The following is a 72,089-nucleotide window of genomic DNA, read 5'->3' as shown; positions in this document are numbered from 1 at the left end:
GTACTTTCTGTATATATTTGTACGTGCGTATGAGGTTGTATGCATATATGTTGATATACTTTTATGTATACGTGTGTATTTGTGTGTATATATATATGTATGTGTATATATATGCATGTACGTGTTTATATGAGTATGTATTTGTGCGTATGTGCGCGTGTATTGGCATGTGTATTCACTCTTAAATGCCTAAAACATTTAATTGTCGGATATACGTCTGGACTTGCCGTGGCCACTGCGAGCTTTCTAAAAGGAAACCCCTGCATAACGCATATGACACGTTCACTAAACCTTTCTTTCTTCCTCTCCCCCTCCCATCAATTCATATACTCCAGTGTATAGCTAAACAATTTTACTAAATACAGCCAAATCTTAAAACCCAAAATTGAAAGTCCTCCCCCTTCCTCCCCCTATCCCTTCCTTTTATCTCCCCCTCTCCCCTCCCTATATCACTACGCCTTCACCCAGGTCTAGCTGAATTTACTAACCCCCAAACACACTACAATCTAATGTACTTTTAACTTCAAAACTTAATTATTGTTGATCTCTGCCTCCCTTATTTTCTCTTCCCCTCTTTCTTTTTTTCTCTTTTTTTCTCTCGTATTTTTCTCTCTCTTATTTCTTTTAAAATTGTTCTTCCAAATAATAATAGCCATTTCTGTAAGGTCTGACGAGGCTGCTGGATCGTAAATATGGTTCGGCAACCAAAACATATGTAAATGAACAGATAAAATGGTAATAAAAAATAAAACGTATATATATATATATATATATATATATATATATATATATATATATATATATATATAACTACTTCATTTACTCAGATAAAATTAATATACGAAAGTATAGATTTATGCGTGAACTTTAAGTATTTACTTCAAATGTGCTCAATACGTAGGTAGAACTAGTTAGTAATTTATAAAATATATATGGCGATTAAGCTACACAGTGTAGCTTAATCGCCATATATATTTTATATATATATATATATATATATATATATATATATATATATATATATATATATATATATATATATATACCAGCGATGGTTGACGTTATGTTGTTTTGAAAAAAGAAAAACCGAATGAATTTATGAAATGATCAACGTTTCGCCCCTATTAGGACCTCTATCCAGTCATGGCTGACGGAATGAGAGCATGCTACCAGCGTAAAATAAATAAAAGATTCCATTACAAATTCCGTCCAGATTTCCGAGTTAAACAGAAACCTTACCGACTGAAACAAGATAAACCTGATTAATGTTATATTGTAACACTATTGTTTGCTGGTGAGAGTTACTTGGTTTGTCATGTAGACGTATCTTGAACCTTTACCTTCTGAAAACGGCAATCAGCTACCCGGATGTTAGACACATGATATAGCCAAATGGACAATAGAAATAGCAATTATGAACCACTTGGTTGATTAAGTTGATTTGTCGTCGGCTACATTTGCTGGTCGATCTTTTCTTGGCGTCATTACGGGCAGTATTCTATCGTTGTTGATTACAGAGACCGCTTGCTGAAAAAGCATTTTAAATTCGGTGATTGTAGACCCACGTCCGTTGCGGACGGCGCAAACTGCTATAAGCGTCGCTGGCATGCGACCGTCTTGTTCGTTGTCCCCGTTTTCAACGGTTTTTCAATACAATTTAATTTTCCATTTCTTCATTGCAAGAGAGCTAAAAGGAAGAGAAAAAGAGAGGGAGGGGAGAAAAATATACGTTTTCATGCACGTGTTGTTTTTTTACCTTCAGATGTCAACATGCAAGGCTGACCTTTTGCGCACCTAGGGTCTCGGATGATTTTAACTAAACCGAGCTCCGTAAACAACTCAGTCAAACCTGGTTGATATACTACGATATTTTAAAATTCACATAGCCACTGCATGATACGTGCGTGCTTCTCCACGAGAGCAGTACACATCCGGCAAAAGGAACCTGAATGTAAGGAGCCTATTATGCAACACATAGACCGAAACGTTTTAAAAATGACACTCAAGGTGAGAACAATAGTCCGAGGAATCTAAATAATTCGAATCATACAACTCAATCGGGATGGCGCGATTGCCAGAAATCCGGTTAGAATAAACCAGAGTTTGAGTTACATTCATGATAGTGGACAATTTTTGTAACTTTGAGTGATTAAGATGGGAAAACATTTTTTCTAATTTTAATTAATTTGCTATTATTGATATTAGGTGAGTGAAGAGGCGTAGGCTTCGAAAGGAAAAAAATGTCCTCGAAAGTTCAGAGTGCTTTGCTTCCATCCATTGTTTTACCTGGTGATTAGTCGATAGATGGAGCGTGAAACAGACATATAGAAATGTTTATATTAAATCATATCAACATTTTTATGTAGCTTACTTGCCATGAATATTTTTTTTTACATGGTAGTTACCACTTATCAAGGCCCGAAAGCCACTCGGGGATAAGGGTTATTGCGTGTACAGTAATCAATGGGACAATATCGTAGTAATCGTTAGTAATGGCGATTTGATAAAGTGTCTTACTTAAGGGGGCGGTTTATCAGGAATTTGTTTATGTTGGACTTAAAGACATCCAAGTTGTAGTCAGGTGGAAAACAGGCAAATGGAAGAGAGTTCCACAGGTGTGCACTTCTAAGAAATAAGCTTTGATTTAAGCACAGATAAAGAGTGGGGAAAATTATTGACAGTGGTTTCAGTTAGACGGGTGTTTTTCGTGAAAGATTGGCTAGGCGGGGCAGAGATTGGAGCTCAGACGAGCATTTTCCATGGAAATAACAATAAAACAAACACAGGTGTCCACCTCGAAGAAAGAAGCTTTGTTCATGAAATATTTTGATTTAGGCACAGGTAAAGAATGGGGAAAATTGTTGACAATGGTTTCAGCTAGACGGATGAATATATTTTCATACTATTAATTAATATATTTAACAAATTTTTCTGTCCTAATACGAGAAGCCACTGACTCCTATTTAACGTAAATACATAACTCTTCGTAAAACATGGAGCAACATCGGTAGCCGATAATGCGAACATATTTTTACTTAATTTATAAAATTAAGATGCATTGACTATTGACAAAACAGCTTATTTCTGAATCTTAGATTCGTTCTATCTGCACTAAAAGCTGTGATGAAGTTAAATAATTTGTTCTTTGTTCACACACACACACACACACACACACACACATATATATATATATATACATAAAATGATGAAGATTAAATAAAAATAATATTTTTTTACAAGATACGGAAATCTCTACATTGTTCAAAGTTTAAAAAAAAGGATCATAAAATCAATAAGGAAAACATGTAGATATAAAGAACTCTTTACACCATGGTATTCTGAAACGTAATGCTTCTCATCAGAAGAGAAGTGAAGAGCAAGGTTATATATAAAATTATTATGCACACACACACGCACACATAGATAGTAAGTTATAAAAATAGAGATAGCAATCAAGCTACACAGCCAGAATTTTCTGAGTTTCATTCCTGTAATGACCCTTGTAGCTAAAATAACCAACTACCTAATTCTATTCTGTTGAAGTAAATACTGAAATTTGATAGGTAAAGTATTATACCTCCTCCTAATTTCTTTTTGATGTGGATACATGAAATAATAATAATAATAATAATAATAATAATAATAATAATAATATATCTTCTTCTTCTTCTTCTTCTTCTTCTTCTTATTATTATTATTATTATTATTATTATTATTATTATTATTTTCATTGAAACAGCGAAACCGTACTGTATGTGGATGACTATAATGCTCCTTAGCCTGAGTTGAGCATATTGGGTAGTGATATACAAATTACCATTAGCATATTAAGCGATGCCCTTTGTGTAAACAAATTGAGCTTAGGTATTTGGACAATGTCAAAACAGTGTTAATACACTGCCCGCATAGCAGCAGATAATTTAGGTATTTACATTTTATGATATGAAAAGTTTTTTTTCAAATATAAAATTTTTATTGTTTGCAAACAAAGAATACAATTTCATAAATATATTTCCTTAACCCATGAGTTTTCGATGTTTATTCATCTCCTCAGAGGAAAAATATTAGCAAATATTATTATTGGTTTGCACCTTATTTGCTAAAGGCAATCAACATAGAAAATATATATTGTGTATGTGTGTGTGTGTGTGTGTTGTGTCTGGTTGTCTGTGTGTGAATCATCCACGTATAGCAGTTTCATCGCGTACGACTAATCCGTGTAGCTAGACGCAACAGAGATTCTCACGCCGAGATTGGAAACCCGCGGGGAGCATCAGATAGAAATGCAATCAGCTTAGAATTAACTTCATGTCTTGACATTAAAATTGTTTAGATATTAATTCGTATGAGTTTCGCCGAAAATGATTTCCTAAATGTATATTTAACCCATAAATACGTCTTTCTAGTTGACGTATTCATTTAATTTCTCATTTTCTCCTCTCGTAACTCTATTCCGTTGTAAGCTGTACTTAAAAAGAATCTATTTGATATGATTAATTTTACGGTCTGCTAAATTAAAATGCGCTGCCACGGCTGAAAAATTACAGCCGTCTCCTATCGATTTTTCCTTTAATAATTATTGAAACAGAGACGCAATTCAGACAGACTTTCTCCTATTTAATTACTTTTTTTCCATCAGAAAACCAATAAAAAAGTTATACGCAATCTATTTGGCTTTTTAAATTTTATTTGTGTTTTGCTATGAATATATAAAGTAATGACTATATTTTTAAAAGTAAGTCCTGTTCCCTGCCGAATATTATCTGTCTTCACCGAGTGGATTTTATAAACCTAAATCACACAGGATTGATATATTAACGGGAAAAGGAGAAACCATCATCTTCACCCAGGATGACACCGTTCAGTAGGCGAGTCTCCCTTTTCCTATGAACAGAGTTATAGGTCACGTGACGACGAAGCGATCTCTCATTGGTTAATCTAGCCACATGATCACTATTTTCTTGAATTGTCTTGCTTTACGTGTTGTATTAGGACCAAATTAACGCATGTTGTGTTGTTATCATTACATCGTATAATATATATTTTTAATAATGGGTCATATATATGTATCTATGTACATTGTTCTTATATATAACGGACTGTTGTCCTCACTAAATGTCTATCTTAACGGCCCGTGACTCACTTAGTTTTTGTGTGTGCGTGCCAGAACATATAATACACAAAACGAAGACGACATACCTGTCCGCTGTTGGCCACCTCTCTCTTTTGACCGTTGCCTGGGGAATTCGTAAACCATCTTAGGTGGAGCCGGACCTGTTTTAAGGACACGCTTCAAGACAGGAACTCAAGACGAATAAGTGCTTTTAATATATATTTTATTCACTCCTTAGGCAGCTCGTCACAGCAGAACTGGAGTGGGTTCTCTATTTGAGACCGTCACATCTCTTATGGCAAACAATCTTCCTTCCACTCTGCTTGTTTAGCGTCCTGGCTCCAACTCACATAACTTAGCTTACTCAAACCGGAGCACCTGACACATCACACCCGGTCCCCGTTGGGGTACTTCCGGTGCAAATGATCGGTCACATAGTTTGATATCTGTCAAAACATGCCACGATTTAAATTCTGTTGTCCATTCCTCATTAGATAGATAGATAGATAGATAGATAGATAATTATATAGCCAGCTAGATGGATAGATAACAGACAATTAAATTATTCTACCTGGCTATTATCTAACATACTGTCGCCGTAAAAATATCGCTCCTTCGTCCATATAAATTCCCGTGAACGTGAATTTTAGATAAGGTATCTGCAATATAGTCCCCTAGTAAAACTAATACGTAAATGGTCTGTCAAGCGTAGGTTACATTCCCTAGCATTTATCTCCCTTGTTTCTTTTATTAGTACCGATTTTCACCCCCAAACAAAGCATATTACCACTTGGGTGTAAAGAGCTACTATTTGTTATCGTGTCAAGCAAGAGACGGAAAGGAGTTAGGCAGATAGACGTTTGTTCATATTAAATTTAAAATGTTGCATTATAGTGCAAGTAGGGAAGAAAGAAACAGGGATGGAATTCCAAATTCCAGCATTACAAAGGAAGGGGCTATTATAGTAGAAGGCTTTCTAGGAGTCTCAAAAATATAGAGGTGGTATTTTGCAGCTTGTTAATTAATTCGTGAGTATATACGAGGTGTCATCAATAAGTTTCCAGACTTTTTCATATGAACACTTTTATTGTTAGTACACACATGAAACTCTAGACCCTTTGAAGTAAGAGTGGAATGCACTTGTTGTACTGTTCCAACAACATCTGGAAAGTTCAATAGAATCCTCTTGAGTGAGCGTGCCAATGACCATCGTAACAGTCTCTTTCATCTCCTCAATTTTCTCATAATGCCATTTTTTACAGAGTATTCACCACTTATGAAGGCCCAGCGACCACTCGGGGATAAGGGTTATTGCGTGTACAGTAATCTATGAGTTAATATCGTAGTAATCGTAAGTAATCAAGATTTGGTAAAGTGTCTTACTTAAGGGAGCGGTTTATCAGGAATTTGTTTATGTTGGACTTGACGACATCCAAGTTGTAGTCAGGTGGGAAACAGGCAAACGGAAGAGAGTTCCACAGGTGTGCACTTCTAAGAAATAAGCTTTGATTTAAGCACAGATAAAGAGTGGGCAAAATTATTGACAGTGGTTTCAGTTAGACGGGTGTTTTTCGTGAAAGATTGGTGAGGCGGGGCAGAGATTGGAGCTCAGACGAGCATTTTCAATGGAAATAACAATAAAACAAAGACAGCCTCGTAACGTCTCTTCTGTGGGAAAGAGATGACAGGGAAAAGAAAAGGGCACCCCACTAAGCCACGAAGTCGATTTTGTACTCTGTCAAGGCAGGATAGGCTGTTTTAGGAGATCCTGCCCAGATGTGGCAACAGTAATTCATCCTTGGACGTACTTGGCTTTTATATAGATAAAGAATTGCATCAGCAGAGAGATATCTACTTGAGCGGTAGAAGGATCTCACCATTTTTTCAGCGACCCTGGCAACAGATTTGATGTACGTGTTCCATTTCAGATCAGGAGTAAAGATCAATCCCAGAAGCTTGTCAAAACATGGAGCCTCCCCAACACGAGTACCATCTATTTACATTGATGCCTCTAAGGTGTTTGTGCAGTTTAAGGAAAAACTAAAAGTCACAGGAGCAAGGTTTGGACTATAGGGAGGGTGAGGGACTGTCTTCATGTACATCTTAGTCAAAGAGTCAGTTACAAGGATGGTGCTGTGGACTCGTGCATTCGCATTAATCTTCCGCATCTTCAGTTCCTCGCGAATAATTGTGTGTACAGTTCCCACACTGTCATTAAACTGTACACTTATTGTCTCTATAGACATACGAAAGTCCTTATCGGTTAAATTCTTTCTTTGGCCAATCAACTCTGGTGTTCTGACTTCCTTACTCCTCCCATGCCTCTCATGATCCCTCACAGCTCGCTTTCTTTCTTGAATTTTTCATGCCACTCAAAAACTAATGCTCGATTCACGCAAGATGGTTTAAAAGCAGTCTGAAGCATTTTCATACATTTCCATGACATTTTTTTATAATTTTAGCAGAATTTTATTGCATATAATTCTTCTAAACTGTCCTCACATCCAGATTGCACTTTTAAATTCAACAGCTGTGACAATCATGCTTTAGTATGGTATATTCCCATTACTGCTATAGTTGTTTATTTGAGCCTGACATCATAATATTTAGTCAGATATCTCATAAGATGTATAGCAATAATATACTGAATTTTCAAAAGTCTACGACAATTCTAAATGCCTGGACCAAAAACGTCTGGAACTTATTGAAGGTACTTCCTACGTAAAGAGGGGCACAAGTAGTGTGAGTTCATCAGAACACATACTACTTAAGTACTTGTAAACAGGAACAGGGATTGTGGCGATTGGATAGCTTCTAGAGCTTGGACGATATTGCGTAACCTATTAGATTTGAGACTATTTTTGGACACTGAGTGAAAGGTTAGTGGCAAATGATTCAGTCCATATGTAGAAAGAATACTCTATGCATGAGCGAATTGTCACTTTGTAAACATATCGGATATTTTTCTGGTGTGAGCAATTTTCTGGCGCGGTAGAGGAAACACATTTTTGCAGCAACCTTGGAAACGTCCTCAATGTATTTGTTCCGATTCATATTTCTTGTGAATATTAGGCAGATAAGTTTGAAAAAGCTCTCAAGTAGAGTGTTATTTGCCATGGCAATCGGTGGCGACGAACTTTTTTGTGGTTGCCAAAGTAAGAAATTTAGTCCTTATAGAAGTAAACGTTGCAATTCACGTACGCCTCCATTCAACTACCAACTGAATATCATTTTTTAGGGTTTCTGCCATTGCCTTAGGTATGTGTACATTCATTTTCCCTCTTGTCTATTATAAAGCGTAGCGTCAGTAGAAAATATACCCACCTAAGACCCAATTTTATCAGGGAGGCTATTTATTAATATCAAGACTAATAAAGGTCCAAGGATCAATCCCTGTTGCACATCTGCATTAATATCATGACGACTATCGATGGCAACTTGGATTATTTTTGTCTAATAAGAATCTGATTTTTTAGGCTATTCGTCCAGAAATACCATAGGATTTCATTTTTGTGAGAAGCCCTTCATGCCAGATCTTGTCAAAGGTTTTGGATACATTAAGTGCTATAGCTCTAGCTTTCTCCTCTTATCCGATGCATGACATATTCGTTCAAGAGATTATGGTTAAAATATCTGCAGTAGAACGGGCTTACCTAATTCCATATTGTTGGCCAGAAAGAAAAGTTGAATTTATCGGATGCCGAACTAGTGCTTGATTGAGTAAAGACTCAAATATTTAAACGAAAACAGAAAATAGAAAGATCAAACGATAATTAATCGGGTCAGCTTTTAGCCAGAATTTCTGAACATAAAGGCAACTTTCCAGCTATCAAGGAAGGAAGACTCGGCTAGATATTTGTTGAAGAGTTTGGAACAGACAAGAGCTAGATAAGCGAATCATTTCTTAATTAGCATGGCAAAGATAAGGATCAAACTTATACGCCTTGCTGCCCCTTTCTTCTTCCATTTTCGGCTGAGGCTTCCGATATCCGTTTGCTATGTCTTTTAGCCATCTTTTTAATCTGTTTACTTATCTAGACAAATTTGCTCCTTTCTGGTCGAATTATTGTCTTTCCTAGAATTGTAATAATGATATTATTGCTGTTAGTATTGCTTTAAAGATTGTATTAGTAATGCTTTTAGTATTGTTTTAAAGATTGTTTTAGTATCCTTTTTAGTATAGTTTTAGGTGTGTTTTTTAGTATTGTTTTTAGCATTGTTTTAAAGATTGTTTTAATATTGTTTTAGTATTGCTTTTAAGATTGTTCTCGTATTGTTTTTAGTATTGTGTTTAGAATTGTTTTAGTATTGTTTTTAATATTGTTTGTAATATTGTTTTTAGAAGTGTGATTAAGATTGTTTTAGTATTGGTTTTAGTATGGTTTTAAAATTGTTTTTAGATTGTTTTTAAGATTGTTTTCAGGATTGTTTTGATTATTGTTTTTGATATTGGTTTAGTATTGTTTTTAAGATTGTTTTAGTACTGTTTTTAAGATTGTTTTAGTAGTGTTTTAAGACAATTTTTAAATTTTTTGTATTGTTTTTATGTTTGCTTTTAGCACTGTTTTTGTATTGTTTTTAATATTAATTTTAGTATTATGTTAATGATTGTTTTCAGTATTGTTTTCAGCATTGTTTTAAGATTGTTTTTAGTATTGTTTTTAGTATTGTTTTTAGTATCATTTTGTTCTTTTAGGATTGATTGTAGTACTGTTTTATTATTTTAAGCTCGTTTTACTATTGCTTTTAGTATAATTAAAAAAATATTACTTTTAGTATTGTTTTACCGATTGTTTTTAGTATTGGTTTAAAGATTGTTTTAGTATATTTTTATAGATTGTTTTAGTATTGTTCTGAGGATTGTTTTTAGAATTGTGTTTAGTATAGTTTTAAAGATTGTTTTAGTATTGTTTTGAAGATTGTTTTTAGTGTTATTTTTATTATAATTTTAAAGATTGTTTATAGTAAAGTTGAAAGATATTTTAGTATTGTTTTAAACATTGTTTTTAGTATTGGTTTTAGTATAGTTTTAAAGATTGTTTTAGTATTGTTTTAAGATAGATTTTAGCATTGTTTTAAGTATTTTTTAGTTTTGTTTAAATTTCTGTTTTCAGTATGTTTTTAAAAGATAGTTTTTAGTATGTTTTTAGTATTGTTTTTCGTATTGTTTTTAGTATTGGTTTTAGTATTGTTTTTAGCATTGTTTTCCTTTTAACCACGTGTTATACATTATTATTACTCTCCTATCACCTCGCTATTACATGATATAGTTTGTATTATTTCTTTTCTATCAGTAAATGTTATTCTCAATAGGATCTCTATTCTGTCAGTTTTTTAAGCCTGCGATTCTAAGGTTTTTATAGTAAACTCTTCGTATCTGTTTTGTGTTAATTTTGTATTTACATGCGTCCACAACAATATTCGTGTTCTTTTTAGTGTTACATTTGATGATGATAAATAAACTTGTCCGAAAATATACTATGCCTCAGGGTCTTGATTGTCGATAAGAGTTTATGCTAACTGTTGAGTAATTGGGTATATTTCCACGAAATACAGGCATTCCGGAAACAGTACACACACACACACACACACACACACACACACACACACATATATATATATATATATATATATATATATATATATCAATGATTTAAAACATTATTACAATAATCTAAATATGGTGCTTTTTTAACTGAAAAATCAAAACACGGAATAATAAAATAATGTTAAAAAATTCATACCAATTGTTTGTGACCTTTCTCATTTAAATATATATACTAGCAGCGGTACGCGGCGTTGCCTGTGTTGACATGAAGTTCCGTTTAGAACACACCTACTATACTAATCATTTTCATCATGGGAAACGTGGATACTCCCACAACAATTCCAAAAATAAAAGAACGGATAAAAACATGTAATTGCCCCCAAAAAGAAGTATGTGATACCCTCTCCACCAGATATTTCGGCAGAAGAGATACAGAGAGAAGAAACTATTCTCCGGATATTGAGCACTGGAAAGACTCCCCCCTCAAATAAATAATTAGAAATAAATTATTATAACTTTTGTTTCAATAAAAATAGCAGCGAATGCCCGTGCGACCGCAAAAAAGAACAAAAAAAAATTAGCCAAGTTAACAGAACCCCTAAAAAAATCTACCATAAATTAATTCAAAAAATAATAAAATGAAATTTTTCGTCATTGTAATGCCCCCTTATGTAATTTGTCATATTTTGCGTTTCGTTTTGTTTATGAAATTGTTAGGTGAAAGTACACAGTGGTCTCATAAAAATTAATTAAATTTATCATTTTATGCTTTAAATGTAATTCCCGACACCCAAAAAACAAAAAAAAAACGAACTGTATTTATCATGTTTTGTCCCCCCCCCCACCTCGATCACCAAACTTGAAAAAATGCTAGAGGTTACATGTCTCGTTGAACGCTTGGTGGCCAAAATGTGAGTGCTCATTTTACGTTAAATTAATATGGAAAAGTGATCCTACTCTAAAATGTTAATTTTCTTTCTGTTAATATCATTTATAATAGCTATTTAAAGTATTAGGCCAAAAAACGTAGATCTTTATTTTTTTTAAGTGGGTCACATCGTAGAAAATTTACCGATTTCTGTATAGCCGTTTATAGAATAATAAAATCAAAAACATGAAATCTTTTCTGCAGTTTTTCGTAAGTGTTTTATTTTAATATAAAAAAAATAATAAATAAATGCCAAACATTTTTCTATCTACTCGGAATTATTTTTTCAAGCTATCAAATTATTTTATTAGGTGATAGTTTTTATTTTTTGTTTATGTCTCGAAGGGACAAATAACTCTAAAACAAAGTTTTTTTTAAAAATTGATGATGGAATAATAATTACAAATAAATTTAATTAAATATGTTATGGTTTCAAATTTATCAAATAACGATTTTAGCTAGAGCACTCGCTAGAAAAATTAACTAAGATACCTCTATTTAATAAAATCGATTTTCCTAATGTAATATGCAAATGAGATGATCTCTTTATTGTATCTAGTTTGCAAGAATCATACTATATATAGAAAAAAATGAGAGAGTAAAGTAAGGAACGTTTTGTGTATATTAATCAAATTGTGAACAAACAAACAAACAGGAATACGAATTTATATATATATATATATATATATATATATATATATATGGATTTGATATTTTTATTCAGTTGTTCTGTTTAAATGTAAATAAATATTCTTATATTTTATCAGTTCTTTAATTTTATTTTTATTTTTATATTTATTTTTATTTTTATATTTATTTTTATTTTTATATCACAATTTATTAGAACGATACTATCTTTCGATACCTTTATCTATCTATCTATCTATCTATCTATCTATCTATCTATCTAAATAATAAAACTTCAGAAAATCATTTCCGAAAATCGAACACTTCCAATCTTAGAAATAGTCTCGCTCTCTTACAGATAAAAAAAGAAGATTTTTATAGGGGAATCTTTTACGTTACACTAGCCAAGACAATTTATTCTTAAAAGTTATAAACAGATGTATTGTCACTTTGAAATATAGCTAAGTGGTATACAGATCGAATGATCCCTTGTTCAAGCCCGGGTGTACCTCACCATTTTATTTTAATTTTTGTTATTAATGAGTTCAATATACGATTAAAGAAGAGGCACCATTTAAAATTGCTACAAATCGTTTCCTCTTTTGCAGATTTCAAGACAAAACATTAATCAGAAGTGACTTTTCCAGAGCATTCATCGTGAAGGCCAAATACTTGCTGACGTGATATTGTAAACAAACATAGACGGAATTTGATGAATGACATTATTATTATTCTTATTTTATTTTATTTATTTAATTATTATTTTTTTTTTTTTTGCAAGTTACCCCACTAGGGAAATCATTTCTCGTAATATATAATAATAAATTAAGCATTGACTCTATACTAATGCACACACAATCTGCATGAATTAAAATATCATGTTTAAGCGTATTGTACGACCGGACAGTGCCGGCTGTCTAGCTACTTTATCGAATTCCAAACGTCTGAAAAGTCTTGGCAGACGACCGTTTACGAGAGGAAACAGGCGTATGTCCAGAGTTGTAGTTTTTTTTTTAATTTTAGTAATTTGCGATGCGTAGATATCGACCCGTTTTAAAAGATGAGGCAATTGAGAATGTAATTTGTGCGCTTCTGTGTAGTTTCTTTAGTATTGTTCCGGTGTAGTTTGAACTTGAGTCTCTGCTAAATTAAAGACCGTCATTTAGACTTTATTGTGTCGCAAAGGATAATTCAAGTTACCGACAAAAAAAGAAACCATGATTCTCATAAGGTCATCCGCCGGCGACTTGCTACGTTTAACAAGCACATCGATTACTGACATTCTATAGCAGTGGTTCTTTACCTTTATGATAGATATCATTTATAGACAACTAATAATATGAATCCCTTTATCAAGTTATATATTTATTTACATATTTATTGCTATAATTATAATTTCGTGTATGTTTAGTTGTAATCAAAACCGGCTGGTAGCATCATCCATAACATTTTTATATCACATTTCTTGACACAGACAGTCTCTCAGATCGTCAGGACTAACAAGCCTCGCTTCTGGATCTATTTCTGCCAACAGTTTCCGAGGATTGTGCAACAAATGCCCATTGCCCACTCGGGGATGTTGATTATGCTGTGATAATGATAGACATCTCCCTAAACTCTCGACCCCAAGTTGAAGAGCCATTGCTCAAAACGACAAAGTACTACAATAAGATTGACCGGTATACTATTAGAGATCACATCAAAGATGCACCACGGGTAAATATCTTTTCTCTTCTTGTGGAAGTCGCCAAACTGATAGGTCCTGAACTGTCATCTAAACTTCAACCTCTGCCCCATCGACAAAATGTTGCATCCTTCTGCCTGTTTTACAAGTATTTTAAAACGAACTACAAGCCCTTGTACCTCCTCGATGTAAATACCCCCGACAAACCTGACAAGCAGCAAAATCCCACCCCTACACAGTAGAGATTCCTAGATGTAAGAAAACCTTCTACTCTAATAGTTTCTTTCCCAGAACTGCTAGACTTTGGAATTCTCTTCTGGGTTTCTTTTTCCCCAAATGTACTGACATGCAGAAGTTCAAGTGTAATGTGAATAGACATCTTGCTGCTCAACTCCCTTCATGATGTTACATGATAAGGGCTGTCCCCTTTTCATGTAAGTATAAAAATAGAGAGATTACTTAAAATGAAAATAAAATGAGAGAAAGCAGAAATCGAACCCTGGACATAAGTTTTAAAGAACAATAGGTTTAAATGGAATGTCCAGTAAATTGTTAATTCTGATGAAATAAATAATAAATAAACTATTCAATTGTTAAAAGAATGTGGATAATAAAATATGGGTTAAATAAATTAGATATGTAGGTTGAATTCCTTTGTGAAAATAAAGAAAAATAGGTTATTGAAAAATCAGAATTTTCGGGAAACGTGCGATTCGCGCATGTGATGGCACGTGAGTTTGATCACGTTGGCCGGACATGCATGGATTTCTCAATATAGGAAGTGAGAGTTAGTTAGTTGGAGACAGTCAGTGAGAAACCGAGACAGTGTCTGAGAATTCGAACGTCTAGGAAGCGAGACGATCACTTTGAAACTAAAATGTGAAGCTTTGAATTCTTGATGATGAAAACCATGGCCGGTCGTGAAGAAATAAACCCATCATGTGTTTTGATAAAATGTCGTCTTGTGTTTGTGATTCTTACAAAAAGGTAAAGTGAATTGTTATTATATGTCTGTGTTATAAAATGTCTTAACATACACATCTCATATCCACAATGTGAATCTACATCTCATATCAACACTAAGACTGTCTAGCAACACATCTATTAACCTAAGAATGAACATATTTTTAATATATATGAATCTCTCTACAACAATATCTCTCACAACATCAACGACAAACACTCTAGTAAGACTGTCTCTTCATCCCTCCTAAGACTCTTACACTTCTTAACATGTAAACAAAATAACATTTATCATCATAAGGATAATTAAAGACTCGTTAAAATATAACAATAATATCCCTGCAACTTATGTCCCTGATAGTAGCCCCGTACATAAAAGCGGATGGTGTCTTATTTAGGATAAAAATACCATTAAAAATCTTTGAATATTAATTAACTTGACATTATATAATACTAATAATAGCACGCGAACTCTTCATTAACATTCTTTTCATCAACTTTACATCAAAGCGAGGAAAAATACAAAATTCTGACGAAAGAGTATAACTCCGAAATATATTAATTTTAAGCAAGTTAATATTTGTTTTTTTTTCATAATATTGCGTTGTAATTCGGCTTTCAAACCTATTTAATACGTATTTCAATTTAAAATTCAAATTCAATCAACGGTTCTATCACAGAAAACACTACCATGAATTTCATATCGCGTTGCCAAACTTATTCTTCCGGCATTTCAAAAACAACACCGCAGATAACAGCACGCGGACGCTTTATTAGCGTTTTTTTCTAAAACTTCATTTCATAGCGAGGAAAAAAATTCTGACCAGGGAGTATGATTCCGAATCATATTAATTTTAAACAAGTAAATACTTGTTTATTTTCATAATATGACGTTGTAATTCGGCTTTCAAACCTATTTTATACGTATTTCAATTTAAAATTTAAATTCAATCAACGCTTCTAACACGGAAAATACTACACTGAATTTCAAATCACGTTGCTAAACGCATTCAAATGTATTTCAAAAATAACACAGCAGATAATAGCTCGTGGACTCCTCAATAACGTTTTTTTATCATCATAGCAATGAAAAAAGAAAAAATATATAAAATTCTGACGAAGAAGTACAACTCCGAAATATATCAATTAAAAAAAAAAATACTTGTTTGCTTTCATAATATTGCGTCGAAATTCGGCTTTCATGCGTATTTTTTACATAATAACTTGAATCACAGTTAAATGTAAAGAAGTCAAATATCATAGTTTCATTGTGCTATAAAAGGAAACATTCATTTCGAACGCGCCCCTATCGTATAAAAGAATCCACCGTTGATTTTATAGGGATATCCTTTCTGTTTTAGCGGTGATAAAACTTCCCAAATACATTTGTGATGTTAGGCTGTATAAAATATAACTTTGGTCAAAATCGGACTTTCTCGTTTGATTGGATTTTTTTCGATTATCGATTTTCGATACTTATTAGACGCATTCTGATATAAAAGTACATTCATGTGAAATTTGAAAACATAGGCCCAGCCGTTTTTGAGTTCATAGGGAACGAATTCACACACACACACACACACACACACACACATACACACACCCGTACAAAACCAAAGTTTTTTCGTTTAATATCAGGTGAACAAGAACGTTCACGTGGCTTTTAAGTTTTAAATTCAGATGAAAATATTTTGCCTCAAAGAAAAATTTATTGATCGAAACAAGGACATCAGAATCACTTTTGCCAACTAAAAAAAAAAGTGTATTTAGGCCAGCAACGTAAAAATCTTGCGTTCTGATGGCGATGAAAAGGCTGAAGGGTTTTTTCTAATATCTCTTAGGATTTTGAAGCATTTCTCACACAGAAACTTGTCCAGATGCTTGAAAAAGTGGTAGTCTGTAGGTGAGAGGTCTATAGAGTATGACGAATAAGGCAGAGTTTCGTAGCCCCATTCGTTCAACTTCTCCAGGGTCGATTTAGCAACGTGCGGTCGGGCATAGTAATGGAAATGAAGTGGGCCTTTCCTGTTGACTAATACTGGGTTTTGTTGAAGTTTCCCATGTATTTCATCCATTTGTTGACTCTTTTGTCGTAATAGTTTCGCCTGCATTAAAAAAAAACTCTAATGGATGAGATTAATAGGGTTTTGGAGCTTCGTCGGCGTCTAACCACTGAGCTGAGCGTCACCGATTGTCGAAAAGAACCTACTTTTCATCGCAAATCAAAACCCGGTCGGGAAACGGTCGTTTTTGTTGCGTAAAAGAAGGGAAGATGACACTTCATAACGACGTTTCTTTTGGTTGTCGTTCAATTCGGGAAGTACACATTTATCAAATTTTTTGTCTTTCCAATATCTCTCAAGTAGTTAGAAATCATCGTATACATCACGTCCAATTCAGAAACAAGTTCTCGAACAGTTGTGCGTGGATTATTTTCGACTAAGGCTCTTAATTGATCGTTCTTAACCTCCAATGACCGACCATTACGCTCATCTTCAAGACTCTCGTCGCCGCTAAATTTTCTTAAACCACAATTGTGCTGTGCGTTCCATAGTGGTTTCTGGGCCAAACGCTTTGTTGATATTGCGAGCTGTTTCAGCAGCTTTTAGGTCTAGCTTGAATTGAAATAAGAAAATTGTGCAAACTTGCTTTTTTTCAATCTTTTATGTAACGTTATGTAAAGAAGTCATAATTATTTTAAAATGATTGTAATTTAAACGATTAGATGGAGTGAAAAACGCTATTTAAAATGATATATAAAGTAAAGGTATTATAATGAAAACTTATTTGAAAATACGTCATTTAAAAAATCTGCAAGAATTTTCTTCTCAACTTAATAGAGATGTGTGTGTGTGTGTGTGTGTGTGTGTGTGTGTGTGTGTGTGAATGTAGTTAAATATAATGAGCGGTGTAATTTTAAAGATATTTTTTTAAATATTAATACGAGTTTTTGATTGTAAACATGGTAATATCAAATTTTAAGGACAGGCAGAATAAACAATTATCGATTTTTAATAATTACTGAAGCGCAGGCGAAATTCATTCCTCAATTCGTCCTATGTAATTACTTTTATGGCATCTATCAAACACACAGACACATGCGCATATATATATATATATATATATATATATATATATATATATATATATGTATGTGTGGAGGGGGGTGCGTGTGTGTGTGCGTGCGTGCATGAGTATCAATTTTCTAAAATAGTTTTCTTTGATTTTATAAGGGAAATAAAAGTCGCAAATTTGTTTGGATTTTTTAATCATGCACATATTTTTATATAGTTGAGGAACAGAAGAGAAATTAGCAGTTATCTATCTATCTATCGATCGATCTAGCAATCTATACATCTATCAATATATCAAATACATATATATCTATCTTTGTATCTGACGAAGTAAATAAGAGATAAAATTTGAAGTTATGTTTTGATAAAGTTGACAAATACATCAAACTCAGTGACGGATCAGGTTTGCACCGGAAGAGATCTGGACGGCTCATCGGAAGTACGTGTTTGTCTGCCACGTGTGTTCTTGTTAGTTGGGAAAATTGTTGAGTTGGATTGAGGACGTAAACAGAAGAACATGGTCTGAAAGGTGCTTCCTCCCGGGAGAGAGTGGAAGAGTCTCAGACTTGGGACGGGTAAAAACAAAGTACCCAAGCAAATATTTTCGATCACTCCTCTGATAATGTGGACTACCTGAGAGAAATAAAAGAATAATGATATATAAAAATACAGTCTCTCTTTTAAACGTCTATGTTTATACAGAACCCTTCTCCCAAGATTTGGCTGAAGAACTCTCAGATAAAAACAGCAGAAAAACAGGTACATCGTCAAATCTATGTTTATGTATTTCTGTTATCACATGCACACGCATCCACACCTAGAGGAAATTATCACGAACCATGTAATAGACAGTTATATATATATATATATATATATATATATATATATATATATATGTATATATATATATATATATATACATCTGGTTCAAAGAAGCTCTCTATAAACATTAGTAACACGTCACACCCAATCACACGACATTTATATGAACACCTCCGTAACATTGCATATGTTAATTTGCTACCCCATTATAATATAACATATGGCGGTTTGGTACTATAGTACATAGTCTTTTTCGTTCTCGTCATGAGAGCATCCCACAAGGATGCGTAAAAAAACAAAAAATCTTTAAGTTAGCACGAAAAAAATAAATTGGAGTAGACAAAGAAAAGTAGACGCAATTAAAAAAAAAACGGAACTATAACAAACAAAGAAAATATAGACAAGAAGACGTAAAGAGAAAAATTCTCAAACACAAAAGATAGTACACTTATACATGAAGATACATTTAAAAAAAATGTCTTTCACACATACGAAACCACGCCGTAGAAAACAAAGACAACTCCAAGAATAGGAAACTACCTACGAAGCCAATAAATGTTCTTCTTTTATTTCCAAGATGGCGGCCAACATTCCTGACGAAAGTCGAAGACTACATCGACTGAAATGTTGCACAAATAACGCTCAAGATGAGCACAATAGTGCGATTAAAACAAATAATACAAACAAGCCACCCTTATCTCCAAAATAAGGATTTGTATTTTTTTTTCTACTGCATCTCGAACCCGTGCGTTCACAAACGTATCAAACTATGCTGTTTTCGTTATATCAAATATAGAGACATGGTGATTTTCTTTAGAATTGCTATTATTTCATATCTTTTAAAAGACATTACGTAAGAATAATTACAAAATAAATGAAAAGTAATTATTAAAATGACGTCAAAAGACTCTGCTAAAAAGATGCTACAACTTCAACAAAAAAAAAAAACAAATTCCTTATGTTTACACAAGACAATCTAACGTTCATGGATTCCAATGGCTCTAAAACACACTGAAGTTATAAAATAATTGGTCAATCGTAAGATTTAAAAAATAATCTGTGAATATTAGGTGTTGTCTTATGAGTCCTTACATGTATAGGAGAAATATTGCTATTATTTGATTTTGAATATGGTAGATTAAGCTTGTTGTTTAATATGCTAGGTAAACGTGAAAATTTAATTAAGTCCGATTGTAATTTTCAAAAAACAATACGAAATAGCTTTAAAATTTTATATACAATATTATATTAAAATTAAAATCAATTTAGTATTACGTAATAATAAAAACACGTTTTACATTGTTTATCGGCTGGCGGCAGAATCGATACAAAAAGTGAACCAATGACGTAATAAAAATAAGTAAAGTGTTTTAATAATTATAAAAATAATAAATTATAAAATAATTATAAAAAAATAAATTATAAAATAATTATAAAAAATAAATTATAAAATAATTATAAAAAAATAAATTATAAAATAATTATAAAAAATAAATTATAAAATAATTATAAAAAAATAAATTATAAAATAATTATAAAAAATAAATTATAAAATAATTATAAAAAAATAAATTATAAAATAATTATAAAAATAATAAATTATAAAATAATTATAAAAAAATAGATTATAAAATAATTATAAAAAAATATATAAAAAGTTCTAGTACAGTATAACGCGGATATAAGAGATTTAATAGTAGTTCCACGCATCTCTCTTATATCCGGGTGACACTTACATCCAGGGTTCACAGGCCCTAATTTGGGACCAGAAAAAATTCTCTTATATAAGTTTTTCTTATATCCAGCGCTCTTATATCCGGGTTACACCGAATTTATAAAAAATATTTGCGACATAACATAATTTTTATAAATCAAATAAATAATTTAGACGAGCAAGAAGGCCTAGCGTTGCCAGGAATTCAATGAGGATCAATGAATATTCCACGTTTGTAATATTCCTTGTCGTCGAAATATTTCAAATTATACATTTTTAAAATCAAATCGATGCGTCCTTGTAGTGCCTTAGTCTACATAAAGTACAATTGCGTGGCATTTAAAAAAAAACGACCACGTCGTAAGTCTGTAAGAAAGGAACTCACACAAACAACGTGGCTTTTATATAAAGTAAATTATTTTTTATATAGATATTAAAACATTTTTTTTTTTATATAAAAGATTTTACTTGGTTTCATCGAGTATATTTCTGCTCTAGTTTTTTTTAACGAATAGCCTCGATCCAAAGTAAATATGTTCTCAACTAAGAAATAAGCCGATAATACTAACTTATTTATGCTTATAAAACATTCTATTGATTAAGTAGATGTTAAGCATGTCACAATCCTAAAAATATACCAATCTTATTAATTATGAAAAAAAAACAGATCGCCTTTTCGAAAAAAATTTTAATCCTCATCTAATATTTAAGTTTAGCATATGATAATATTCATCTAATTTAATACGTTACAATTTTCATAAGTATTTTAACACTTGCGTTTTTATTGTTTGAGGATGGTTTCAAAAGTAATGCCTCCTATTTTTTATTCTGTCCGAATGGATTAAAGGGGATTGCAAACTTCATTTTTCTGATACTTAAAAGTGTAAATTGATCAGCTAAAAGTTTTATCTTTCTGTTGCAGATACTGACAGCGAGAAACTCAAAGGAATCAACACCTGTTATGGACGCCCATCAGTAGCGTATATGTGTCATTAAATTCCTGGTAAAAGTACATTGAGAACGACGGTGACTATGTCGAAAAATAAATTCCAGAGTACAAATGCTCGCTCGTTTTAATGGCACCACTCCCGTTTTCGTAACTCTCCAACTTGTTGAGTCAAAAATTAGGAAACTTTACTTTTGAAACGACCCTTATATTATTACATAGCGGGAATGGGTATATGGAAAAAGAAGATGCTTCATACCTTTCTGGAGCACGTCTGCCACTTTGGTGACCCAAAACTAGACTCTAACTCTAAACTTTTTGACCTATCAGTTCCGTTACATCATCTTCGAAAGGACCCGTTTCATTCAGGAGTTCCGGTGACATATGTGATTCAACGACACGTCTCACTAACATGTGACCTCTTGGTCCGTACTCAACTGATCAAGGTCGATCAAGTTATATTTTGTTTATATGTTATTTAAGCTAATTTTTGTAAACATTTTAGTGACCAATTTATTTCTCTAAACAATATAAACTATTTTAGTAACATCACTGCTGTTGGTCACTTATCCCTAGATAGATAGATAGATAGATAGATAGATAGATAGATAGATAGATAGATAGAGATATAGAGAGATAGGGAGATAAATAAATAATAGCTAATTAACAATTTAACCCTGCTATTATCTAACAATATTTCATAGTGATCAAGCAAGTTGATTGCTCATCATCAATAAACATCGTCAGTTATTTCTTAAGAAAGCAATGAATTGTTTGGGAAATATACTAGAGCATGTAGAGAATATGGTGAGTGTAAAGTTTTAAAATGATATTCACGGATTTTGAATTGATACATTTCGTATTGTAGAACTCATGGTTTCATACAAGATGAAAAGCAAGCAAGTATTTAATAGTGTCGATCATTTATTGAATAAGGATCGTAATTACTAGTCGGTAAAAACTAAACAAATTTGACTTTTTTCATCAAAGAATGTCAGATGATGTCCAGCTAGAACTGAAACATGTCTGAATGTGTGTAAACAAAATAGTTTGTATAATTAGCATTTTTTACTAGGCGCCAGTTGTAGATTCTTATCCGTTAAAAAACAAATTTGAATGTATATATTATTTTTATTTTTTGGAATCCCTAGAGATAAGACTTTATAATTTGTGAATTGATTTTTTGTGGACTGTTATCCTCATTTTCATAGTTGAGTCTCTACGATTCCAGATGTGCATTGTCTGCCGATAGCGGTTTCAATCCTCTCCAAAAGCAAGTCAGAGAATTAGTTGGGCAAAACATAGTGAAACGACAGCAACTATGGCATACTCGGGAGACAGTTATAAGACTCAGCATTCCTATACCGTCACGATTAAACACCTAAAGAAGACCAGAGGAATAGTTGGCCGAAACGTGATGAAACAATGACAATGCTGAAGATGAGGATAACCGTCCGCAAAAAAAGAAATAAATACACACATTTGATTTTATTGAGAGAAAATATAGTCGAAATCACTGACCTTCTGTTATAATAGTAATGTATATAGTAATATATAAATAATATAATAGGTATATAAAATATATAATAATATAAGAGTAGTATAAGAAAATATAGTCAAAAACACTAACCTTCTCTTATAATATATATATAATAATACAATAGTAATACATACAGTATATATATAATATAAAATACATAATAATAAGAAAATATATTCAAAAACACTGGCTTCTGTTGTAATAAGATTCCTCATGTAGACATAATATTTTAGTTAATCAGAAATACAAAACTATCAGAGGGGAAGTATGTAAGTTTTCGCTGCTAAACGGCAACAGCAGTCGGAAAGACAGGCGCAAATAACTAGTATGAACTTATTCACACAAGAACACAAGAGCAGAATGATGTACACCATTCGTCTTGCAAAGACGAACACCTCTACTTTCACTTTGAACATTCTGCAGAAGACAAGAGAAGGACACCTACTTTACACATTCACTTGTTGCCTAAAGCAACTTACTTGAAACTCTTGCAATTGATACTAATCTCAACACACTGAACTGAAAAGAAAAAAGAAAAGACTTTGATATTTGTATTATTTTTTTCCAAGCTGCCAATAAATGGATTTTTGTGTCATCTTTTTTTTTTTTAATTATTAATGTCTCCACAGAATTTGCTGATTCCAGTTGATATTTAATTTACTTTTTGTCAATAGCTCCATGAAGCCGCTTGATGTAAGGAGCTAAAAATATTAAGGGAAAAATTAGCCAACCAAAATTGTTATATTGTTATATTCTGACCTAAAACATGACAATTCTTTCGCCTTTATCAGAAACATGGCTCATTGAATGTGAGGACTAAAGGACGGAATAATAATAAAAACTAACTGTAGGGAGAGAAAAAATAGGAATTGTTTAATTGATATATTTTTTTAAATTGTATTCATTTTTTCAGGTTTTGATTTATTTAAGCATTTTTATTAATGAAATTTGAAATTAGATCAGGATTTTATATTATCTCATTTTACATTTGTGTTACAAATATTAGTTTTGCTTTCAAAATACTGCATGAAATAATTTTAGAAAATTTGATGTAAGTTGCTATGCTATACGCTCGTATAAATTGATATGTACGAGGGGAGTTCTAAAAGTCATATTTTTATTCCACCCAAATTTTTATATCTCTGTTGCAGATATTGACGGTGTGAAACCCAGAAGGCAAGGCCTGTCATGGACTTGCGTCAGAAGCAGGAATGCATCATTGAATTCCGTCGTGCAGACAAAACCGAACCGATTCTTATTCACTAGCGCCTGTTGACCGTTTATAAAGCCGATGCAATTATGTCAGAAGCGTCAGATGATGCGTTCGTCGATTTCAGAGCGACAACAGAAATGTGAGTGACGATGCGCACTCCAGACATCTATACACAGCCATCACGTCATCGCTGGCAAAAGTGTATTGAGAATGATGATGACTATGTGGAAAAATAAATTCTGCAGCTCAAAAACTCGCTCGATTTTCTCACCATTATATTTCTTCAACTTCTTGTAGTTTAAAAAATCGGATGCATAATTTTGGAACGACGTTTAATGTTTTCTAATGACTTTACGAAAACCATTCTGAAGAATATAATCCTTTAATTTACGAAGACGGAAAAGAAAGAAATGTATATAGCGTTATTCCATGACTTAACAGTCGGTTATAATGTTTTCGAAAGAGTTGCTAATGACAACAAAGAATGGGGAGGTAAGTGCACAGGTGATCAGAGAGTAAAAATTGTGTTAAGAAATTCCGTTGAAGCTGAAAAATTTAGAAAAGTTCCATGGATTTTTCACAATGAGCGTTTAAAAAAAACATCGAAAGTCCAATAAATAACGCAATTAATAATGTTTGACATTTTAAATCGAATATGTCAATGAAAAATCTAAGTAAAGGATAAATGTGATTCTGAATTTTTTAGATGAGCATTGATATGCGAGTTATTTTTATTATTCAAATTAATGTTCTTGACTCGTGTGCTATCTTCATGCTATCTTCACAATGCTTTGCTCGATGTAACCTTCGGCCTACTTCAGGTGTGTTTTGTGGAACTCGGAAATCTTTCTGTCGAACTTTGGCCGCAAGTAGTCATAGCTTAGTGACTAAAGTAATTGGTAAAATTCAGTTGTAAGTTATACTTTTTGAAGTTGAGCGTTCAATCCTCAGTGCATGTAACAATAGAATTACAAGTGTGAATCTTTTTCAGACATCTATCCAGTAATGGCTGACAGAATTCAATCATACAACCTCCGTTCCGTCTAAAATTCTGTGCAGATTACCTAGTTCAATATAAATGATCATGATTTAACAAGATACATATGAAGTAGGTCGGAGTCTACATCGGCTGAAACGTCGTAAAATAACACAAGATGAAAACAGTAGTCAGAAGAAACAAAATAATGCTTGAAAGCTCAATGTTTTTGTTTTTTTTTTAATTGGTCATCATTAATAAGATGATATGATTATCATTAGATTTTAGCAGTGACCGACGTCGGTAACGCGTATTTCACAGTGCTTAATAATACGATATTAATAGTTCGATCTTATTTCAACTTCATAACCGAAATTTGAAATCGCTGCAATTTTAGTTCGCACACTGAAAATCAAAATGGCGCCTCGTTTTCGTGAAAAGTACAAAAACATCTTTTGCTTCCTTAAAAATAAAAAAAAAGTTAAACATCATCAAAAAAAAATTTTTTTTTGCTCAATCTGTGGAAAATAAAAACTTGTTCGACGCTAACAGTTTCTTTATATCACGAATTACGATCTTTTGTAGTTTGAAAAAAAAAGAAAACAAAAAACAAACAAGATTTCCATAAAAAGAAATGTTCAATTGTTTTTCACGTAAAAGTATGCCAGTTCTTGCAAATTCTCTGATTGAACGGTATTGGTAAAAAACTACTTTTAATAACCAGAAGTTGTGGGTATGATATATATATATATATATATATATATATATATATATATATATATATATATATATATATATATATATAAATATATATATATGTGTGTGTGTGTGTGTGTGTGTTTATTTATTTTAAGGTTTTAAAGAAACTTCCAAGACTATATATACATATACATACATATATATATATATATATATATATATATATATAAACGCATATAAACATACACACAGAAACACACACATGTATATGTATGTATATATATGTATATATATATGTATATATATGTATATATATATATGTATATGTATATATATACATATATATAGTTTTTTTTTTTTTGTTGATCTGTTTTTGTATTTAAAATACCCGTCCGATTTTAGCGTGTATCATCAATAATCGCTGAAATAAGGCCGTTTAAATTAAAGGGTGAAAAATCGTCAATGAAAAGAAATTGGAAAAATATTTAGGATAAAAAAGGAAGAAATATAATGCCGCCTTTTTGTTGTTGTTGTTGTTGTTGTTGTTGTTGTTGTTGTTTTACTCGTTGAATTGAAAGGCGGAAAATTTTGGCAAGAATGAAAATTAGATTAAACCGAGGAAAATGGAAAAGGAAGAGGAGAAGACGAGAGACACGGATGTTGAGTGGAAGTGAAATGATGAAAGGAAATTTAGATGAGATCGGAAGGCGATGAGACATAAATGGATATAAATAATCTTTCTTTCTCATTTTATCCCATCTCTCTTTTTCTTAATATTCTTTCCTCTCATTTAGTAATTTGTATTTCTTTCAGACTGCGCATGTGTGAGAATAGAAAAGAATTGACATGTGTGAGAAATATGAATGTGTGTGTATATATATATATATATATATATATATATATATATATATATATATGTGTGTGTGTGTGTGTGTGTATAAACGCATATATATATATATATATTTAGATATACGCATATATATTTATATATAAATATAAGAGAAAGAAAATTAAAACTGTAAGTTGAACTTTACAGTTAAAATTTATTGTTCAACTGAATACTCCAAAAGACAATTTACAAAGTCCTTATTCCGCAGAGTTTCAAATAATGCTATTCTTATTATTCTTCTCATCAGAGGACACAAAGAAATCAGCAAATTATACTTGTACAACTATACATGTAGCAATGCTAGAATTTGCTAGTTAAGGCATTAAGTGAAACCGCAATTTATTGTATTTATAAATTGCTAAATAAAAAATGAAAAAAATATTAGATATGTAAAAAAGTAATATAAAAAAAACACGCATAATATTTCAACTTGAATGAAACTCTTCTATAGTTGATCAAAAATGCAAAATAATTCTTTAAATAGAATGTATTCCGAAATAAGTCCAGTATGACGATGCATATAATCCGATTGGAAAGTTTTCAAAAATCTGATTGGAAAGTTTACAAAACAGCTGAAATAATGAAAATTGTTTTGTCCTGGCAGTGCAGTAGTCAAAAGAGAAGTCTGTCCCTAGTCAAATAGGACCATTTGTTTTTATATAAGTTATATTAGTTTCTTCTACTTCTACTCTCTATTGCGTATTGAGCTTTTTTGATTAGGTTGAGATTACATTTTCTATATATATAAATACTGTTATTGATATTAGTTTGAACTTTACCATTGCGTATATCAGGTAAACACTACATCCCGTTGTTTTCATTAATATATATATATATATATATATATATATATATATATATATATACATATATATATATTATTAGGTATATATATATACATATACATATATATATATATATATATATATATATAAACGTTTACGGAGATAACTGTATATATAAAACAGTAGATGTGTGTGTGTAAATATTTAACAGGTACACTCTTAAACTACTGATCACATAACACTTAAATTAGCAGGAAATAGTAATCATATATCAATGATAATTTATAATGAGTAAAATCTTTGGGTTGATTTATAACGCGTACAGGCATATATCGGCCAATTGAAATGTAAAATGTTCATTTCAACTGGCCAACATATTTTTTCCATTTTTCATTTCTTCAAGTGTGTTAATAATAGCAACAATGTAGAGAACAAGACTGGGACTTTAAATGTTTTGGGTTCGATTCTCGCTGATGGCACCAGGTAATTTTATTTTTTAAGTTTTGACATCATATCTTTTTATTAATAAGTGCGAATATCTGCATGATTTTACATATATTTAAACGTATTTTACGGCAAACGGAATCAAAATGTTTACTTACAGGCTGGGAAAATATAACTTTCCTTTTTAATTTCTCGCAGATTTTTTTAACTGTCTTTTAAGACGATAAATATTTTTGCCGGAAATCCCTCAGGAGCGAAGACAAAATTCAATTAAATAAAATCATACTTTTCTAGAGTAAACCTACTACGACAAGAGATACATTCTGAGTACAGTTTTGATAAAAAAGATTGCTTGGTCTATTGCCAGGTTCCTGCATTTCTTTTCTTCTTTCTTCTTTTTTTTCAAGTAATACGCAAATTTTTCTCGATATTCTGAAATTGGAAATATTTCTAGGCTAGCTTAACTTTAATAATGTTACTTTTCTTTAAATTAAATTATTACTCCTGTTCCCTTTCGATAATTTCCTTTTCTCTTAAAAGTTTTTCCTTTAATTTAAATACCTTCTCTATTTTCCATAAATGATTTTCTCTTTTTCCTTGTGTTTTTAGAAAGTTTTTCTTACACATTTACTGAGTTAAAATATTTTAAATAAAATTATGACGACACAAAACAGAGGTCTATTTGAACAATAAAATATAAATAATCATTAAATTTTGAAAAACCAAATATTAATTTCAGTGGCACGTTTTTTAAATAATTGGTGTTTGCGACTAAAATACACATTTTCGGTATTTTTTCTTTTACATTTAGTACAACTCAGCGTTCACATTCAAAATCTCGACTTTTATAAGTTTTCGGATATGCTGATAACAACTATTACAGTTAAAGTTTGGGCTGATAAGTAGTTTACAAAATATAAACACATTTGGTATCCAACTTAAAAGCAAATGTAATCACTGGCAGCCATTTTTTTCACAACCGCAGAATTAGTAATGCGCATGCGTAACGGCTTTCAGAATAAACCTCCCCATGTTAAGAAGGGATTACGGAATAAACTCCCCATTTTTCCATTGGGGGAGGGGGTGAAGATATTTGTTTTGTCGTCTGTTTCAGTTACACACATGCGCATTACTAACTACTCAATTAGAAAACAAAATGACAGGCACAGATTACATTGGCTTTTACGTTTTCATATCTGGTAAACGACTTAGCAGCCCCTCAATTTAACGGTATCAACATACCCGAAAAATTTATAAAAGTCGACATTTACAATCCAAAAACCGCCACGAGACTGACATAAACTAATAAAGGATGACAGCAACCCTTCCAACATAAATAGAAGTTCTCTTGATATTTTTAAACGAAATTCCATAAAATTTGAATTTTCTCAAAAATAATAAATTTTGTATAGTTTATGTTCATCCACCCCGCGCCGGTGCCAAGTGGTAATTGCGAAGTCATTACAATATGGTTAGTATAATTCTATTCCTTTTCATCGTATTTAGAAATCATCTTACACCAAAACTTTACATTATTAATATTTTATTATGATATTATTATAAGTTATTCTTAGAATCGAAAAAAAAAAGGACAGGTCTAACAATAGTCGGCAATAAGTGATTTATCTATCAAACAAAATGCTGGTGTCCTTGGGAACCGAACGGTTGATTCAGTCCCGAATTCTTTCTTTCCATTTAAAACGTGATATCAAAATCCGGCCTATCTGTAATACTGCGTGGTAAGAACCTTTTTTTTGTTTTTCCGTTTGGAGAATGTTATTATGAGAACACATTTATTTCATGATCAATCTGCGGCAGTTTTTTTCAAATCACATTCTCAATAACATTGATTAAAGATCCTCAATTGCATAAATTACCATGTCACTAGACGATAAATTCAGTTAATGACCTGATGACTAAAGTTTTCCAAGATATTCTCAAAATTTCCGCAGTGTTGAATGGCTTCGCAATCTTGGTCCCTCGAAATGATACTGTCGATATGATTAATTATAATATTTTACAAGAGTTATCAATCGATTGATTGCGTTTTTAATGGAGATCAGGCAGTAAAATTTCTTGTAGAATTCACTATAACCGCCTGTAATGCTACATTATAACCTGATATTGAAGGAAAGAGCTCCAGTTATATTAAGAAATCTTGATCAACATAAACTGCGTAATGGCACACGGTTACCAATAAAATCTTTGAAAACTAATGTCATGGAAGGCATTATAATAACTTTTAGATTAGACTGTGTTAATTCCTCGCATTCCCCTGATTCTTTTTTACATGCCATTTCAGTTCAAGCGTTTAAAATTCCCAATAAAAATTAGTTATGCCATGTCTATTACGAAAGTTCAAGGACAAAGTCTCAACGTTGTTGGACTTAATCTTCAGACACCTTTATTTTCTCATGTTGGAGGTCTTGAAATGCTCTACATTATAGGTAACACCCAAGATGTTGTTTATGTAGAGGTTCTTCAAAATTAATGCCACTAGCGTTCAGATATGCACTGCTTGAAATTACATTTTTATTATTTCATTAACAGAATAGATTGAATTGTCACCTTTAACTAAATTGTACATTAAATAGTTAAAACAAAATAAGATTTAACAGTTTTCAGATATGCACTATGATATGAAATAATAATTGCAATTCTTACATCATGTTTTGAAAGATGAAGATAAACGATAAAAGAGTAAACTAATAAAGAGGATTTGGTCTACTGGCGAGACCTCCATAGAATATAATGCAGCTACTGCTTCTACCTCATGGGGGATTTGGAAAAATAATCCATTATGAATTAATGTTTCGTTTAATCAGTAAGAGAATTAGGTATTAGGACGGATAATTCAAATATATCAAATAAAACCTGGCAATGCTGAGTACTTCAGCTAATTTAAAATAAAATAAATATTATATATATATAAATATATATATATATATATATATATATATATATATATATATATATATGTATGTATTTATATATATGATTGTTGAGCTGGATTAAATCCGACGATATGAAATAAAATGGAGGTGGAAGGACCTGGATACTCAACGTTTCGCCCAATTTATGCGGGCTTCTTCACAGAGGGATGGTCATTGACCTGTCCCTCTTGAAGAAGCCCGCATAAATCGGGCGAAACGTTGAGTATCCATGTCCTTCCACCTCCATTTTATTTCATATATATATATATATATATATATATATATATATATATATATATATTGATTTTCAAATGTTTGTATTGGCGTTTTATTGACTTAATTTCATTCATCCAGAGGAAGTCTCGCAATAAAGACTAAACGTTGATGAACACATAACTTGGTCTGTTCCTTTTTCTATTTCTCTCTCTCTCTCTCTCTCTCTCTCTCTCTCTCTCTCTCTCTGTATATATATATATATATATATACATATATATATATATGGGATAAAAAAGTATATACGGATTCTTTAAATAAAAGCTTTTCAATATAATAAAAGCTCGATATGCAAATGGAACATAGATATAAAAGGAAATGCATGCATAAAAAGCGTCCATAAGCCCAAAACATTGTATTATATTCCATTGTTTCAAATAAATCAATAAATGCATATATATTTTTCTCATCAATACTTTTTCTTCTTGTATATCTCCATATATAATATTTTGATTGCAACTTATTATGTAACTTCAGAACGACATTTTAGACACATTTAGCTGTTATAATAAAACCCTACATTTCATCCTAGAAGCAACACCATTACAATCGCAGCATCTTTAGAGAAGATAGTTCATATTTCCTCCTAAATATTAATCCCTCTTATCGTCCCAGTCAAAACTGAGAGAAAATATATACATTCCGTAGATATTGTGCTTGCACCCTTCGTAACTCGATCATAAACCCATAGACATAACAATCTTTAAATTTCTCGATAAAAATTAATAAATTCTCCCTGCTCAAATTTCGCTCATTCTCATTGGCTGAGACTTGACAATTAGATTATTCCGAAATCCCCCTCTTAAAACATAAACGAACGCCCCAGATCTTTTCAAATATGGCAGAACTCTCTCCAAGTGGCAATCGTTAAACAAAAAAAAATAAACCGAATACAAACATAATAACCACTAATAAACAGAAAATTAAATCCTGATAAACTTGCACTTACCTATTCGCAGATGAACAATTGGCCACTACTCCCAAACAAAAATCAAACCCTTAAAAAATATGTCCGGGTACCATTGGTTATTTTTCGCTTTCAGAGAGGCTTAGCGAACCTTACACGATGCTATTTTTTGTTTTCCTTTACTTTGCTTTATAATGGGCTGTTTTATATTTTGTTATACTTTAATTACATTTAATTTTTATGTGGGAGATTTAAATTACACATTTTCTTACGATTAACTACATTTCAATCATGTTAATTATCTTGTTTGCATAGGTTTTCGACTATGCTGATTAAGAAAAGCTCATCTATATTTGGCATATGCAAGTAGTTTTCGAGAGGACACTGCACATACGTTACCTTTGTTATTTTTTTTATTGGTAAACGTTTACCTTACCTCCAACATCCACAATTATCTATAAAGTGAGAACAATTATAGACTTTCAACTATGTTGATTAAGAAAATATCATTTATATTTGGCAGATACAAGTAGTTTTCCAGATATAAAGAACTGTGGGTATAGTGACAATGATTATCAAGGTTACCGTTGGGTTAAATATTTTAACACACCCTCACAAAATGTAGTGTCTATTCCGATAGCCGTTCGTAACATGGTCAGGTTGTGGGTTTCTTTTCTGAAAGCCGTTCTTTACATGAGGAGGTTGGGGTGTCCATTCCGAAAGCCGTTCTTAACATGAGTAGGATGGGGGTTGACCAACAATAACAACAACAACAACAACAACGATGACGACGACAACAAAAACAACAACCGTACTTTAATTTTTTACGAGGGGTGGCATGCTTTTACCAGGCAACGCCAGTTAACGACTCCTGCCAGTATATATATATATATATATATATATATATATATATATATATAGAGAGAGAGAGAGAGAGAGAGAGATTTAAACAAATTTTACTAAATAAAATGTGTTTTTTTATGAGACTTTTCTATTTTTTTATGTCGAATAAACTGGTTTGTTTTTAAATGTAATTGCTGTATATACGTTTTACTGTATTCTAGTGCAATTTCTTTTCTTTTATTATTTCGCGAGTACTTTCAGTTACATTTATCGAATGATCATCCGGCGAGATTAATCTTAGTGTGGCTTTCTCAGTTTAGTTGCTTAACGGCTAGTAATACACGACTTGAATATTAGCTGATAAGATGATAATATGTTGCCTGCGAATGAAAGTATGTTCAATCGTCATACAAAATAAAAAAAGGATTTGCTGTTGTAAGAATTTGTTACGGTTAATTCATATTAATTCATATCACTACTTGAGACAATTGCTCTTTTGTTACCATTTTTACATCCAAATAAAATATAGTGTCGTTAAGAAATGTGTAGCAAAAACTATTTGTAAAAGTGTAACGTAGTAGCTGGTTTCGTCATTTAAATGATCAAGTTAGGACACGTGCGTATATTACCGACTCACGCGCCAATTTAATGGCGTTTCAGCATATAAGCCGTTGTGTCACGTGACGTCAGGGATTATATATATATATTTATATATATATATATATATATATATATATATATATATATATATATATATATTAGTCTAATATTTGTAGAAAAGGCGATTCATCCTTCCTAGGGACATGATGTCCCTCAACAAATAAGGTTGTTCCGAAATGGTGTCTGGGGAGTCGGCTAATTTAAGTCAATGTTTGTAGATGTGATATCTACCGCCTGCATACCAGCAGTAACTATCTTTGTTGTATAGGACGCGTTGCTTGTCAAATCGTAGAATTTAGAACTGGATAAAAATATAAGAATTTAAAAATCGAGGTGTAGCCAATAGATTGCGACGTGGCCCATATGGTAAGGTCGTCAGTATTGCGCACTTCATGAGTGCGACGACCTGGGTTCGCGCCTATGTCGGAGCACGTCACTGATGAGATACAGTACATCGAAACCCACTTTGGGTCTGGCGTTGTTCATTGTCGATGCAATTGCTCGATTCTATCTAATTCTGGATTCTATCCTTATCGTGAAAGGTGTATGTGAACGGGTATACATATATATATATAAACATTTTCCCTGAATGAAACGACTAGTTGCCATAGGCGCGTTTTTACTGCCTAAGAAAGAAGAAGAAAAAAGACGCATAACAGGAACATTAGTCTCCTCCTGTTCTTGCAACACAGTAGTTTATTGTAGCTAAAAACCAAGGACTGATATCTCACAGAAAAAGAAAAGAAAGTGAAAATAAATTGTGTCGTGTTGTAAATATGGGTCGGTTACTTGCGTGTGGAACCTAAAGAAATAAATAGTTTTTTCTTTCACCTAAAGAATTCGTGTCAAATTTGTATTTTATTTGCGAGCCGCTTAATGCAACTTATAGTCCATTGGAGCCTTACATAAAGAATATGCTTGATGTGGAAGCAATTTAAGGCGCGATTTGTGTAATTTTTTCATTATGCCATTGACTTGTGACACGATGCATTATCTTCGTGATGATCGGCGTCGCAATTTCAGTTTTTTACATCTTGAGTCTAACGTCCTTTTAACTCCCAGGACATAAAATAAATGATCTATCGTCAAGCGAATTTATCGGTAACTAAAACAAAACCTCTCTTCGATTCGGTCGTTAACCTAATATAATAAAATATTTCTTTGCCCCTAAAACCTGATTGCTCTATCTCTTGCATATGCAAATGAACTCAACTCTTTTTATTTTCCTAACCTATTATTGCTATCGTAATTTCTTAATTTATGCAGATTACCATTTGTTTAAAATTCCTTTCTTGTCACTTTTGTTTATTGTTTGCATTCCTTAATTAATCTTTGTTTGCAAACTTGACTTTCTAAAATTATTTCTATCTAGCTGTGTGAACTGCGTATTTAAACTAGCTAATGTACTCGCTAGCTAATTGCAAGGCATGAATCTGTTCATTATATGACTTTTCTATTAGTGGCGCCACGTATATGTCAGTAGCGAGTGATGTGTCATTTCTGTATATAGATATAAAAAGAAACTAATCGTGAGACGTATAACGACCGGACACTAAAGGATGTGCACATGTAACAGAGCGCGTATAAGCGCGTGTGAAAATATCAGCAGCATTCGGTGACGCACGTAGGAAAATCAGCAATATGCGAAGGTAAGATATCATAAATAGCAAAAAAAAAAAAAAAAAAGAACAGCACATGGCCGAGAGAGAAGAAAAGTGCCACCGGGTACAATGGACGCACACAGAGACATTTAAGCTGGTATCGAGACAGCAGGGTTTTGTTAATCTCATGGCAGACACAAAGAACCGTACAAAAGCAAAAAACAGGCATTGTTTGGAAAGTATTGTTAATAAATGAATTGTGTTAAAACAGAAAATGGCAAGTCGGATTTATTTGTTTTCTTTCTTTCTTTTTCGACGGCATCAGACGGCTTTGCAGCTCGAGATAGATTTAAACTGTGATAAACATGGTTCGAGTGTAACGGTCACGTTTTACATATTTTCATTTTGGATGCCGTGACTAGGTTTTTTACCTAAATGGGTCTAAATGAAGAAACAGATAAAGAAAAATAAAGGTAACCACAGATAAAAGCAATCGCAGAAGATGGCCGTAAAAACAAACCAGACCTAGAGTAAAGAACTTTATAAAGATGGATATTTCACCAATCGGTCAAATGTTGTCTTCTCTTCTTCTTGTTTGCTCACTTTCGAATATTCTTCGGTTCTGATAGTCATATTTTCTTATTCTGTGGGGACTGTGATTTACCATCAATATTTCTGTTAGTGTAAAAGACGAATGTTCTAGTCTTTTTGAAAGGTTATGCATTATGATAAGGAATATTCTTTCATACTTGTTTTAACGTAGCGAATAGCTTGTTTTGTTTTACCGAGAAAGTTTTAATAAACGATTTTGACTTGAACATATTTTTATAAGCTTGTGTTTGAACTGTTTAAGTGGTATCTTCAGTTTTACTTTAATGGATTACTAAAGTGAAAAGAGTAGAAAAAATTTAACTGGGGGTTTTACTCTATTATAACACGTGGAAAAGCAAATAAAATGTATGCGTAGTAAGTAAAAAAAATCTGATTTTATTTTTAAAAAAAGTAGTAATTTTGTTCTAAGCTTATGGGTCGTGTATAATTGACTATTAGTCCCGCCATTGTGAAAAAGGATTATTAAATATGCAGACGTATTTCTTTTTACTTTTTAAAAACGCATTCTTAGTACGGACAATACTGAGCGACTTATAATTTTGTTTTATTTGCAAGGTTTTAAACCGTGTCTGGTGCTTTTGTTTTTCGGTGTTTTGCGACTTTTATTCAGATAAATACTGAACATTGTAATATAACAAGGCCGATAGCCATTAGTCGCGTCCTCTCGTGTAATGAATGAATGCGTAAAGATAAACTAAAATGACCGAAACATGGGCTGAAATGCTTAAATAAATAAAAGGTAAATGATTTAGAATGACTTTAAGAATGACTTGAATGCTTAAAACATAACTGGAATCCTTCAAAAACGAGTTGAATGATCTGGAGAATGACTTGAATGCCTTTGAGACTGACTGTTTGTAAAGTGGGTGATCATTTTATATTGAATTAATACAGAAAAATGATCCCCCGCTTTATATCACAGTAAGTACAGCATGTAGTAAGAACAGATGGTATTTATTTGCTCCCCCACCGAGCAAATTAGGCACAAGGCCAATTTTTAATGTGAGGAGTGAAGGGAGGGGGAAGGGAAAGGGGGGACCAGCTCCCGAGAGGTGGGAAATGGGAGCTGGTTAAAGGTCAGGCATGTGGGGTTGCCCCCACATCTGGTCTTTGCTAGTCATAGCTAGTCATAGCTTGCAGTATCTGCCGGAACAGATGGTATTTATTTGCTCCCCCACTGAGCAAATTAGGCACAAGGCCGTTTTTAATGTGAGGTAAAAACCAGCTCCCCTAAAAGTAGGCAAAATGGGGGCACTCTGGTTACCAAAAATAATAATTGTCCCAGTATAGAGGGTTTTCCCTCCATTGACTGGTACAAATTATCTTAAGTGCAGCATCTGTCGGAACAGATGGTATTTATTTGCTCCCCCACCGAGCAAATAAGGCACAAGGCCGATTTTTAATGTGAGGAGTGAAGGGGAAATGGGGACCAACTCCCCGGGGAGTAGGGGAGCTGGATAGTGACAATTGGTATGAAGGGTTGCCCCTACATTGACCAAGGTCTTATATGTGGGGTCGCCCCCACATATGGTCTTTGCTTGCAGTATCTGCCGGAACAGATGATATTTATTTGCTCCCCCACCGAGCAAATTAGGCACAAGGCCAATTTTTAATGTGAGGAGTGAAGGGAGGGGGAAGGGAAAAAGGGGACCAGCTCCCGAGAGGTGGGAAATGGGAGCTGGTTAAAGGTCAGGCATGTGGGGTTGCCCCCACATCTGGTCTTTGCTAGTCATAGCTAGTCATAGCTAGTCATAGCTTGCAGTATCTGCCGGAACAGATGGTATTTATTTGCTCCCCCACCGAGCAAATTAGGCACAAGGCCAATTTTTAATGTGAGGAGTGAAGGGAGGGGGAAGGGAAAAAGGGGACCAGCTCCCGAGAGGTGGGAAATGGGAGCTGGTTAAAGGTCAGGCATGTGGGGTTGCCCCCACATCTGGTCTTTGCTAGTCATAGCTTGCAGTATCTGCCGGAACAGATGGTATTTATTTGCTCCCCCACTGAGCAAATTAGGCACAAGGCCGTTTTTAATGTGAGGTAAAAACCAGCTCCCCTAAAAGGGGTCACTCTGGTTACCAAAAATAATAATTGTCCCAGTATAGAGGGTTTCCCCTCCATTGACTGGTACAAATTATCTTAAGTGCAGTATCTGCCGGAACAGATACTACACTTTGATCAAAAGGCCAAGAACAGCATCTATTAACAACAGACCTTTGATTTTAACCAAGCACAAAAGTGTTAAGGCCAAGCAAAAAGTGTTACGGACAGACCGACCGACAGACCGACGGAGTGACTTATAGAGTCGCTTGCACGCGACTAAAAATTTTAAGTCGTTTTAATTTTGAAATACATGGAAAGAAAACTGCGTCGCGATCAAGTAAAACATTTGGCATGAAGGTAATTATTCTTTGAAACTGAAACTCTACGACGAAAATGCGCAACAGCTTGCATTGCCGCGATGGTAAAAAATAAGTGCTCTCTAAACATGTGGGGTTGTCACTCATTTATAGAGATTGAGAATACAAATAGCGATAATTTTTTCTGTAGCCAGTCCGAAATTTCTGGACAGAATTCGGAGGAGGATTAAAATTTTCCAGACATGGAACGTAACCTAGATATTAGAAGTTAGTAATCTACTGGATGGTCTACGAACAAAGAAGCTTAGTTTTGAGTTGAAACGTATAAAAGTCAACATTTTTGGAGCTGGCGTTAATATAAAAATTTACCTTTTTATATAAAATAATCCGAAAGGCGAAAAGTTCAAGTAAAAAATGGGGGGCACAATGACCAAAATTCTTTCTTTTTTTTTAATTAAGAAACTGCTAAATTAAAAATAAACATTGACCTTAATACGTCGAGATTAAACGTAAACCAGAAAAGAATTTTTTCAGTGAATTGATTTGGAAATAAACAAAGATGTGCAGAACTTTAACAAAACCATTTTTGTTGTAAGTCATAGCTAGTTGGTTAATGGCAGTTACGTTGTTTTTGTTTATAAGAACTATGTGTAGGCGTATGTCCATAGATATATGTAAACGGACATATTCATTCCAGAAAGAACAGAAATTGTATTATATATTTTTATACATCTAAGGGCTAGTGACATTAAAAAATCTCACTCTCCATTCCACAACGGTATATACACTGTGAATGTTAACGGCGTTTTATATCCTGAAATAAAACAAAGACATTCATTCCACATTATTAACAAAAACAAGTATCGTTTCAAATATTGAAATGGTATTTTATTTTCTTCAAATTAATCATCCTATGGCAACACATCAAAGGCCGTAAATGACAAAGTTCTCTCTAATTCTCTCTCCTCTGATATTGAGCGCGTGGTACAGTGGGGGAAGAGGTGGCTGGTCACTTTTAATGCATCCAAGATCAAGCTTCTATCTTTACATCATCAACGCTCTGATCCCCATCTGGCATCAATTGAAATGGATGCCTCTCGTCTTGGGGAGGCTCCATGTTTTGACAATCTTCTGGGTTTGACCTTTACTCCTGATCTGAAATGGAACATGTACATCAGGTCTATTGCCAAGGACGCTGGAAAAATGGTGGGACCCTTCCACCGCTTCAGAAGATATATCACTACTGATGCAATTCTCTATCTGTATAAAAGCCAAGTATGTCCAAGGATGGAGTACTGCTGCCACATCTGGTCAGGAGCTGCTAAAAACAGCCTATCCCGCCTTGACAAAGTACAAAATAGACTTCGTGGTTTAGTGGGGATGCCCTTGTCTCTTCCATGCAACCTCTCTCCCACAGAAGAGACGTTGCGAGCCTGTCTTTGTTTTATCGTTATTTCCATGGCAGGTGCTTGTCTGAGCTCCAATCTCTTGTCCCCCTCGCGAATCTTTCACGAGAAACACCTGTCTGGCTTAAACTACTGTCAATAATTTTCCCCACTCTTTATCTGTGCCTAAATCAAAACGTAGATTCCATGAGCAAAGCTTCTTTCTTAGAACTGAACGCAAGTGGAACTCTCTGCCATTTGCCTTTTTCCAACCTGTCTACAACTTGGATGTCTTCAAGTCCAACATAAAAAAACTCTTGACAAACCGCCCCCTTAAGTAAGACACTCTATCAAATCTCCAACACTAATGATTACTACAATACTATCTCATTAATTAATGTACACGCAATAACCCTTATCCCTGAGTGGCCTTTGGGCCTTGATAAGGGGTAACCATCATATAAAAAAATCCTGAGGGAGTCTTGAAATAAAGACGAAACGTTGATGAATATATAATGTGGTTTGATTTCTTTTTCACTTTTGTCAGTGACGATCCCTCTTGAAAAAGCCCGCACAAATCGGGCGAAAGGTTGAGTATTCAGGTCCTTCCACCTCCATTCTATTTCATATCGTCGGATTTAATTCAGCTCAACAATCATATATATATATATATATATATATATATATATATATATATATATATATATATATATATAAACAGAGATGTGTGTCGCACAGACGATTTCTGATTGGTTAATCCAATAATCACATCTCCTAAAAAACTATGGTTCCTACGTACTTAACTTTACCATAAAATATTATGGTGTTATTTATTTTCCATCTTGGGGGGGGTCTATTTTTTCCCTAACTTGCCATTTACAAATTACAAAATTATGAAACTTACACCAACCTCCGACACCACGTCCGCCATTACACCTACACCATCCTCACTGCCGTTATCGTCTAACATTATGACACACACTTCCATTTACTAACATGCTTCCTTTGTTTTTCAAATTACTTACTTCCCTTATTTATATTAGTAAGATTCTCATTATTATTAATTAATTCACACTTTATTAAATACTGCCTGCCTTCTTATTCCTTAAGATACGAAACAATATGCATAATATAAACACAACACGAAAACAAACGCTGTCCTCCATTCCCAGCACACGCGCACACACGCGCACACACGCGCACACACACACACACTCTGGCGTTAGCCGCAGACACGTACACACAACACGAAAACAAACGCTATTAGTACGACTATCATTTCCAGCACACGCGCACACACGCACACACACACACGTTCACTACCGTCCTTGTCTACGTCACGTTGTTATGGCAACCAAGCCCGCTGACTTACACACGATAAACACACACAGTAAATCTGATTTTCTTTATTTTCTACGCAAATATTACGCAAATATAAATCATATAGAATATCTGTATGAATATAATTACACGTAATAGTTAAATAAAGATGATCATCTAATAAGAGAACCGAAAAAAAACTAATAGGGAATTAATTAAAAACGATAAAAAATATGCACATTAGCTAGATCTTTTGTAGATGAATGCAATTCCACGACTCATTAATGACAAAGTTGTATTTTCTTTTTAAATAAATAGAAAAAAGGGGTGTTAATAAGAATATCAATACACACAAAAAATATAGATTTATGTTTGGGTAAAGTTCCCCCGGGTTTTCCTTTCACTTCAGTTAATAAGCGAGTATCCATTTCAGTGTTAAATAAAAATATCTTTGGGATTGATATTGAAATTCATTAACAGGCACAAACCAATATTACTGTGTTGATTCGATTAGGCGATAGTTCGATGATAATAATAGACGCAGTGCGATGGAATTTTTTTTATTATTATCCTTAAATATAAATGTATGGTGTTTTATTATATATTATCCTTAAATATATGGTATTTTCTTATATATATGGCGTACTATTATCCTTATATATATATATGATGTTTATGTTTATATATATATATATATATATATATATATATATAAGTGAAAGTGTATGTGTGTGTCTGTGCGTCTGTGTACATTTACCTACGCTATAACTATGTCAATTTTAAGCCTAAAGATTCGAAATTTGATATACAGGGTACTGAGATTTGGGAAAATCGATGTGATAGGTTTTCGACAGAAATTTGGCGATTAAGTGGTCAATATTCAACGATTTGACCTTTGAGAACTCTATCAAACTCCTCCTACAATTTTGGGTCTAAACACATGATATTTTAGATATAGATTCCTTGGACATGGATCTAACTTAATAACTTTACTTGATCCCTAAACAATAAATGTTAAGAGGTCATAATAGGGGTCAAAGTTTAAAAAATTAACCGTTTTTTTTTGTTTTGCTCAGCATACACCTTAAAACACCTGGGCAACGCCGGGCACCCATTGCTAGTATATATATATATATATATATATATATATATATATATATATATATTCCAATAAATATATAACTTTGTTGTATATGGGTTGTAGAATTGCATTCACCTCCAAAAGATCTAGTTAATTTGCATATTCTTTTAACATTTATTTTAATGCAATCCCTGTTATTATTATTATTATTATTATTATTATTATTATTATTATTATTATTATTATTATTATTCCCCCTTTCTTATTGGATAATCATTTTCAGTTAACTATTACAGGTAATTATATTCATACAGATATTCTACATGATTTATACTTGCGTAATATTTTCGTACAAACGTTACAGTGATCACAAACCTTCTTTCTTGTGCCTGCAACTGCAAATTATCTCTTGTTTTGAATTGAGGATATTTAATTTTTTAGGCGCCGTTATAATCTCGGTCGCCTCTGCGTTACATAGAAGGCAGTATTTAGATCCTGGGCTGTATGACTTGGATTTCCGTAGTATTTTACATTTTAATGTAAAGTCTATTTTGTTTTGTCTTAGATTTCTAACTAGGTTAGAAAGGGTAGTTTTTGTTTTAGGGTTCTCCTTTGAGAATGATTGTAAATGGTTCGCAATTCTGGCCTTTATCGGAAAAGAGGATAATCCTATATATTATGTATGCATGTATGTATTACAGGGCATGTGCGCGGTGTATCTAGAGGTAATTCATTTATCCGGGGGTGGCCTGAGTTTCTATGTTCAGGTTCTGCGGAGCTTATGCCTATCTGCTGTGTGGTCAGTTGTTCAGATTGTGTACTATTGCTTATTGGGTGTAACTGGTAGTATAGGTTTGGGCTGTGAGGTTATTAGTTTTCGTATTAGGCGGGAGTTCTGTTATATGACATCTGAGTGTACGCAGTCGTTTTCCAGTGGGCAGCTATTTAGGTCGTTACAATTGCAGTTTGGTTGGGCTAGACTAGAGTTGCCATTAATTATCTTCTGCGCTGATTCTATATTCCTATTATTAGCGCGTATAATAGTTTGTGCTACATTAGACATGGTTGAGAAGGATAATTTACTAGAGTTTTTATTTAGGATCGTGCTGTATATGTGAGGATGCTTGAAAGAATTTTCTACTAATTTAAAGAATTATTTTGGGATATTAGTTTGGACGTTATTATTATAGGGGGAGGGACCAAATATTGGCCTTTCTTCTGTTACGTTTTTTGGGGGGTGTCTGTTCAACTTGCATGAGCTTTTCATTGTTAGGAGTATTTGGCATATGATACTTATGATTCGATTTTGCCTTATTATCTTGCTTAGATTTGCGTTTAGTGATGTTGTGGGTTACTATACCTAAGGGGTTGGATAGTTTTTTTAGCATTATTCGTATCGTACTTAATTGTGTCTTTGTATCCAGAGTTTGCATTGTTATAAAAGGTGGAGATGTCATTACATATTTTATGCTTTGTAGAGAGATTAGAAATATTTTTGGACACCGAGGTAGGGATTGCCTTATTGACGGATCTGGGGTGATTGGAGAATTTGTGGACATAGTGTAGCGGCAAATTTGGTTTATGGTAGGGGTAGTATGTTTCTTCCTTTTGGTTTAATATTACGTCTAAGAAGTTTGAGGTGTTTTTTTTCATTCTCTAGTGTTATACTAAGGCCGAAACATTTAAAAATTCTCTTAGTTTGATTGTGGTCCTATTGTACATTCTGGGCCTACCCTCCGATACTAATAGAGCGTCGTCCCTATACAGGCCTCCTTGCAGGTCACTATTGCTGAATCTATGTTTAAGCTCATTTAATAGGTAGATTCCTACCAGATCCGTTACTTGTGCAGAGTCTGCCGTGCCCATCACTATGTCGAATTGATCAGGGGTGTCTTTTCTAGTCCACAATTTATTATCAAATTGTATTAAAGCCTTTCTTGCTAGAAGGATTAGACTAATTTCTGAGCCTGAAACGTCCGAGTTATTTTTAGCTAAGATGAGCGCTTTGTTTAAAAGGATAGAAGATATAGATTGGTAGTAGTTGTTAATGTCAAATGTTATGAAGTTTAGTCTTGATTTGTCTTTGAGTTTTCATGAACCAATCTTTAACATTGTCCGATGATTGCCAAATGGAGAAGCTTATCTTCTTTTTTATACTATCGAATATGTTTTTACTTATTCTTCCTAGGTCTGATTTAGCTTCATACAGGGGTTGCTATTGAAGTTAGGCTTATAGTCCTTTAGGGTGAATCTTGGGGTAGCTGGAGTGAAGATTTTTTGTGTGGTTACTCAGGTTCATGCTAGTAAGTAGGTTCTTATGTATTGAGTTTTTCGGTACTTCCTTATATGATTTTCTAAGCTCTTTATAGGCTCTCATAAGTTTGGTAGTTTAATTTGTAATCGTTTTTTGTTTTATCCGCGGGTACAAATAGTTCTGTCCCATTCTTAACTATCGGGTGTGAGTGTTTATTAGGTTCCTTGAATTTTATTTTCTTGATTAGATTAATTAGTCCGTTTTCAAATTCTTCTAAATGTTCATTAGCTTTAGGGAATTGGTTTGATTTTAGTCCATAATATTTCGCCCCCATTCTCTCTTGCTCTCTCTGTCGGGAGACACTATTTATTGACAGAGGGGAATTTTCTAAATTACTGTGAAGCGGGGAGGTTTCTTTAGGGGAGCCCAAGCGGCTTTGTTTTAAACTCATGTTAAGGCCATGGTGATATGCTTTCCATCTAACATTAATTTAATGTAGGATTTCCAGGATGTAGAACATTATAAATATATTGCCGCATATTACCTTTCAGTTTTACAACTCCCCCCCCCAAATTATAAGCGAATTCATAGTTACCATTTGTCGTGTAGGTGGCACCAATCAAAATCAAAATTACCCACTCCATAGAAAATAGACACCCCACAAACCGTAAAAATAAATTACGACGCAGCAACAATACATCCCTTATTTAACCATAATACATATACCCCTGAATCTCAGTACTATGTAAAGACCATATATTTTATCTTATATATCATACTATATATAACAAGCTTCTCCTTATTTATATAGAATTCAATAAAGCTTCCTCCAACATTTTATAATTCCTCTTAATCTCTTTCGTCCCTAATGAACCTCACGCTAGACGCCACATCTTCCCCATGCTACCTAGCACCTTCTCTACTCTTCTGATGAGAAGCATTATGCTTCGAAATGCCCTGGCATAAAGAGTCCCTTCTATCCCCCAAATGTTGCCTGAATTCCATTATAAAATAAATGATCCATTCTATATCTACCAATATATAGTTTTGTGTCTTCATTTCATACTCTTGTTGTCCTATTATATATATATATATATATATGTGTGTGTGTGTGTGTGTGTGTGTGTGTGTGTTGTCTCAAAAAAGGATTATAATGAACTGCTTACTGACGTTTACTAATTAATGCGCGTTATCAATGTTGCTGGACAATCATGATCACTAATTTGTACATTTGCGAACATGATTCTTCGGTTACATAGGTTCTCCGTATACGAAGATATTGCATTTCATTCTAGGTTCATAAACAAAGGTTTATTTTTGAGACACCCTATATATATATATATATATATATATATATATATATATATATATATATATATATATATATATATATAAATGAGAATGTATCCATGCGTGTCTGTCTGTGTACATTTCCCTACCAATTAACTCTTCAATTTTCGGTCTACAGACTCGAAATTTTATATACGGGGTACAGAGGTTGGGGGAATCTTTTAAATCGGGTTTCGGCTAGAACGTCTGCTGTTAAGAGGTCAAAATTCGGCGATTTGACCTTTGAGAACTCTACCAAACTCCTCCGTCAATTTTGTGTCTAAACACTTGAAATTTTAGATATAGGTTACTTGGACATGGATAATTTGATTTGAGCCCAAAAGAGTAAATGTTAAGGGGGTCAAAATTGGCGTCAAAAATAAAACAACAAAGAACTCAACCAATTTTTGGTCTAAACATTTGAAATTTTACATAAAGGGCATTCACATTTTCTGCAAAATTCTAAATCAGTTTTTGCGCGGAAATTTGGCTGTGAAGAGATCAAAGTTGAAATAGATGTCCTTTGCAGATTCTACTGAACTCCTCCGCCAGTTTGGGTCTAAACACTTGAAATTTTAGATGTAAATGACTTGGATATGGGTCAGATATTTTAATTTGATTTGAGCCCAAAACAATAAATGTTTAGAGGTCAAAATTAGGGGCAAATTCAAAAGAAAATTGATCTTTGTAGCCTATTATATAGAAACGGATTACAATACATTTTAATATATACATATGCATATAGAGTTATGAACAGTACATAGGGCCTGAACAAAGCCGGGCTGAACTGCTAGTGTATATATATATATATATATATATATATATATATATATATATATATATATATATATATATATATATATACACTAGCAAAAGTACTCGTCGTTGACTGGGTTCAATAACAACCTACAGAAAATAGACTCTGATTTATGAAAGTATGACAGGTTATGAAAAGGAAGAGTTGTAAATTTGGGTTGAATTTGGGGGTATCAAAACCAAAGCAAAATATGATGAAAGTAAAAATAAAATAGATAAACACCATAATTTATTATACTATACCTGTTCACACTGAAACACTTATCACAATATTCTGTGGATCTATATTAAAAAACCTCGTAAAACTTTGTGACATATTTCCATTCTATGGTGGTCAGGTGCGAACGAACACCCCATAAGTTTATTATACCATATTTCTTCAAACTGAAACATAATTATCAAAGTATACTTACGCAGATAGATATGAAAAGTCTTTATAAAAGTCTGTGCCTATTTCCATTCTATGGAGGCCAGGCGCGAACGCAGACCCCAACATTTGATTATCCCCTCCCTATTTAATTTAAAACATATTTGTCAAAGTATTCTCATGTACATCTATATAAAAAACACTTGTAAACGTTTTTTTTTTTTTTAATTTTTTAATTTTTTATTCTCACACTTTGTGGACCAGGCGCGAACGCACCCCCACAGTTTTTATGAACCACCGTTCTAGCAGATCAAACATACCCACTCCTGTGTCTCGATACATCTTCTATCATTATATGTAATCAGTTTTTTAAAATAGTCAACCACACAGGAACCTATTCATGGCCCCCACACACACACATTCAGCTTTATATTATATATATATTATTTTTATTTTTATTTTTAATTATTTAATTTTTTTCTTTTTGTTTCATTTTTCATTTTTTCATTTTTCATTTTTCATATCAGTTCAGTTTCTCTTAATTTGCTAGTCTGTCGAATGAAAACGGTTTTGTTTTATTTTATTAACAATTTGAAGTTATTTTGGAGTGGAATTTGAAGCTCATGTAGTATAATTAGAAAAATATTAGGTATTAAATTATATGTTTATTGAACAGATCCACCGGACCTATATATAATTTTTTTTTACCGGACTCATTATATAAACAAAGAAAATTTCTCCATGAAAATGCCTGACTGTTACCTCGTGATGAGGATTACTCAAAACACAGATTGGATGACTTTACCTCACTGCTTTCAAGGCCATTCACTTCGGATTTTACCAGGCAATTTGGATATGAATTTTTATATCTTTTTCATTAACTTCCCTTACTCTATGATATGTAAATACTTAAAAAAAACGTTTAATTGTGATTTTCCTTGTCTCACTGACTTCAGAAAATAATGTATTATAATTATTTGCTTATATTTTCTACTCTGAAGAGATTGTAGACATCGAAAACCTATAGGATAAGGTGTTATAATATTTGAAATATATTCTTTGTCTTACATAGAATAATAATAAAAATCTTTTGATTTGAAATTCAACCATTTCACCTCATAAATATTTAAATATATTGAATGACTAAAATTTGATTTATTTGCTCCATCTTGTATGGAATAGTAGTTATATAACATTTAGACAATACTATTTTGTAAGACCTATTATCAGAGGTTTCCATACCAGTTGATTGTTAGATAATTTTATTCTGAAGTGTATATATATATATATATATATATATATATATATATATATATATATATATATATATATAATTATTTAATATAATAATTATAAAATACCTACAGTCACTAGTGTTTCATCCTTTCGGGAATCGTCAATCCAGGGTGTCAAAATTAACACCAGTTGAGAGATTCGAAGCCATCTCTGACTCCATTAGCAAGTACCAAATCGATTCGACCACCGTTAACAGCAAGAAATATTGTTGAAATCTAAATATTTATGTAAAAAATGTTTTTAACGTCTATAAAAGTGATCTAATCATTATATGATGATCTGCGCTTGCGAGCTAAATTGACCGCCTTTATTTCAACTGTAAAGTGCTCAACGATAAGATACGGGTTTTCCTTGAGGAACCTGAAGACACTAGTGTTTCATCCTTTCAAGAATCATCAATACAGGTTGTCACGTTTTACATCGACCGAGAGATTCGAAGCCATTACTGACTCCATTAGTAAGGACCAAATCCATTTGTCAATTGTTATATATATACATATGTACCTTTATAAACCCCCCAGTGAAGAGGAGGAGACAACGGGAAGCCGTCCGTTGTCTTCTGAGTCCAAATCAAATCTCAACGATTCAGCTAACCTGATCACATGACTCACACGCAATCAAATCAGCTGATCTTTTACTTCCTGACAACGTGTCTACACTATAACTCACCTCTTCCCCCTCTCTCTCTATCCATTCTCTAACACAGGGTTCAAGTCCTAATAACAGTCAAACTACACTGCCAAGCCCCGAAACATGCGTAGATTACTGTTTTAAAAATAAATAAATAAATAAATAAATAAAAATATTATTCGTTTACGTTCAAAATAAAAAAATGGGCAATTTCTAAAAATACATCCGATCTTCAAGGTGAAGACGCTACCCTCAATATCGTTTAAAAAATCAACAACAAAAACTACGTAAATATATAAACGATAAAAACTAAACAGTAAATCGTCTATGGCATCGTAGCGTAATGGATAAGACGCTGGACTGAAATACATAAGGTCCAGGGTTCGACTCCTAATAACAGTCAAGCTACGCTGAAGAGTGGTAGGACCCCGAAACATGCATGTACGTAGATGACTGTTTTAAAAATAAATAAATAAAAATATTATTTGTTTACATCCAAGATAAAAAAATGGGCAATTTCTAAACAATACGTCCGATCTCAAGGTGAAGACGCTAACCTCAATATCGTTTAAAAAATCAGCAACAAAAAACTATGTATTTATAAATATATATATATATATATATATATATATATATATATATATATATATATATATATATATATATATATGGATGTATAATGGGAGAGAAAATGAGACAGACAGACAGTTGGAGAGCAAAAGACAGATATATTTATAGATATGTAGATAAAGACGACGAACAGACAGCCTGTTAAGCTCAAATTTAGTCGGATCGATAAATTGAAGCGTTAGAATTTGGCAGAATTTCGTGTAAAATTATACGATTTAACGATCGAACAAAAAGAATAGAAGACAATAGATGAAATGAAACACGTGTTGGGTTAATTCTGTTAACCCTCGCAGCCTGTAAATAGATTCGCACCTTTCTGTTGGGAAATTCGAACAATAAGTTCGTTTATTATTTTTCGATCAAACATTCTATTTCTATGTACATGGACATCTGGAACGGAGACGCATTTTAAGACATTTGAATTACAGAAAAAAAAATCCGATTTGAAATAATTTTATAAAACCGAAGCGAAAAACTTAGATTAAATTTAAATAATACTGAAAAAAATATCTTACGTTATACGAGAAAAGGTTTTACGAAAAAAAAAAAAATACATTGATGATATTTGTTCTCAGGCACTTTGGATACTTCTTAAGTTGAGCACTCCAAATACAAACTGATTAACAGATGACGCACACGTCCTTTTTATAAATCCGTTAGTTTAGTTGGGTTTACAGTGAATATGTAACCGGAAACTATCCTCCGCGAAATGATAATCGCATATTTAGATTAATCTATGCTCAAACAAACGTATAGTTAGTGTTAATAAATAAATGGGAAGGGATAGAAGTAGGAATCGAGAGATAGCGGATGGAGAGTAAAATGGAATGAATAGAGTAAAAAAAAATATGATCGGTTTTCAGTCAAACAGCATGCAGTGAGAGAGAGGATGAAAGTAATAGAAAGAATTTATCATTTTCTGATTAAATAACAAATCCAGGCTTATTCGAATAATCAAAATAGATTTTAAAACAATCAATGAATATTTTAACATGTATTTTATGTCATTAAAATATATTACAAATAGTCTTAGGGGATTAGGCGTAGATTTATCCAGCTTTAGTTTAATAGTAGCTTATCATTTCTTTTCTAGAATATTTAAATAAATGTTTAGAGGTACAGAATTACCCTGATCTTTTCTCCCTTTCTTTCCCTGATATTTCCCTGATCTTATCGAGTTCAACATCTAATCTGTTAGGCGAACAAATCATGAGGGCCCTCATGATTTGTTCGCCTAACAGATTAGATGTCGAACTCGATAAGATCAGGGAAATATTCATCAATAATGGTTATCCTGTTGACCTTATTGATGATTGTATTTTCAAAAAGGTTGCGGATTTTAAATCCCCTAAAAAGTTTGGACCCTTGAAATGCCCGGTTTATTTGAAATTACCGTGGATTGGGGAGGGGAGTAATAGAATTTCAAAACAGATTCGAAGAAGTATTTACGAATGCTTCAATTCGGTGACTTTGCGTGTGGTATATACTACGAGACCTGCTTTTCCGTCTTTCCGCAAGGATAGTTTGCCTTACATCCAAAATAGTAATATTGTATATCAGTTTAGATGCCAGTGCGATGCTGGTTATGTTGGGCGAACATCCTTGCACCTTTTGACACGTATAAACCAGCATGTTCCATCGAAGATCAGACAAGGGAGGATGCGGTTTGGTGGTCTCCCTCCTTCTGCAGCCTTGGACTCTGCTATTGGCCAGCATTTGGTTGACAACCCGTGCTGTGCCGATAGATATAAAATAGATTGGTTCGAGGTGCTACATAGAGCGGACTCCAAAAACCATTTAAAGATTTTGGAGGCCGTCTCTATCGCGGTGCGTCAACCTTCTTTATGCCGGCAAAAAGAAACATCAAACGCATTGTTTCTCTTTGGGGAACTTTGAATTTTTTCTCCCGCTTTTTTTTCTTTCTCCCTCGTTGTGCCAATATTTTTAATCGTTTTTAAACGTAAATAAATTTAATTAATGTCCCCGTACGTTGGCACATTAAATAAGTTCCCCAATAGAACTCTTTATTTTCGTTACAATACTATTTAGATTGCTATCGATTTACTCCTGACGAGATAATGGCCGAAAGAGCTCTCGAGAAACTTCCGCCTAGTATTTTATTTAAAACTATATACAATTTCTAGAATATATAAAAAATGTGGAACGATACATTTGTCGCCCTAAGGAAAACAACACTACAGCTTTATTTTTAAACTTTTAATGAAAAAATAAATTCCGGTAACTTAATTATATAGTAGAGCTGACATTTATCCAATGTAGCTGCCATCCCCATCAATCACCGTCTCGATACGGGTTCGGATCTGGGAGCATAACATTTCCACAAGCGCCAGCGAAAGCTCGGCGAAAGCTCGGCGAAAGCTCGGCGGATGGCGGTGATCGGACTGGCATTGGTGTTGATGGAACTCATTCTGATGATGTTGTCAACGTATGATCAAACGAAGTAGTCCAGCGGATTCAGGTGGGGGACCGGGACCAGACTAATGTGGTGGCACTACTTTTGAAACCAAGCCTGAGTAACTTTGGACTAGTAGTCCGGCGCTGAGTCCTAATGCCACGCCCACGTTCTGCCAGCGGCCACCTGATTGCACTAGGGAAGTAACATACTCTTTAGCTCATCCAGATGCACTTTGGTGTTACTTTCAAGCCGACTTCGAAGATGTGAAGTGGCATGATGTGTCTCTCACTTAAAACCACACCAATAACCATAACCGTGGCCGGAAACTTTGTTTTTATTAACCTAAACACATCCCTGTTATTTGTGGCAATGCAGCGATGTATTTTGAAAATGTTGTCAATAGTCCTGTCGTCATAACTTAAATCTGGAGAGAGCATGGTTTGTACAGCGGTGCATCTCCGATTTCGATCGTTGAATATTGTATCACTTTCAGACATGACAGAAAGCTTCTATCTCTTATGGAATTCGTACACAACTGGCCACCTATTAGATTGTCTGCGACAAAATAAAAAACAAACGGTTTTCGTACACAACTGGCCACCTATTAGATTGTCTGCGACAAAATAAAAAAAAATGGTTTTCATCAAACAGAAATGGAATCAGATCACCTTTTCTAGTGCGATAATTTTATCGTTCCGCGCTGTGTGTCTGTATGCATGTAATTATGTGCGTGTGTGAGGTTCCTTCCAGACTTTTTGTATGCGCACTTTGATAGTATACACATGAAACTCTATTTCCTTTCGAAGTAATATCCTCCGGCGGCAATACACGTGTTCGAGCGTTCCAACAACTTCTGGAAGGAATTATGGAAGTCCTCTTGTGTGAGCGTGCCAATGACCCTCGTTATCACCTCTTTCATTTCCTTAAATGTCTGCCAAAGACAGCCTATAAGGTTATCCTTGAGCTTAAGGAATAACCGAAATTCACAGAGAGCAAGGTCTGGATTATAGGGAGGTTGAGAAATTGTCTTGATGCCTATCTTGGTCAAATAGTCTGTGACAAGGATGGAGTTGTGGACTGGAATATTTGCACAAATCTTCTGCATCGTCAGTTCTTCGTGAATAATTGTGTGTACAATTCTTACACTGACATAATACTGTGCACTTATTTTCTCTATAGAAACCCGGCGGTCCCAAGCCATTAAATTCTTTATTTGGACAATCAACTCTATTACCCTTACCTCCTTACTCCTTGCACATCTATCATCATCTCTCACAGACTATGCTTTCCTTGAATCTCTTACGTCACTCAGAAGCTGATGCGCGATTCATGCAAGATGGTTCGAAAGCAGTCTGAAGCATTCCATAGGGTTTTAGTGGCATTTTTTCCGAATTTAAAACAGAATTTTATTGCATATGATTCTTCTAAAGTGTCCTCACGTCCAGATTGTATTTTTGAAATTCACCAGCTGTGACAATAAGGCTTTAGTAGAGTGTATTCCAATTCCTGCTGTATCTGTTTATTTGAACCTGAAATCATAAAAATTGCTTTGTCATCTCATAACATGCAATAACATACTGAATTATCAAGCGTCTACGACAATTTTAAATGCCTGTACAAAGAAAGTACAAACACTTATTTAAAGCACCTGTGATATATACTATCTTGTCTGGAGTTGAATCTGGGTAAACAAATGTTTCACTCTCTCATAGGTTTATTGTCATCTAAATCGGTAAAATCGCCCATTTTTAAATTAAATCGATTGATTGCCTTCTCTAGCTAGGGACTCTCACTGAAGTATACCGGGTGGATGCTTGACATGTTTCCCAGCAGTAACGTAATCCACAATACATTGTGTCTATAGTGCATTGTAGAGAATCTCCTGTTGATTTTATTACAATTATTTCTAAATAATAGTTTCACTTACATTTTATTACAATTATTTCTAAATAATAGTTTCACTTACATTTTATTACAATTATTTCTAAATAATAGTTTCACTTACATTTTATTACAATTATTTCTAAATAATAGTTTCACTTACATTTTATTACAATTATTTCTAAATAATAGTTTCACTTACATTTTATTACAATTATTTCTAAATAATAGTTTCACTTACATTTTATTACAATTATTTCTAAATAATAGTTTCACTTACATTTTAAAAGTAAAAAATCAAGAATCATTGTTCAGTTGTGCTCTAAACAGAAACATCTGTTTCGAGCACGTACCTTTCTTATGTAACACAATGATAGGGTAGAGTTCCCAAGAGTCACATCCTGGTCACGAAATCACCAAAATGTAACACTATGAAAGCTTCGAAATGTTCAACGGTACATAAGTGTAGTTGTAGGTGGTTCCGATTTCAAAACACCCGACAAAGTTTAGTAGCATGGCATTGATCGCTTATAAAATGACGGGATTCGACGTGCGATTCTAGTCATTCATCTCTTCACAAGCGGTTCGCAAGTACAAGAACAAATTTAAAAAATTAAAAAAAAAACATAGGAAAAGAAAACAATAGAAACAATTCAAAGTCTCAGGAAGATAGGGGTGACGCAGGTTGAAGTGTTCGTTTGGTAGTTAGGTTAGGAATTTCGGTAGACAACGATTAAAATATAACTCCATTCGTCAGTTCTTGTTTTTTTGAGGATTAATTATTAATACAAGCTTCTTACTACAATATTTTGCTATATACATATGAATTAAATGAATGAAATGTATATTTCTTTAACAATGCAGATATTTACAACCATGTGAACAATTCGCTCAGAAAAAAAGAAAACTATTTGCGACGTACGATTATCTCCCTTTCTCTTTCTTTTCTCTCTCTCTCTCTCTCTCTCTCTCTCTCTCTCTCTCTCTCGGCCAATAAGAATGGGGATGTAACTTGGGTGGCGAAGCTAGTTCAGACTTAACTCCTTAACAACAACTGACGAAATTCGCTTCCTCCTTCTTATAGTGAGGCAACAGGGAAAGGCTGGCAAGGTCCGACGCCCACTTCAGCCAATCAACCTTTGCATTACCAAAATTGAATTGACATTGATTGTTCAATTCGGTATAATCACTTGTGCATATTAATTAAGTAATTTTCCATCAAAAGTTTCTCACGTGGAGCAAATTTTAGGATTGACACTCAGGTCTAACTGATTCTCAAGTTTAGACAAAAACAATCATGAATACTACCATACTCAATCAAATGGAGTCCTTCACAAAACACTTATTATTTAATAGTATAATCAATCCCCAAATCCGTTCAAATGCAGTTATGTTCCCTTATTTTGGCTTGAATCACAAATCAAACAAATAGAATCAGCAAGGCAATCGGAAATTGCCCAGGAAATCTTAGATATAAAAAGCTCTAACTCAGCTATATTTTCACCGTTTTTAATGTAAACTTCGACCACCATGGGTGGTTGAGTTACACTTATCAAAGAACAACAGCTGATTTTATCAAATTATTTTTACGTAATAACTTGAATAAAAAAGTTAAACATATTGATGTCAAGAATTATGGTTCAATTGTGACCTAAAAAAGAACATTCGTTTTGGAGCAGCCCCTATCTTCTAAGAGAATCTACAGTTGATTTTATAGGCTTGGCCATTTCTGCTTGTGCGATCATATAACTTCTAAACTGCACTTATGATATTAGGGTGTATAAAAGTATTAAAATCGGATTTCCTTCTTTAATTGAATCATTTCCTTGACAGATTTTTGATAATTATCAGATGCATTTCGATGGAAAAACTACGTAAAGAAATACCCAGACACATCAAGTACCGCCGTCTTAAATTTCAAAGACAAATCGGCCTAGCCGTTTCCGAGTCAATAGGGATTGAATTCAAACAAACACACACATACACAAAGTCCTTCATATATATATATATATATATATATATATATATATATATATATATATATATATTCTACTACTGATGAGCCCAAATCAGTGCGACACTTGTGTCTTGGATTACCGGTCTGTGTTTCCCATGGTTTGTGTTGGCTACAATGCTACTTAATTGTGGAAATAATTATATATCATTTCACATTCAATATATTAATTTGTTCCGTGAGTTAACCTGTTATATGACAGTGTCCTGGGGTGTTTAAAATTCTACAACTATGTCATCGGCTTGAGTTCTGAGTAGTTAAATGATAAACCTGTTGTGAAGAAGGACAGTCGAACTTCTCTGCATTTTCTTTTACCTGTGTTTTTTTATATTCATCTTTCATCCCAAACACGGGGCTACTATTGGGAACATGAGTTGCAGGAATATTATGAAGGGAGACGAGCAGCAATATGTCTGGTCACATTACACTTGAACTCGTACATGTCAGTACAGTTGGGAAAGCAAATCACGGAAGGAAGTCTAGCAGTTCTGGGGAAGAAACTATTGGAGCAGAAGGCTTTCTTACACGTAGGGGTCTCCACTGTGTAGAGGGGGATTTTACAGCTTGTCATGTTTGTCGGGGTTATTTACGTCGAGAGGTACAAATGCTCGTAGTTCGTCAAAGCATTCACCATTAAAATACTTGTAGAATAGGTAGAGGGGTGCAGCATTTCGTCGATGGGACAGAGGCTGAAACTTGGATGACAGTTCAGGACCTATCTTGTTGGCGACTCTCTTTTGAACCCTGTTCAGGAGCAAGAGATTAGTAGCAGGTACACCAGCCCAAATATGATTACAGTACTCTATACATGGGCGAATGATTGCCTTATATAGGTACAGGATAATTTCAGGCCTAAGTAGCTTTCTAGCACGGCAAAGAGAGCCCACGTTCTTTGCAGCAGTCTTGGCAATGCTCTCAATGTATCCGCTCCAACTCAGGTTCCCCATGAACGTTAGGCCGCGGAGTTTAAAGGAAGTAATTTCAAGTAATGTGTTTTTGGCCATTGCTATTGGTGATAGAGTAGCGTTTTTGTAATTGTTGAAATAAACAAGCTTAGTCATGGCAGCATTTAATTTGACAATCAATTTTTTATCAATAGTTTTTCTTGTATGTGGTATAGTAGCTCAGGTGGCAAGGTACTCGCCTCGCATGCAAGTTATATGGGTTCCGATTTCCGAATTCGAATATATTCTCCTGATGAGCCCAAATAAAGGCGAAACTTGTGTCTAAAACCTCTGACCTGTATTTTTCATGGTTTATGTAAGTTGCGATGTTGTTTAATTGTGAAAAAAAATACATATAATCTCACATGCTTTCTCTCCTCTGAATAATAATTACTACTGTTTAATAATGGAATTCTAATTTAAGGAACAAACATAGTGTTTGCTTTAGTCCGGCGTCAACTTACAAGGAGTAGAACAGAAGAATCCATGGTATTTATATTGTTTCCTTCTTGTGTTTTCTTCATATGTATCTTGGCACTCATTTTGAATTTAATTTCTTTGGTTAAACAACTGTTTGCTGTATGAAATGCGGCAGATCTTCTTGCAGTAAATTATCGTCATATTTCTTCTGGAGGAGACGTAAAAACTTAGTCTAAGTAGAAACTTAACATTTTGCGACCGTGTAGTAATATCTGATATGGCACCGAGGTAAGAAGCTACCCAACTCAGTGAGATGGACGCGTATATTTAATAGTGGTTCAGTGGGGGAAGATGTGGCTGATTACCTTTAATGCATCCCAAACCAAACTCCTATCCTTACATCATCAACGCTCTGATCCCCATCTGGCATCAATTGTGATGGATGGCTCTCGTCTGGGAGAGGCCCCGTGTTTTGACAAGCTTCTGGGTTTGACCTTTACTCCTGATCTGAAATGGAACACGTACATCAAGTCTGTTGCCAAGGTCGCTGGAAAGATGGTGGGATACTTCTATCGCTCCAGAAGATATCTCACTACTGATGCAATTCTCTATCTATATAAAAGCCAAGTACTCCAAGGATGGAGTACTGCTGCCATATCTGGGCAGGAGCTGCTAAAAACAGCCTATCCTGACTTGACAGAGTACAAAATAGACTTCGTGGCTTAGTGGGGGATGCCCTTTTCTCTACCATGCAACCTCTCTCCCACAGAAGAGACGTTGCGAGCCTGTCCTTGTTTTATCGTTATTTCCATGGCAGGTACTCGTCTGAACTCTAATCTCTGGTCCCCCCCTCGCCAATCTTTTACGGAAAAGACCCGTCTAGCTGAATCCAATGTGAAAAATTTCCCCCACTCTATATCTGTGCCTAAATCAAAACGCGGATTCCATGAACAAAGCTTCTTTCTTAGAACTGCACGCCTGTGGGACTCTGTTCCGTCTGCCTGCTGCCCACCGGAGTACAACTTGGATATCTTCAAGTCCAACGTTAACAAATTCCTAATGAACCGCCCCCTTAAATAAACACTTCATCAAATTTCCACACTAACGTAATGTGCTTGCAATAACCCTTATCCCTGAGTGGCTTCCGGGCCTTGATAAGTGGTGATCACTGTGTAAAAAAAATAGATCATCTATAAAAGAAAATTCATACCTAAAAGCTTGTTCCCAATGCCTGTTCAAGCATCACAAAATCACACATACATTGCTATATTTAAAATAAACTTGGTTGATATAATGTGCATAATGCATGGAAAATCCGTTACTAAATAAAACAATCAAATAAAGAATATATAAATGAAAAAAAATGCAATTAATATAAATAATATTTACATGTGCCTATAATAAAGACAGAGAATACATATCGCAATCAAATTAAAAAAAAATAGTTATTTGTGCGAATTGAACAAGTACATAACACTGCCGTTTAATTTGTACACCCGGACTGATGGCGAATAGAACGGAATATCACTTTTATAATTGCTTTTTTTTTAAAAGTACTCTAACCACTGCGTAACGGCTGCTTGGAGAAAATGACACTCAAGATAAGAATAGTAGTCCGAAGAATCCAAATAATATGAATAACCAATCCTCATCTCAAAAATTCAGAAACGTATTATTCGTATTATTCAATAACAAACAGTTACTGGCGCTAACTTAGCGTTATTTCTATTGGAATATACATACATTTCTATGATAGATTAATATTGGAAGTAGTTGTCAGATCGGTCCGTATGTCCTTGATAGAGTAACTAGTTTATGGAAAGAAACATCTTGAGAAAACACCTTTGTGTCGTGACCTAAATAACACAGTTGTATACTTGCCTCGTCTGGCGAGAAAAAAGTGTGCCAAGTCCATCAGAATGAATGGTGCACTATAATAATTAAGTTTATCTGTTAGGTGGAGGGTCAGTAGATAACTCTGTGTGTGTGTGTTTGTTTGTGTGTGTGTGTGTGTGTGTGTGTGTGAGGAGAGAGAAAGATGGAGAGACGTGGAGAGATGTAGTAGACATATATATATATATAGAGAGAGATGATGAGGGAGAAAGAGAGAGGACTTGAGATGATGGAGAGAGAGACGCCTAAACAATTAATATGTTTTGTTATTTTTCCCGGTTTCCCGGTGTTCTTTCATGTATACTTTGGCTTCGGGCTTTAAGCAAAATGTTTTCTTTTAACTTGCAAACAAAAACAGGCAATCTGAAAATAATATCTTCATACGTGAGGCACGTGGAGTAAACAAATACTAAATAATAAATGGCAAAATTTATTGCAGATGTTTTCTTTGTAAAAATTGCTATTTCGTTGCAATTTGCTATTGCTATTTTATTTTACTGTAATATATATATATATATATATATATATATATATATATATATATATATATACTCTATCATATCATAAAAATCATGTACATAAAATTTATAAACGTATATTTATATATCTAATTATATATATGCATATATGTATAAACGAATATTCATATACCTTATATATATATATATATATATATATATATATATATATATATATATGAATGAGTTCAATCACAGATTAGATAATAAAGTGAGTTATTATCTTCCTAAATATTACAGTGAGAATATATTTTCAAGACGATCCTAGCTAATTTAAGATCCTACACATTTAAAAGTTTTGAATAACTTTTTCAACATATTTGCTGACGAGCAAAATATATGTTCATTCCTAATTAGTAATTTTACTATTTCATTTCATCTGATGATATGAGCCATTATTGAAAATATATGTTCATTACAAATTAGTAATTTTACTATTGCATTTCATTTCGTCTGATGATATGAGCCATTATTGAAAATATATGTTCATTCATAATTAGTAATTTTACTATTGCATTTCATTTTGTCTGATGATATGAGCCATTATTGAAAATATATGTTCATTCATAATTAGAAATTTTACTATTTCATTTCATCTGATGATATGAGCCATTATTGAAAATATTTGTTCATTCATAATTAGTAATTTTACTATTGCATTTCATTTCGTCTGATGATATGAGCCATTATTGAAAATATATGTTCATTCATAATTAGTAATTTTACAATTGCATTTCATTTCGTCCGATGATATGAGCCATTATTGAAAATATATGTTCATTCATAATTAGTAATTTTACTATTGCATTTCATTTTGTCTGATGATATGAGCCATTATTGAAAATATATGTTCATTCATAATTAGTAATTTTACTATTGCATTTCATTTCGTCTGATGATATGAGCCATTATTGAAAATATATGTTCATTCATAATTAGTAATTTTACTATTGCATTTCATTTTGTCTGATGATATGAGCCATTATTGAAAATATATGTTCATTCATAATTAGTAATTTTACTATTGCATTTCATTTTGTCTGATGATATGAGCCAATATTGAAAATATATGTTCATTCATAATTAGTAATTTTACTATTGCATTTCATTTTGTCTGATGATATGAGCCATTATTGAAAATATATGTTCATTCATAATTAGTAATTTTACTATTGCATTTCATTTTGTCTGATGATATGAGCCATTATTGAAAATATATGTTCATTACAAATTAGTAATTTTACTATTGCATTTCATTTCGTCTGATGATATGAGCCATTATTGAAAATATATGTTCATTCATAATTAGTAATTTTACTATTGCATTTCATTTTGTCTGATGATATGAGCCATTATTGAAAATATATGTTCATTCATAATTAGTAATTTTACTATTGCATTTCATTTTGTCTGATGATATGAGCCATTATTGAAAATATATGTTCATTCATAATTAGTAATTTTACTATTGCATTTCATTTCGTCTGATGATATGAGCCATTATTGAAAATATATGTTCATTCATAATTAGTAATTTTACTATTGCATTTCATTTCGTCTGATGATATGTGCCATTATTGAAAATATATGGATTAAGGAAATAAATATAAAGATTTTATTATATTCTCTGTCTCAAACAATAAATTCTCAATTTGAATATATTTCTACATATATTTCAATGTGCAGAATTTAACTTCCACTCTTATATACATATATATATGTATATATGTATATATATATATATATATATATATATATATATATATATATATATATATATATAAAGGTAGTAATTTATAAAATATATATGGCGATTAAGCTACACTTTTCACTATAGGATTCGTCAGGCTTATGCGCGAATTCTGTGGTTGTTTCTCGTTTTTATATATGTTGAGGATTTTAGTTAGCCAATCAACTTTCTAGTATCCACCGCGCCCCTTCCTATCATCCAATGGGCATGCATTTTATCGAACAAAGGATCTGTTTTAGAACTAGGTTAGTGGTTTAAGGCAGACGATTTTCCTCATTTCTGCTCTTTTTTTTTAAATCTATACTTTCGTATATCAATTTTATGTGAGTAAATGAAGTAGTTATATATAAAGGTATATGGATATACGCTTATATATATATATATATATATATATATATATATATATATATATATATATATACATGATTAATTCCTAAATTAATTAAGAGATCATTATAATGTTTGGAACAAAATAGCTAGTCATAAGTGTTAGGCTATATGACTATTTTTATATATTATATTCATAACAACCTCTAATCTAAAAATTTAAATATTTCATATTTGCATTGAATTTTATACATAGGCATTGTATGACGTTTAAGAATTATTTTTTTCCATATGCATGGTGATCCGAAAATAACTCCCTATTCTAAAATAACTATAATATATTTTTGAAGTATAGTTTTGCCAATTAAAGAATATAAGAAGAAAGTATTATAGGATGCCTCACTCACGCCCATGGTTCACTAGAAATTGTGCAGCTGCCATTGCAAAATACAGCATGCTCTTCGCCGGTCGTGCGTCACAAGTCAAATACAAATTAACAAAAATATATAGATGTTAGAAATAATTGTAAGAGAGAAATAGCCACAGCCAAAAGAAAGCATGCTGAAATAACCAGGGAATGCATAAAATTGCAGAAGATAGGATCTCGTGATTTTTGGAAAATCTATAATAGTTTAGTGAATAAAGGACAATCAGGAATTTCCTCATTATTCATCAACCAGAGGATTGCATGCACGGTAACCAAATAGGCGGAATTGCTTACTCGGTGATTTTTTTCCAACTCCACACTAGGGCTCCCCCCCTCCAATTTTTTCTGTACGGACGGAAGCCACAATTGATGATCTGAAAGTCACCTCTTCTCCTGTCGGCGATATAATAAAAAAAAACTTAGACACATCCAAGTCGTGAGGACCTGATCTCATTCCTTCTATACTAATTAAGAAGTGCTTATATGAGCTAGCCCTCGTAATTTCACAACTTTACAACAAATGCCTTTTTTTTACATAGGCATCACCACATTATCAAGGCCAAGAGGCCACTCAAGGATAAGAGTTAAAGAGTGTACAGTAGAAATTGGACAATATAGTAATCATTATTAATGAAAATTTGGTAAATTTGATAACTTATATGGAACGGCTCATCAAGAACTTATTTACGTTAAACTTGAAGACAACCATATTGTAGTTAGCCGGAAAGCAGGAAAACGGAAGCCAATTCCACAGGCGTGCAGTTCTAAGAAAGAAGCTTTGTTCATGGAATCTACGTTTAGGTTTAGGCACAGATAAAGAGTGGGGGGAATTATTGATAGTGTTTACAGCTAGACGAGTGTTTCTTGTGAAAGTTTTGCGAGGGGGGACCATAGATTGAAGCTAAGTCCAACACTTTCCATGAAAATAACGATACATCAGAGACAAACTCGCAACATCTCTTCTGTGAGATAGAGGTTGCAAGGAAGAGAAAAGGACATCTCCTACGAGGCTACGAAGTCTATTTTGAACTCTATCAAGGCAGGCTAAGTCCTTTCTAGCAGCTCCTGCCCAGATGTGGCAACAGTATTCCATCCTTGGACGTACCTGGCTCTTATATAGATAGAGAATAGCATGCCTTACTGAATCCTGCTTCCCTAATAGCTGGAATATGGACTCTGTGGTACCAGTGTACAAGAATTCTGGAGAAAGAACTGCCCCTCTCAATTATCGCCCAATTAGTCTTCTCCCCATTCCTCGCTAAAATCTTTGAGACGTGAATCAATCAAGCAGTAGTTCATCACCTTGAAAAAGCTAATCCTCTTTCTTACAAACAGTACGGATTTGGGCAATGTAGTTCTACTGCAGATATTCTAACAGTCATCTAAGAACGCATTTACCATACACTGGATAGGGCGGGTGAAGCCAGACTTGTAGCCCACGATATACTAAAGACCTTTGGCAAAGTCTGGCATAAAGAGTTGCAAATGAAAATTATATTAGATGAATACTAAATATAATTAGATGCTTCGTAGGCAATAGGATCATCCAGGTTGTTATTGATGGGCGTTCATTCAAGCATCATAACATTAATGCGGGATTGCCTCAGGGGTTGATGCTTGGACCACTATTATTCCTGATATGCATCAATGTCCTCCCCGATAATATTCTGTCCGAGATGGGTATATTTGCTGATTATATAACACTCTACAACATGCAGGATGGAAGAACAGATATACACAAATATAAGACAATGGCCGAATCCTTAGAAAATGGTCATCAGGCTGTAGTGGAATGACCCCTCAAATAGATGATAACATTTAATGCCAGTAAAACTAAGTTGCTGTCCTTTAACAATTACAAAAAGCCTCTCTAACCCCCTATATCTATGACAAATAACTCCATACCTGACAATTCCTCCTTCAAAGACCTCAGCTTAACATCCACAGGAAATATGAACTGGAACATCTACATTAAGGAATTGGCGAATGCTGCTCCCAGGAAGCTGAGCTCCCTCTATCGTGCTAGAAAATGACTCACAACTGAGAGTATCCTGTACCTCTACAAGACCACTTTTCACCATTCATGGAATATTGTTTCTACATCTGGGCTGGTGCATCTACCACTAGTCCCTCTCTTTTGGATAGGGTCCAAAAAGGGTCTCCAATGAAATAGGTCCCACTTTGTCAACTAGACTCCAACCCCTGTCCCATCGCCGCAATATTAATCCCTGTGCCTATTTTACAAATATTTGAATGGAATGTGTTCTCATGAACTCATTGCAGCTGTACCTTCTCAAGGTACATATCCTCGACAAACCGGCTTAGCAACAAGATCACGCCCCTTCCCTGTTGAGGTCCCTAAATGTTAGAAAGTTTTCTACTGTAACAGCTTCTTCCCTAGAACGGTTAGACGTTGGAATTGCCTTCGTGCTACCTGTTTCCCACACTGTACTGATATGCAGAAGTTCAAATGCAACGAAAACCAACATCCTAATCTTTTTTAGGCATGGTCCCAATTAGTAGCCCCTTACGTCCAATGGCTATATGCTTTGTAAACATGAGTAATATATATATATATATATATATATATATATATATATATATATATATATATATATATATATATATATTACATTACACCATTCGCCTCCAGCTTTTCAAGTCGGCCATGAACTGATTTCACAAGAAACCCTTGCGGAATGGAACTAATAACTTCACGTATTCTGCCTCCAATATTAAAAACCACATTCATATAACATATCTGAAAAGAAAACAAAAACACAGATTTTATTAACACATGTAAAGTAAAATATATATTAAGTTGCATACACACAAAATTGAGAAACATATTGCAGCATTTGGATAAATTATGACTATTTTAGAATAGGAAGTTACTTTCGGATCACCCCATATATATATATATATATATATATATATATATATATATATATATATATATATATATATATATATATATATATATATATATACTAAGAATTATACGAAAAATTTATACTACAGAATTGTATATACTACCAATAATATTTCGAATTGTAAAATATATCAAATTACATTTTCATATTCGGAGCTTTAGTTACCATTCCAAAACAAAAAGATGTAGTTAATTCACATTTATAAGTTTTTTTATGTAGTAAGTCTTACATGTGTTTCGTTGAATTACGGCAAAATAACGGAAGACCATAAAATAATCATTGAAATTTTGCTAGTCAATGAGGAGCGTGAGACATATGAAAAATTCAATATTAAATAACTATTTATATAGTAGAACCCCTGGACATCGCATTAATTCGTTTCGGGTTGGGATCGTAAAGGGAAATCGCCGTATGGGGGGGGGGCTAACTAAAATTTTTTACATTACCTATTAAAAATTAGTAACAAAATACAGTACAGTATATAATACGCATGTATATAATCAAATAACATTATTAACAACAGCGAAAGGCGGGGAAAGTATCGTAACCAGGGGCCGGAAAACCATCGTATTCCACATCGTAACCTGAAAAAACCGTGTTCCGGGACCACTGTATCCCGGGATGTAATGTCGGTGTAACTGAACGACATCTTTTTTTCAAAAATAGCAACTAATGATATTTATGTATGTATTAATATTTACTGCCTAATTTACTAGTCAATCTTGGGTATACTATTGGAATTTTCAGAAGCACGTATTACTATATTGTTTTCCTTCTTTTGCGGAAGTTTTCATTTTATTAAAAATTTTATGGGTGCACTTTGACTAATTTTAGAGTTTTTGTTGATATCAGTAACCAAAAACCCTGTTAGATTCCATCTATAAAAATTCTCTGGTCTCACTGGACTATGAAGTCGTGCTCTAGACGTTTATTCTAGTCCAGCTCGTTCCAGAGAAATACTTTCGATGTTGGCAACCTTCTCGTTGTTTCTTTCGTGAGTTCTCAATGTCTGTCTTAAAAGAATTTTAACTGGAAATATATCAGGAAAACCAATGCCAAGAACGAATAATCTAATTCATACGAAATGGATTGCAACGTTGTCATAGCTGAAGTATGGCAATGCGGGCAAGCTTTCCTACTTTGGAATGCCTCTCACACACCCTCAAGAGACTCTGATCCTTATTTGTCAGTGTGACTTGCGTATATTCCCAACAGCATTTTAAATAATTATTCGAAAGAAGTATGAAGACATTTTTCATTGCACCTGAAACCAATCCTTGGAGTAGATGCGATTCATCAATCTTGAACTAGAGCTCATCTAAGAACAGGAAAATTTCCTTTTCAAATCTTCGCTAGATTGCGCCCATACTCACCAGTTTTCCAAAAAAAGTGTATTATAAGTTGGCTTCTCTGCGATATTCTCTTCTTTTTAATATGTGGTTCGTTTCCAGTACAATAAAATATTATTGAACAAATTCCATACTTTAATTCTACATAGTTTGATATTCCTGTATGACACAAACCTCTTCACTTAGAACAGAAAAGCTGCTAGTATTTGTTTCAATATAGTACAATAGAAGATAGAAGTGTAACTCGTTATATGTAACGAATAGTCGGCAGCATGAAAAGTAAGAAGTTGAATAAATTATATATATAAGATTAACATATATAAGATTGTTTTTGTTGAATAACTATACATATAATATTAACACATATATAATATTAAGAGCCATTGAATAATTATATATATATATAATATTAACATATATATATATATATAATATTAACAGCCATTGAATAATTATATATATAATATTAACATATATATAATATTAACACCCATTGAATAATTATATATATATAATATTAACATATATATAATATTAACAGCCATGGTAAGATGCAAAAAAAAAAGAAAGAAAGAAAATAAAAATAAATAAAGAAAATTTTTTTTAAAATTAGAAAATTAAAAATAAATGCCCCCCCCCATTTAACTTTCACTATATTCGTAACTGTAATATACAGTATCTTAGCTGTGATACTATGGCTATTTTTCCTGAGTGGATGCTATGCTCTGTGCCTGACATTAATGTCTGCCTATAAATACAGAATACGAATTCCGAATCGCGATGAACCAGTTCTTGTAACTGGAAAAAACACCTAACTCGTTATATGTAACGAATATTCGGCAGCATGAAAAGTAAGAAGTTCAATAAATTATATATATAATATTAGCATATATAAGTTGAATGATTATATATATTATATTAACGTTCACAAGAAACATGAGTTGGAACAATTACATTGAGGGCATTGCGAGGGCCGCTGCGAGGAAGGTGGGCTCTCACTACCGTGCTAGTAAACTACTAACACCCGAAAGTATCCTGTACCTCTATAAGGTAACCATCTGCCCATGTATGGAGTATTGCTGTCATATTTGGGCTGGTGCATCGGCTACTAGTCTCTCGCTTCTTGACAAGGTTCAAAAGAGAGTCGCTAATCTGATAGGCCCTGAACTTCAGCCACTGTCCCATCGACGAAACGTTGCATCCCTCTGCCTGTTCTACAAGTATTTTAATGGTGAATGCTCTAACGAACTGTAAGCACTTGTGCCCCCACGACGTGAACACCCTCGACAGACCCGCCAGGCTGCAAAATCCCACCCACACACTGTAGAGATCCCTAGATGTTAAAGATCTTTCTACTCCAGTAGTTTCTTCCCCAGAACCGCTAGACTTTGGAATTCCATTCCAGGTCCCTGCTTCCCCAACTGTCCTGACGTGCAGAAGTTCAAGTCCAACGTGAACAGGCATCTTGCTGCTCAAATCCCTACATAGTGCCCCAGTTGTTGTTGCCTCTGATAGTAGCCCCCTACACCAAAGTGGCAATGTGCTTTTTGGGGTGAAAATGTAATTAAAAAAAAAAATTATTATATAAGAGCCAAAAAAAGCGCAGTGTGAATATGGATTATTGTAAATCCCATTGAGTGTAGAAATTTGTGTTATAACGTAATTCAGCCGACGATGGAAAATGATAACTAATTAGGTTAGTAAACAAGGTCGGATAAGTTATTAGAAATTGGATACCAAATAGCACATGTAAAAATATCCTGTTCGGTATTAACGAAACGAATGTGTATGGCGTATATCGGTGATGCAAGCGGTAGAGTAAAATACATGTTCACAGATCGCGGAACGACAAAATGAAAGAAAGAAGAAACATGGTTGAGTTTACGTTGAGTGACGTATACAAATAGCAGGTTTCCCGTTGCCTAAGAATTTTAACTAAAGTATAGTTATGTAATAATTGAGAACAGTACCCGCATGGTCTCAAATAGAAAATGAAAAGAAAAAAACAATTTTTTACATCACAAAATTACTCTACGCATTTTCTCTTGCAGATACTTACGTATATTAATAACGATGAAAAGAGTCGCACTATCTGTGTTAGATGTATCTTAATGGAATGTGCACTGATGAACGCCTAGAGATGTGTCATCACGACGTACATATTCCTGACTACTCTGCCAAACAACCAAAATGCCACCCCTTTACTGCTTGATACCGAAGAACCTTCTACTCTAATAATTTTCCCTCCAACTGGTAGATTTTGTCATTCCCTCCCCGTTTACTCCTTCATTGGCTTTATGCAAATAGAAATTTTAAATATTTACGTTCCATGTGAGAGTATGTCTTGTTTGGTGTAGAAGGAGAGAAAAACAAGAATAATAACATCAGCAGAAAGCAGATACAATATTGTGTAAAAACTAGGAAAGAATAACAGTTCAACGTGTTACTACAATCTCTTGAATTTCATCATGTTTTGAAAACTTCGCTTTTTTTAATGCCTTTTCTATGGACTTGAGTATTTCACCTTTTTTAACCACTACTATTTGAACGAGACTGAGATAAGAAAATAAGTAATCGTCCAAACACCTTCTAACCAACTCCCACCTTCACATGTAATCTTAACCGACCCTTCTCTCTCTTTCTCTCTCTCTTTCTCTCTCTCTCTCTCTCTGTGCTTACTCCTTCATTCTTTTTCACAGCAGTCATCGTCCTCATAAGCAAACTAATGCCATATGTATATTAATGAACTGTTTATAGACGAAAGTTTGTCTTTTTTCTTTCCTTTCTTGGTTTTTCGTTTTTATACAAAGATTTATTACTGCTTCAAACTATTTTTAGTCTGGTATGTAAATAATATATATGCGTAAATAATATATGGTATGTAACGAATCAACTATTCTTGTGTGTATATAATATATAGCGTGTAAATAATATACGTGTATGGTTATATGCATGTAACAAAGACACTAACACGTATGCAAATGACAAAACCGTGGCGCGAGCGTGATACCACAGCAAGATTGGAGGAAGTGGAAGAAAAAAGGAAAAGAAAAATATAGCACGTCGCGAAGAGATAGAGACTTTTAAGCACGTATCAACACGGCAAAGTAGCGGTATGATAGGAGATTTTAGACAAAACTCATTTATCTTCCGAACTTTTAAAAAAAATTTCGAGCGACTATGTACAGTGGAACGAATTACAGACATAACAGCAAATTATAACTGCAGACTAAGAAACTGGTAATTCAACTAGAGGAGAAAAGTCGGAATGCGACCATATGATGGCTGGCTTGGAAAATACATGTCAGGCGGCTTAGTGTGGAAACGACGGATAATAAATGCCTTTTCTTTCAATTGAAGAAAAAATGCCTGTCGAATTACTGTCCTTTGTTTCTTTGTGTAACGTTCATACACAACGTCAGTAACGTATTAGCATGCAATTATAACGTTACATGCATATTTATTTAATTATAGTAATAGAGGTGATATGGTGTAATGATGATATACTCGTGTTGTGGACTCGTCATTTGCAACCTTTGGTTTTCTTCAAAGGAAACGCTTGAGAAATAATCCGTAGTCAGTGTCCCCAAAGCTGTTTGATTCTGCAAACAACAATATTGTTATAACTCTTGCGCCAGCATTAGAATTGTATTCATTAGCACTGATGAGACAGCACAGTGTTATAAAGAGGTTGTTCTACACTTGCCGTAACAACGTACTATTTACAATTACTTACTCAGATTTTGTGTTCTGTCAGACACACACGAATCTGCAGCACAATAAACCTCTAGAGAACTACTTCATAGTCTAAGGAGACTATACAATGTTTATATATAGTGGCTATGTAATTCTTACCATCTTCATGTACTCTTGCGAAACTTTGACTGTATATACTAGACATGCCAAAGAATTGAACCATTTCCACATGGCCTGCCTCATTAGATTGTTGAAAAGCAAGTAGCAAAACAAGAAACAAGACACGGAGCTTTAGCCGGCCCAAGCTTTCACCAGTGCACAACATGTTATAGCAGTGCCAGGTGTTGCAATATTTTTTTAATTATAATTGGATATGCTGTCCCAAAGTTGGGAGATTCTATTTATAAACGCTGCTGCTAGGTACTGACAAATCAAATTAATTCACGTTCTGCTATTAACCAATCAGAAACCAGAATTGCTCCATAAAAATTAACCCTTTTTTTAGCAACGTTGCGTATGCTTTCTTCGTATCAACACGAGAAGGGTGTTTTGCTCTTTGGCTACAAAATTATAAAGTCCGGAACCTGTACAGAACAGCTGTCTACTGAAACCTCGTCATCTCCAGAACTTGTATAGAACAACTAACCATCGGAAACTGTTCTGAAACTAAACATGGCTTCCAACTCAAGATCAGGTTCGTTGGGCAGGTCATATATACAGCATGCCTGATTCAAGGCTTCCAAAACACCACTTTGAGCTATACGGTGAGCTATCCAAAGGAAAAAGACCCACAGGAGGACAGAGGAAACGATTCAAGCCCAATCAGTTCGGTTTGTCTTATAACTAATGATAAAAACTAACGAAAAACAGATGTTCTTGAATACCGCAACTTACAATTGCTGAATATTCACGCAATGAATAAACGTGACATTACTAAATAGAGCCAAAATCATCCAACATGTGCGAAATACTTTAGAGTTCGAATCGGTTTAACGAGCCATCCCTGAACCCACATAACAATTGCATGATCGCAGCCATCTTCGCAAGCGATGAGCGGACGTCATATGGAAGCTTACAGTGGTTTGTGGTTATTGATCTCAACAAAAACTCTGTAAAATTATTCAAGGTACGCCCACAAAAAATCCTTTAAAACGCATATATTTTAACTAGTGCACTTTTTTAAATATACGCACTAAAATGGCACATTAATTTCTGTTTTGAAGTTGACTTCCATAAAGTTGTGTAATAGTTACAGACTCGGGTTATTGTGTTGGATTCAATTTCTGTCGGCGCTTTTGTCGTACTTTCTGCAAAATCCATCGGAAAGACACGAATCCATATATCTTCTCTCCAACTATACATTGAACAGCAATGTGGATTAGATCATGAATCTTTCTTTGTGCAATTACTATCGAAGAAGGAAACTCTGAGATAAGACTAGTCTTCCTAGTTTTATCCCGAAATTGTTTTCAGTCTTCTTAGACTTTTTGTTATTGGACTCGACTAACGGTGTTCAGGAGAGAGACGCCCAATGAATATTTGTCCGTCGGAATAACGAACACACTCTAATCACCCTAAAAATGATGGATGACTCGCACTGGAAGTTTGTTTTAAAGTATAGTTAGTTTGCGCGGAGACAGCCTCGCTCTTTCCTTCCAACCAGGCTGACCCAGCGGCAGGTCAAGATAGCTGAACGCCAGATGGAATGCAGGAGCTGCCGGAAGTGTCGACGTCCTCCTATATACAACGCTGGTATTCCCAAATGCTCACCCATCTGGAGCTGGCCATAGTCAACGTTTCTTAAGTTCGGTGATTTCACGAGAATCGCTGTTATCATGATTATGCCGAAGTGTTAACAGATAGCGCAACAATTGTTCGATGATACACTCAGCCAACAAAACCTTACAAAGCGTATCATTTGTATTTCAAGATGGAAAAAATAATCAAATGTTTATTCTCCGCAGTAAAGAATGGTTATCAAAATAATATTTTTATTTCAAATAAAGTTTGCTTGTTTTGCGTGATAGATTGTATCTTGTCATTTCGATTTGGTCCAGACTTAACCAATTAACGGTTGAGATATCAACGAGCCTATTACTTGCTTTCTCTAGCCATCTCTCTTTCTCTTTCCTCCACACACCATCTCTTTCACTCTCTCTTCTCATCTGTCCATTTATCTCTATCGACCAATCACTGCCTATTTATACTCTTTTCTGCATCTCACTATCATTATTATCTCTACTCGTTTTATGTTTCTCTCACGTA

The sequence above is a fragment of the Euprymna scolopes genome, chromosome 9 (genome assembly GCF_053919585.1).
Source record: "Euprymna scolopes isolate OS-2025 chromosome 9, ASM5391958v1, whole genome shotgun sequence".
Lineage (NCBI taxonomy): Eukaryota > Metazoa > Mollusca > Cephalopoda > Sepiida > Sepiolidae > Euprymna > Euprymna scolopes.
This window is presented reverse-complemented; position numbering follows the sequence as displayed.